At 45.0% G+C, this 72,089-nt stretch overlaps 1 protein-coding gene across 3 annotated transcripts; it reads left to right on the forward strand.

The window, feature by feature from the left end:
- Positions 1-20,419: 20,419 nt before the first annotated feature.
- LOC109750615 (factor of DNA methylation 1) lies at positions 20,420-26,355 on the forward strand. 3 transcript variants are annotated; one of them, XM_020309578.3, is made up of 8 exons: positions 20,420-20,567; positions 20,673-20,747; positions 22,035-22,759; positions 22,887-23,068; positions 23,670-23,759; positions 23,847-24,134; positions 24,225-24,437; positions 25,790-26,355. In XM_020309578.3, exons 2-8 carry the CDS (start codon positions 20,722-20,724, stop codon positions 26,015-26,017), a joined length of 1,752 nt encoding a protein of 583 aa, XP_020165167.1. In that variant the 5' UTR covers positions 20,420-20,567; positions 20,673-20,721; the 3' UTR covers positions 26,018-26,355. The 3 variants fall into 3 exon arrangements, with proteins under 3 accessions (XP_020165167.1, XP_040259899.1, XP_020165165.1); XM_040403965.2 differs by having other exon boundaries at positions 22,038-22,759; XM_020309576.3 differs by lacking the exon at positions 20,673-20,747 and having other exon boundaries at positions 22,038-22,759.
- Positions 26,356-72,089: the final 45,734 nt, after the last annotated feature.

Genomic DNA, 72,089 nt, shown 5'->3' on the forward strand with positions numbered 1-72,089 from the left:
ACACATCATTGATAATTCCCAAGGACTATCTTTATTCAGAAACACATAGGAAATATCATCATACATGATTGCCTCTAGGGCATATCTCCAACACTGTCGGCCGACTGAGTTTAGTGGGCTTGGAATTCACAAATTGAGACTGCTCAACGCCGCCCTTCGCGTGCGGTGGCTTTGGATGGCAAGAACCGACAGCTTGCGACCTTGGCAGGGGCTAAATACCTTGATTTCTCCTGAAGCGGTGTAACACCCCGGATGTAACTTTCCATATTTGTAACTCCAACTCTTGCCATTTTTGGCTATGTGTTATGATATTCCCTTCGTGGTCGGGTTTTGTCTTTCGTTTTGCATTTTGTTCATGTCATGCATCTCATATCATGTCATCATGTGCTTTGCATTTGCATACGTGTTCGTCTCATGCATCCGAGCATTTTCCCCGTTGTCCGTTTTGCAATCCGGCACTCCCACCTCCTCCGGCGCACCCCTCTTGTTCCTTTTCGTGAGCGGGTGTTGAACGTTCTCGGAATGGACCGAGGCTTGTCAAGTGGCCTTGGTATACCACCGGGAGACCACCGGTCAAGTTTCGTTCCATTTGGAGGTCGTTTGGTACTCCAACGGTTAACCGGGTAACCGCAAAGTCCGTTTGTGTGTGCAGCAAAACCCCCTCTCTAAACAGCCCAAAACCCAGCAAACTCACTTCCATGCTCTAGGTCGTTCGATCACGATCGTGTGGGCGAAAACCGCACTCCATTTGGAGTCTCCTGGCTCCCTCTAGCTATATATATGCATCCCTCCCGAAATACATTCGCAGTCCAAACCCTAACCCGCTCCTCCGCGCCGCCGGACGTGTCCGCCCGGGGCCGGACACGTCGCCGCCGCCGCCCCAGCCACTCAGAGGGCGACACGTGTCGCCTCCGTACGCCGCGCCACCGCGGCCCGGGAAGCCCGCGTTCGGCCCCCGCCGGGCCCGTCTTCCTCGCCGCGAGCCCGCAACGCCCCGCCGCCCGTAGCCCGCGCCCCCACGCCGCCGAGGCCGAGCGCCGCCGCCTCCGTGCCATCGCCGCCGGCGCCACGCCGCCGCGCCCTCCGCCGCCGTCATCGTCCGCCCGCCGCCTCGCCGCCGGCGCCACGCCGCCGCGCCTCCCCGTCCGGCGCCTCCTCCCCGAGCGCCGCCCTCTCCCTCCTCCCTCTCCCTCCGGTCGAGCTCCGGCCAGCAAGGACTCCGGTGAGCCCGCTGCCCCGGCGAACTGCTCCAGATCTTGATCCAGTCAACGCCGAGGTTGACTTCTCCTTCTCCCCGAAAATCTCCAAGTCCTGTGATTTTTACGAGATATGCCCTTGTTCATCGCATCATAACTCTCTGCATATAGTTCCGTTTCATGCGTGTAATATATCAAAATGTTCGACTCGTGATGCTCTTCATTTTGTTCCATTGCATGATGTTCATTTGAGTCCATCTTGATGCCCAAATCTCTGGTGCAAGAGTGCTAGTTGCTGTTGTCTGCTGTTACTTATCAGAACTTGAGGATTTGTTATTTTTGTTGCATTTAATCTGTGCATCTTATGGGCATGAGCTCTACATGTGTTGTGATATATGCCATGCCATCTTTACAGAGGTGTATGCCATGTAGTTTTGTGATCTATGTGGTGACTAACACAAGCATGCAAACTAGGCTTCATGATGTTTCTGATTTCAGGGACTTAGCGAATTCTCCAAGTCTGTGACTGCTGTTATTTTGTTGCTATGTATCTATGTGGCTACAGAGAGATCCATGCTTATTTTGGTGATGTTCAGTAAGGATGTTTTGTAGATATTGTTGTTATTGATCCATTCATGCCCTTTTTTGCAATTATGGAGTGCCATAGCATGACTCAATCTTGCTCTACTTGTGCTATAAAATATTCCTGTCAGATTGTTTACGTGTTATTCAATTTTGCAAAGCTTGTTGTAGTTGTTTCACACATGCTATGTATTTCCTCTTGCCATGGATAGCTTCATAAACATTCCATCTTGCTTTAGGTATGCTTGTTTTATCATGCATTGCTTTGTGGTGAGTGCATCAAGCTCACCAAGATGCCCTCATAATGTCTGTTTCTGCCATGCTCTGTTTTCTGCTAAGTCTGAAACCTGTTAACGAAACTTGCTATGTTTACATGGTTTCCATCATATCGTCTGGTCCTTTTTGGCTTAGGGTCAGTAAGGGACTTTTGTCATATGCATTTAGTAGAATACTTCCATGCCTTGTTTTGCCATGTTAATTTCCTGTAGCATGTTCATCTCGTGCTCTGAACATTGCTACCTGATGCTGTTTCTGCCATGTCCAGTAATTTCACCTAGTCTGTGAACCTGATATCTTTTGCACGTTTTCCATGCTTGTTTGAACCTGTTATGTTGTGATCTAGCCGTAGCTCAGTGTTTATCTTTTGTCAAGCATCTCTTGTAGATTACTGTCTTATGCTTTGTTGCTACGTTGGAGTGCTGTAGCTTTGTTACTTGTTGCATTCTAAGTGCTATCATGCTGTTAATCACAGATTCGTGTCATTCTTGTTTTGCTTGCCATTTGCAAACCGTGCATCCGTTTCCGGTGATCTTTATATCGATTTCGACCGAAATCATCTCATCTTTCCAGTGGCATGCTTGGTTTGCCAAGTTACTGCCTTGTTCATCATTTTTCCTTCCGGAGCACACATATGCATCGCATATCATATCTTGCATGTCATTCATGTTTTGCATCATGTTGCTTGTGCATTCCCCGTGATTGATTGTGGTTCCGTTGCTTGTGTTCTTGTTTTGGGTAGAGCCGGGAGACGAGTTCGTGAACGAGGAACCTGTTGAGTATGCTTACGAGGATGAAGTTTTCGACAACTCTGAGAACCTTGCAGGCAAGATGACCATACCCTCGAAATCACTTCTATCTTTGCTTTGCTAGTTGTTCGCTCTATTCTGCCATGCTGCGCTACCTACCACTTGCTATATCATGCCTCCCATGTTGCCATGTCAAGCCTCTAACCATCCTTTCCTAGCAAACCGTTGTTTGGCTAAGTTACCGCTTTTGCTCAGCCCTTCTTATAGCGTTGCTAGTTGCAGGTGAAGTTGAAGTTTGTTCCATGTTGGAACATGGATATGTTGGGATATCACAATATCTCTTATTTAATTAATGCATCTATATATTTGGTAAAGGGTGGAAGGCTCAGCCTTATGCCTGGTGTTTTGTTCCACTCTTGCCGCCCTAGTTTCTGTCATACCTGTCGTGGAATTGTCACGGCAGATGTCCTCGAGCTAGGACTTAGTCGTGGAGCCATCGCAGCTAGGAAGCTTGAAGGGGTTAAACGGGACAAGGAACACGAGGGTTATACTGGTTCGGCCCCTTACGGTGAAGGTAAAAGCCTACGTCCAGTTGAGGTGGTATTGATTAGGGTTTCGATGACCAGGGAGCTTAACTGCTATGCCTGGCTCTCGACGAGATCTTCCTTGCCCTTAAACCGCCGCCGGGTCGTCCCTTTATATAAGGAGGTTGACACCCAGCAGCTCTCAGAGTCCCGGCCGGCTCATAAGAGTGTCCGGCTCGGACTCTCAACTATTCTTGCCTTACACTACAAGTTCTACCATAATGGTGGTTGTAACTACGGGCCTTAAGCCATCTCCGGGTCTTAAGCCCATCTTTGGCCCGCCGTCTTCAAGCTTGGCGCCGGGCTTCAGGTGATGACCATTATGAGTAACCCGGCCCCTCCGGGCAGGTGACTCTAAGGTTTATATCTTCAACATTAGGCCCTAGATTGATTTGAGCCGGCTCATGTCAATCTTTAATCCTTTCGATAGAAAATCTCCGGCTTACAATTGTGTGAAGGTCGTAACCCGCCGTGACGTCATCTTCTGGATTCCGGGTAATCCGCCGTGACGTCATCTTCCATTAAGTCCATTTTTTACTCCACCATATCCGCAACGGATCTTATCTTTAACTGCCGTCCCGAAAATCGAGGCGTTTTTATGGTGAGATAACCGCGCCGTGGCCTCCTCGTTTCTCGCGCCCACTTATGAATCGCACCTTATAAATAGCCCGGCCCACGAGTCTCGTGCCACTCGTCGCCTCCTTCTTCCTCCTCTCACTTACTGTGCTGTCGCCCGAGCTCCGCCGCCGCCACCGCGGATCTCCTCGTCCTCACCGACTCCGGCCGCTGCATCAACCTGTCGTGTCCAGAGAAAACGGCGGCGACCTCCGCGACTCACTAGCACCCGTAACCCCTCGCCACTCCATAGAGTAGATCCACGTTAGGTTCTTGCTGTTCTTCCCGTGTTCTTCGCCGTTCCTCGCGAGTTCTCGATAGATTTCATTTTTACCACCTTTCTTGATCTCTGACTGTATAGAACTGTTGCGGTAGTTGTTTCACGCCCGTTTCCAATGTTCATAGATCCCTTCTTACTGCATAAAGGCTCCGTCCAAACTTATGAACTCCCTCTGCGTCTGTTTTAGGTTTAGAAGCTTTTCCTTTTAGTCGACCATTTTGATCCAAAATTTTCACTGCGATCTGTGAAACTTGTTTTCACCACACTTAGTAAAAAACTGCATCCGCTGAGCTATGGCGGCTTACATTTCCGGCTCAAAGAAGCCACGCGCCGTAAAACCTTCCGGCTCAAAAGAAGCCACGCGCCGTGAAATTTTCCGGCTCATTTATGATAAAATCGTAGACAATTGAATTACTCTAAATACCTCCAGCGGCCTAGATAACCCGATGCACTTAGCTATATGTCATTAGGCCCCTTTCATAAGCCGCCACTTTAAACATTGAACTGTAAATTTCCTCCGGCTTATAATTAAACCGGACATTTCCTTTTATCATAGGCTTCCGACTTCCACCATGCCTCCCAAAGCTCCCAAAGCACCCATCACGTGCAACTGGATGAGGTCCAACGTCACTGATGAAACCTTAGCAGACTTTGTGAAAACGGGTTACCTGCCCAAGAAGGATGTCATGTCTTACCGCGCCCCTGACCCGTCAGAGGAGAGACCACAGCCAAGGGACGGAGAGGTGGTAATTTTTGCTGATCACATGAGCCGGGGCTTCGCACCGCCCGGCTCAAAGTTCTTTAGAGATGTGCTGAATTTCTTTGATCTGCGGCCACAAGACATAGGACCCAATTCCGTGTCAAACATATGCAACTTCCAAGTATTCTGCGAAGTCTACCTTGGAGAGGAGCCCAGCCTTCTGCTCTTTAGAGAGCTATTCTATTTGAACCGCCAGAATGAGTGCGCCAACGGACCAAGCCTGGAACTTGGTGGAATCTCCATTCAACGCCGGAGAGACTGCCTTTTTCCTTATGCCGAGCCACCAAGCCACCCAAAGGACTGGAACCAGACGTGGTTCTACTGCCAGGACACTTCGCCGGCTGACGAGAGCCCGCTGCCCAGCTTTCGTCCCTCGCGTCTGGAACCAACTCACCCTCTGTCAGACAAGCTATCTCAGGCGGAGCGCCAACCTCTGATCCCCACCATCAACAAGATCAAGGCTCTCCTGGGCAACGGCCTCAACGACATTGACCTGGTCCGGGTTTGGATCTCCTGGTGGGTGATCCCCTTGAGCCGCCGCCCCGGCTTAATGTGTGATTACACGGGCCGGAAGGATGACCCCCTGCGACACAGCCGCAACGATCTTCCTGAAGACGTTGCTGAAGACATGACCAAGGCCCTCTTGAATGAGAGCTTGGCAGACTGCGGGAGGACCGGCTTAAGCCCCTTCTGCAAGACCAACCCGGCCCCAGCGGTAAGCCGCTGATCTGAACATCTTATTTTCTATTTTAGATAATTTTCATCTGAACCTTAAGAAATCCTCATTGTATGTTTCAGGCTGATGATAAATTCTGGAAGGTCAAGTATGACCATGAGGCGGCCAAGAAGGCCAGGAAAGCTAAGAAAGCCGCCAGGAAAGCCGCTCCCCGCAAGAAGGGAAGCAGGCCTACTGCTTCAGAGCTGCTTCAACTAAGCGACAGCTCCGAGTCAGAGGTAACCCCTGAACCTGTAAGCTCTTGTTGTATTTCTTGTTTATTTCTGTCCACCTTATCAATATTGTCAATCAGCAGGATGACATCGGAGCAAGTAACCCGGTGATTGAAGAGGTAATGACACTTTCCTCCGACTCGGAGCCCTTGCCAAGGCTGAAAGTCTGAAGAGTAACCTGGAAAGTAAGATTTTCACATCCTTTCGCTTATCAAGATCCTCAATTTCTTTTGAAGCGACAGATTCATGAGAGCCGGCAACACACCCGGACCAACAAGGATGCTGACCTCTCCTCCGGTTTACCTGAGGCGTCAAGGAAGCGCCGGACCGAGGTTATCTCCAACTTATATCCTTTTCATCCTCTGGCGGGTGTTATACGTCAACCTCTCAATTCTTCTGATTCAAATTATCAGGAAACATCACCCTCCTCTGGCGACTCTATGCAATCGAACCTGCCGGCTTTCAAGACCGTACCCGGGTAATGATGATCATCTCTTGTTGTACTTATCTTTACTCATATTTTTATACTAACCTAGTGTCCTTTCAGCGCTCAAGCAAAGCTCAGTAAAAGAGCAAAGAAGAATAAGCCGGTCGAAGAGACGGTCTTGCCTGAGCTGGAGGTTTCAGCTCAAGAGCCGCCAGCTGCTTTTGCTCCTGACGCCACCATTCCAACTGATGAACCAGCCATGGAGACTTCCACCAACCTGGATATCTCCAGCCCGGCTCAGCCGGCCGATGACCCGGATGTGGTAATCACCCGGACGGAGTTTGTCGAGCCGGGGAGACCCACTGCGCTGGCTAAGTGCTCTGCGAAGGAAGAATTGCTAGAGCGCCACCGGGCCAAGCTGGACATCACCAACTACGCCAACCTGAGCATTGGAGAGATCATCTCCGGCTATGTCCATCAAGTGCACAGCAGCCGGGACTTGGAGATTGGCATGGTCAAGCAGATACAGCATAAGTCTGAGGTACCACTCTACTGCTTTCTGCATAATCCTCTTTACCATACTCTAGCCCCCAAGTCTACTACTTATGATAGAATATGTTGTAGACTTAACTTCCGGCTTACTTCCATGAACCGGTAATTTGTAGATAGAGACTTTCGACATGCATTAGCCCCCAAGTGCCAAGTGTCTTTGCTTGGAAAGCGCTTGGGACTTTAAAATTGCATAATAACTGCTCATACTATAACCCGGAAATTGTGCAGGCTGCTTGCAAGAAGTTTGAGGCTGATATCTCTGATCTGAAGAACCACGTGAGGACGCAGGAAACTGAGACTCGGAAGGCCAACGCCAAATTCGAGTCCAGTATTGCTGCTCAAGAGAAGCTAAAGAAGAACTTTGAAGCTGAAAGGAAGACTTGGTCCGAAGAGAAGGCTACTCTGGTGAGCCGGGCCGAACAGGCGGAGAAGGCTCTGACGGAGAGAACCGCCGAACTCTCCGGCTTAAAGCGCCACGTGTCACAGATGGTCGCCGCAATCTTCGGTAAGTCATTCCACCGGCTCTCGTCAAGTTTATAATCTTTATGTCTCATAACTCCCATCATTTCCAGCGGCTTATCTTACTTTGTTAAACAGGTCCAAGAAGCGCCAACCTCAACCAAAATGTGCTGACCAAGCTGAAGGCCGTGTACACTCTGGTGGAGCAACTCTACACCGGGTCTCGGCGCGCTTTGGCCGTGGTGGCCCTATCCAATGAGGTTCCGACTCACCTGGCAGAAGTTCTTCGCCGGCTTGCCGTTCTTCCTCAGCGTGTCCAAGAGCTACGACGGGCCTCTGCAAGAGTTGGAGCCATAGCTGCTCTGAGCCGGGCCAAGGCTTTCCTTCCAGAGCTAGACCCGGCGGACATTGCACTTGGTTACCCCAGCTTGAAGGAAGACGGCACCCCCTTCGACCAAAAGGACTTTGCTGCCTGCGTGAAGATCGTGCGCCCAGTGGCCACCCTGATTCGGAATGACACCGATCTGACCAAGTATCAGCCGGGCTACAATGCAGAGAATCAGAGGATCCCCACTCCGCGCTATGAAGCCATCAGCTTAGTCCCGCCGACTCGTAAGCACACCTTTGCCCCGGAAATTGACCCGGCCGGGTTAATTGATGAGGAAGCTCAATTCGAAGCTTTGAGCGGCATTGACTGGAAGTCGTCAACCTTCCAGGTCTTGGGAACAGCCGAAGGAGCGGAGAGGGATGAGCCGGAAGCTTCGACCCTGCAAGCATCTTGACTCTTTAGGCGGCTTGTTAAACAATGCTTCACCCTTTTGGACTCGGGGAGTCTTGTAATAGAATAGGACCAACATTTAAACTTTGTCGTGCCATCGTGCATGTGCTGAAGGCTTAATTCCAGTGAAGTTACTTCCTTATATTCCTCCGGGTCATAATTGGTCATTCATTTTCCTTAAGCTCAAATAGTTGTCTTTAACTATCCTGCATAGAAAAACAAATCACAAGTCTCTAGGCGGCTTACCGCACTGAGAATCATAGTCTCATACATATAACCCGGAATATGAATCTAAGTCACGAAAGACTGGTCCTCAATTATGTCCTTGATATAACCGTAATAACACATTTACAGGCCTTCAAGCATGCTTCCAGTTTATATAACCCGGATGATAAGGTTGGTACCTCAACTTCGGTTTACCAGTCTTGATAATGCTGATTGTGTGCGACTAGCACTGTGAATCAAAGTTAAGCCGGCGGAACAAGAACCGCCGTGCACACTGTTGATACCACCAGAAGAACTTGTTGTAAATCAGAAAATCAAAACTCAGGGGCTTCCGGTTCGAATACGACCAGAGACCCGTCCCAAAGGGGTTAAGCTAAGATTCGAATGCGATCATATAGCCCCCAGTGGGTTTGGCGATGCCGATCAAGAGGGTACCAACATCTATGTTCTCTTTGGTTCGAAGACGACCCATGTTTGAACAGGAAGCCCCCAAATGACCTTGAGAGTTGTTTAACGACGCTGATTCGAATACGATCCACGTCGGTTCCCAAAGGGGGTTGAGCCATGATTCAAATATGATCAAAGAATACTCCCCCAATGAGCTTGGCACTTTGCCAATCAAATGGGTATCGACAGCTATGTTTTTTTTGGTTCGAATACGACCTATGTTTAAACAGGAAGCCCCCAAGTGATTATATTGCGTACGGCTAGATTCAAATACGATCATAAGCCGGATCCACCTCCAAGTGACCATGTGATCTTGTAATGAAAACAACACTTTTACCTTTGGAGGAGAAAAAAGGACAGAGGTCCTGCTTTATTGCTTATCATAATATATACATGGCTTATAGAAATATGTACATTATGAGAGCCGATGGCTCAAGTGTAATAAGGCTGAAGCTGAGCTATGTTCCACGACCGACGGGTCTCCTCCTCCGACTTGCGTGAATCTTTGTGCTCCCGAATGTCAATGAGGTAATATGACCCGTTATGCAAGTTCTTGCTGACCACAAAGGGTCCTTCCCAAGGCGGGGATAGTTTGTGCGCATCTGTTTGATCTTGGATGAGCCGGAGCACCAGATCACCTTCCTGGAAGACCCGGGACTTAACCCGGCGACTGTGATAACGGCGCAGGTCTTGTTGGTAAATCGCTGAGCGAGCTGCTGCCACATCACGCTGTTCGTCCAACAAGTCAAGAGCATCTTGGCGCGCCTGTTCATTATCCGCCTCAACATAAGCCGCCACTCGAGGCGAGTCATGACGGATGTCACTGGGGAGGACTGCTTCCGCTCCATAAACCATGAAGAAAGGTGTGAAACCCGTAGACCTGTTAGGAGTAGTATTGATGCTCCATAACACGGAGGGTAACTCCTCCACCCAACAACCCGGCGTCCGTTGTAAAGGGACCAAAAGCCGGGGCTTGATGCCTTTCAGAATCTCCTGATTAGCTCTCTCAGCTTGGCCATTGGATTGAGGGTGAGCCACTGATGAAACATCAAGTCGAATATGCTCTCGTTGACAAAACTCCTCCATGGCGCCCATGGACAGATTGGTACCGTTGTCAGTTATAATGCTGTGTGGAAAGCCAAAGCGAAAGATCACCCTTTTCATGAACTGAACCGCCGTGGCTGCGTCACACTTGCTAACGGGCTCTGCCTCAACCCACTTTGTGAACTTGTCAACTGCCACCAAGAGGTGGGTCTTCTTGTCCTTGGACCTTTTAAAAGGCCCAACCATATCAAGCCCCCAGACCGCAAATGGCCAAGTGATTGGTATCATCCTCAGCTCCTGAGCCGGCACATGATCCCGTAACGAGAACCTCTGGCAACCATCACATTTACTGACCAAGTCCTCCGCATCAGCGTGAGCCGTCAGCCAATAAAAACCATGACGAAAAGCCTTGGTCACAAGAGATTTTGAGCCGACATGATGGCCACAATCCCCTTCGTGTATCTCACGCAAGATTTCTTGACCTTCCTCAGGGGAGACACAGCGCTGGAACGCTCCTGTAACACTGCGGCGATGCAGCTCACCATTGATAACAACCATTAACTTAGACCGCCGGGTTATTTGTCTGGCCAAAGTTTCATCCTCAGGCAAATCTCCCCGGGTCATGTAAGCCAAGTAAGGCACCGTCCAGTCCGGGGTGATGTGGAGAGCCGCCACCAACTGTGCTTCCGGGTCAGGGACAGCCAAGTCTTCCTCTGTAGGCAACTTAACAGAAGGGTTATGCAAGACGTCCAGGAAAGTATTAGGCGGCACCGGTTTTCGCTGAGAGCCCAGCCGGCTTAAAGCATCAACCGCCTCATTCTTCCTGCGATCGATGTGCTCTACTTGGTAACCCTGAAAGTGTCCAGCAATGGCATCAACCTCACGGCGATAAGCCGCCATGAGAGGGTCCTTGGAATCCCACTTGCCTGATACTTGTTGAGCCACTAAGTCTGAGTCGCCGAAGCACCTTACCCGGCTCAAGCTCATCTCCTTAGCCATCCGAAGACCATGGAGCAAGGCCTCGTACTCAGCCGCATTGTTAGTGTAAGGGAACATCAACCGTAGCACATAATGAAACTTGTCACCTTTAGGGGAAGCCAATACGACTCCAGCTCCCGAGCCCTCCAACTGCCTGGACCCATCGAAGTGAATAGTCCAGTATGTATTATCCGGCTTTTCCTCGGGCACTTCTAGCTCTGTCCAATCATTGATGAAATCCACCAAAGCTTGAGATTTAACAGCAGTGCGTGGCACGTATTTTAGACCATGAGGCCCAAGCTCTATAGCCCACTTAGCCACTCTCCCTGTAGCCTCTCTGTTTTGGATGATATCTCCAAGGGGGGCAGAACTAACCACAGTGATAGGGTGACCTTGAAAATAGTGCTTAAGCTTCCGGCTTGCCATGAACACACCATAAACAAGCTTCTGCCAGTGTGGATACCGATGTTTGGACTCGATGAGCACTTCGCTGACATAATAAATCGGCCGCTGAACCGGATGCTCCTTACCCTCTTCCTTGCGCTCCACCACCATAGCCACACTGACGGCCCGTGTGTTAGCAGCTACATACAGTAATAAAGGCTCCTTGTCAACCGGAGCAGCAAGGACTGGGGGCTCTGCCAGCTGTCTCTTCAAATCCTCAAAAGCAGTATTAGCAGCATCATTCCAGACAAAGTCATCAGTTTTCTTCATCAACTGGTACAATGGCATGGCCTTCTCACCCAAACGGCTTATAAACCGGCTTAAAGCAGCAATACGACCCGCCAGGCGCTGGACGTCGTTTATACAGGCCGGCTTAGCCAGAGAGGTGATTGCCTTGATCTTCTCCGGGTTAGCTTCAATGCCTCTGTTAGAAACCAAGAAACCCAAGAGCTTGCCTGCAGGAACACCAAAAACACACTTGGCCGGGTTAAGCATCATCTTGTAGACCCGGAGATTATCAAAGGTTTCCCTTAGATCATCTATCAAAGTTTCCTCCTCCCTGGACTTAACCACAATATCATCTACATAGGCATGAACATTGCGCCCAATTTGGTTATGAAGACAGTTCTGTACGCAACGCTGATAAGTCGCCTGTGCACTCTTGAGTCCAAAAGGCATAGACACATAGCAGAAGGCTCCAAAGGGAGTGATGAACGCCGTCTTCTCCTGGTCCTTAACTGCCATTTTAATCTGATGGTATCCAGAATAAGCATCCAAGAAACTTAAGCGCTCACAACCCGCCGTAGCATCAATGATTTGATCAATACGGGGAAGGGCAAAAGGATCAGCCGGACATGCCTTGTTTAAGTCCGTGTAGTCCACACACATCCGCCAGGTGCCATTCTTCTTGAGCACGAGCACCGGGTTAGCTAACCACTCTGGGTGAAAGACTTCAACAATAAACCCCGCCGCCAAGAGCCGGGCCACCTCTTCACCAAAGGCCTTCCGCCTCTCCTCATTAAACCGCCGAAGGAACTGCCTGACCGGCTTAAATTTTGGATCAACATTGAGGGTGTGCTCAGCGAGTTCTCTAGGTACACCTGGCATGTCAGAAGGTTTCCATGCAAAAATGTCCCTATTCTCACGGATGAACTCGATGAACGCGCTTTCCTATTTTGGATCCAGATTGGCACTGATGCTAAACTGCTGAGATGAATCACCTGGAACGAAATCAACAAGTTTAGTCTCATCAGCCGACTTAAATTTCATTGCCGGCTCATGCTCCGTAGTCGGCTTTTTCAGAGAGGTCATATCTGTTGGGTCAACATTGTCCTTGTAAAATTTCAACTCCTCTGTTGCACAAACGGATTCTGCATAAGCTGCATCGCCTTCCTCACACTCTAAGGCCACCTTCCGGCTGCCGTGAACCGTAATGGTCCCATTGTGACCCGGCATCTTGAGCTGTAAATACACGTAACACGGCCGTGCCATGAACTTGGCGTAAGCCGGCCGCCCAAATATGGCATGATACGGACTTCTTATCTTGACCACCTCAAAGGTCAATTTTTCCACCCTGTAGTTGTACTCGTCTCCAAAGGCCACTTCCAACTCGATCTTACCAACTGGATAAGCCGACTTACCAAGCACCACGCCATGGAAAATAGTATTGGACTGGCTGAGGTTCTTATCAATCAACCCCATACGACGGAAGGTCTCATAATAGAGGATGTTGATACTGCTGCCTCCATCCATGAGCACCTTAGTGAACTTATATCCTCTCACCTGAGGAGCCACCACCAAGGCCAAGTGGCCCGGATTATCAACCCGGGGAGGGTGATCCTCCCTACTCCACACAATAGGCTGCTCAGACCATCTTAAATAGCGTGGAACCGCCGGCTCAACCGCATTCAGAGCCCTCTTATGAAGCTTCTGATCTTGCTTACACAGACTGGTGGTAAATACATGATACTGTCCACCGTTAAGCTGCTTTGGGTTGGTCTGATAGCCCCCCTGCTGCTGTTGATGACCCTGGCCAGACTGCTGATTAAAGCCCCCTTGACCGTTCTGAGGATTAGAATTTGAGCCACCGCCCGGGCCATGAAAACCGCCAGCGCCTGAGCCGCCGCCCGGGCCATGGTTGCCATTAAAGGCATTGGAATTCTTAAAGGCTTTCATGATTGCGCAATCTTTCCATAGATGAGTAGCTGGCTTCTCTCTAGAGCCATGCCTTGGACAGGGCTCATTCAACAGCTGCTCCAGCGTCGGGCCTGACCCGCCGGCTCGGGGAGGTGGCCTCCCCTTGCGTCGCTGGTTATTACCCTGTGAGCTGGCGTTGGCCACGAACTCTAGGCTGCCGTCGGCCTTACGCTTGCCACCTCCTTGGTTCCCCGGGTTATGCTGAGGACCCTTGCCATTGTCGTTCTTCTTTCCCTTCCCTGTCCTTTCATCATCTGAAGCGGGGTCCTTGGTACTATCAGAATCGGCGTACTTGACGAGAGCCGCCATCAGCGTACCCATATCATTGCAGTCGCGCTTAAGCCGCCCGAGTTTCATCTTCAGGGGCAGGAAACGACAATTCTGCTCCAACATTAAGACTGCAGAGCCGGCATCCATCTTATCAGATGAATGTATGATCTCTTTGACCCGGCGAACCCAATGTGTCGTAGACTCACCCTCCTGCTGCTTACAGTTAGTCAAATCTACAATTGACATAGACTGCCTATAGGTGTCTTTGAAGTTTTGTATGAACCGGGCCTTCAGCTCAGCCCAAGACCCGATGGAATTCGGTGGTAGCCCTTTCAACCAAGTGCGGGCAGTCCCATCCAACATCATGGTGAAATACTTGGCCATCGCCGCTTCACTGACCTCCAGCAATTCCATGGCCATCTCGTAACTCTCGATCCAGGCTCCGGGTTGTAAATCAGTCGTGTAATTAGGCACCTTCCTAGGTCCTTTGAAGTTCTTGGGTAGACGTTCATTGCGGAGAGCCGGCACTAAACAAGGGACACCTCCAGCCCTCGTAGGGATACCCACGTCGACGGAAGTCGTCGGATAAGCCGGGGGTGTTTGGTAAGCCGTCAACTGAGGCACCTGCTCCGCCTCTTGCCGCGCTCTGTCTTGGTCTGCTGCGTGAAAGGCTTCGTTATGAGCCGGGCCATGGCCAGGGGGCGGGTCATGGCGTCGGACATTACTTGAGCCGGTCGCTGAGACCATGTGTCTGCTATAACTCGGGCTCCGGCCTGGACGAGGGGTTGAGTGGATCCTGTCCCGGCTGTAAGAGTACGCCTCTTGCTGCGCCAGCGCTGTCTGAAGGAGTTCTCTGACCCGGCGGGTTTCAACAGCCGTTGGAGAGTCGCCGTCAATTGGGAGAGCCGCCAGCCGTGCTGCCGCGGCGACCATGTTCTCCAGCGGGTTGGCATAATGACCCGGTGGTGTTGGCACATACTGAGGCGGGGCAGGGTTCACCCGGGGAGGCCCCATCACTTGTGGCTGAACAGGGGTCCCAGACCCGGGCACTATGATCCCCGGCGGGTTACTAGACCCTGCACCTGGCGTGTTGAAGAGGTTTCGAGGATCGTAGACCGGGGGGAGTCGAGATTGGGCCTTTTGATGCCTCCTTCTCATGACCTCATTGGACGCGTTCTGATCCATCGTGAGCCGGAAGGACTGCGCCTGAATCAACTGGGTCTGGGCGTCGAGAGCCGCCCTCTCCGCAGCCATCCTGATCCCTTCCGCTGCCTGATCCTCCTTGGCTTTCACTAGATCTAATTTTTACTGCGCCACCTCCGCGTCATGCTGAGCTTGATCCGCCGGGTCAACCGTGGCGGTCAACAGGGCCGTCATCTTGTCCGTGAGATCCATCAGCACCTAAGCCGGCGAGGGCACCGAGTTTCCCGACCCAGCGGTAGGGTTCTGAACACGCTGTGCACCGGCCATGAAGATTCCAACCCGGCTCGGCGGCTCAAACGGGTCCGGAATACTGTCACCATCGGAACAACCCATGAGCCTGCCATCTTGAAGTTGATACAACGAGTTTGACTCATCTGTGGACGACTCACCGTCAGAGCCGGCGGCCGTCTCATCACCAGATCCAGATCCATCAGAGAGCCCTCCATGGATACATCCCACAAAAGCATGCTTCAAGGCAGGTAGGGCCCGGGCGGGTCGTGCACGATGAGCCGTCTCGATGAGATCGGCGCAGAGATCCGGCTCAGGGCCCGGCTCGCCAATCTTGCCAATGAAGACATGAATTCCGCCGAAGGGGACCCGGTACCCGTACTCAATTGAGCCGGCGTCGGGGCCCCAGTTTGCATCGTCGATGTAGAGCTTGCCGCGACGACTCTTGGTCATCCGGCCCACAGCGTATCCCTTGAGCCCTTCGAAGCTGCCCTTCAAGAACTCAAATCCACCGTGCGCTGGCCCCACGGTGGGCGCCAACTGTCGTGGAATTGTCACGGCAGATGTCCTCGAGCTAGGACTTAGTCGTGGAGCCATCGCAGCTAGGAAGCTTGAAGGGGTTAAACGGGACAAGGAACACGAGGGTTATACTGGTTCGGCCCCTTACGGTGAAGGTAAAAGCCTACGTCTAGTTGAGGTGGTATTGATTAGGGTTTTGATGACCAGGGAACTTAACTGCTATGCCTGGCTCTCGACGAGATCTTCCTTGCCCTTAAACCGCCGCCGGGTCGTCCCTTTATATAAGGAGGTTGACGCCCAGCAGCTCTCAGAGTCCCGGCCGGCTCATAAGAGTGTCCGGCTCGGACTCTCAACTATTCTTGCCTTACACTACAAGTTCTACCATAATGGTGGTTGTAACTACGGGCCTTAAGCCATCTCCGGGTCTTAAGCCCATCTTTGGCCCGCCGTCTTCAAGCTTGGCGCCGGGCTTCAGGTGATGACCATTATGAGTAACCCGGCCCCTCCGGGCGGGCGACTCTAAGGTTTATATCCTCAACAATACCGGTATTATGTTCCTTGAGTTTGCGTTCCTTACGCGGTTGGGTGATTTATGGGACCCCCTTGACAGTTCGCCTTGAATAAAACTCCTCCAGCAAGGCCCAACCTTGGTTTTACCATTTGCCACCTAAGCCTTTTCCCCCCGGGTTTTCGCGAGCCCGAGGGTCATCTTTATTTAAACCCCCGGACCAGTGCTCCTTCGAGTGCTGGCCCAAACCGAGTGATGTCCGGCGCCCCCTGGGCAACCAGGGTCTATGCCAACCCGACGTCTGGCTAATCCGTTGTGCCCTGAGAACGAGATATGTGCAGCTCCTATCGGGATTTGTCGGCACATCGGGCGGCTTTGCTGGTCTTGGTTTACCATTGTCGAAATGTCTTGTAAACCGGGATTCTGAGACTGATCGGGTCTTTCCGGGAGAAGGTTTATCCTTCGTTGACCGTGAGAGCTTATAATGGGCTAAGTTGGGACACCCCTGCAGGGTATTATCTTTCGAAAGCCGTGCCCGCGGTTATGAGGCAGATGGGAATTTGTTAATGTCCGGTTGTAGAGAACTTGTCACTTGACTTAATTAAAATACATCAACCGTGTGTGTAGCCGTGATGGTCTCTTCTCGGCGGAGTCCGGGAAGTGAACACGGTTTGAGTTATGCATGAACGTAAGTAGTTTCAGGATCACTTCTTGGTCATTACTAGATGACGACTGTTCCGCTGTTTCTCTTCTCGCTCTCATTTGCGTATGTTAGCCACTATATATGCTTAGTGCCTGCTGCAGCTCCACCTCATTACACCATCCTTTCCTATAAGCTTAAATAGTCTTGATCTCGCGGGTGTGAGATTGCTGAGTCCTCGTGACTCATAGATTCTACCAAAACAGTTGCAGGTGCCGACGATGCCAGTGCAGGTGACGAGACCGAGCTCAAGTGGGAGTTCGATGAGGAACGTGGTCGTTACTATGTGTCTTTTCCTGATGATCAGTAGTGGAGCCCAGTTGGGACGATCGGGGATCTAGCATTTGGGGTTGTCTTATTTTCATTTGGTTTTGACCGTAGTCGGTCTATGTGTGGATTTTGGATGATGTATGAATTATATTTATGTATTGTGTGAAGTGGCGATTGTAAGCCAACTCTCGTTATCCCATTCTTGTTCATTACATGGGATTGTGTGAAGATAACCCTTCTTGCGACAATACCACAATGCGGTTATGCCTCTAAGTCGTGCCTCGACACGTGGGAGATATAGCCGCATCGTGGGCATTACAAGCGGATGCGTTATTCCCCGCGTCCACGATTTGCATGATTGGTGATGGGCGTCGAGGCATGTACTGGGTCGATCGGTGGCTAGACAGTTCATCTCCAAAGGATATCGTGCCGGCCCTCGGATGTCGTCCCTAAGAGTAAACACAGCTCTTGGTTCGTGATGGATTGGAACAGAATGAATGAACTAAACACTTTAGAGGGACATTCACGCTAGAAATGATCATCCAATTCTGTGTACTACGAGGAAAGGTCCAGGCAATCAGCGATACTCTATCGAACTCTCCGGACTGCTTTAGGTGGATTTGGACTAACACTGGCTCTTACACAACCGGAACTGCATACAAGGCTTTCTTTGCCGGTAAAACCAAATTGCTGGGAGCCAGAGAGCTGTGGTCCTCGTTGGCTACTCTTCGACTAAAATTCTTTGGCTGGCTAGTCATTCACAATAGATACTGGACGGCGGACAGGCGGCAAAAAAAGGGGCCTCCCTCATCAACCGACATGCAAGTTATGTGCATAGCAAAAGGAGTCCATCAATCACCTACTAGTTTAATGCTCTTTCTCCCGTATGGTCTAGCACATGGTGGCTCAAGCCCTCAGCTTAGCGTTGCCTATCTCCCTGGTGGACTCCAACATCGTGGAATGGTGGGAAATGGTGCACAACTCTACACCAGGCAAGCAAAGGAAGGAAAGGAATGCGCTTATTAATCTTGTCATGTTCTTCATTTGGAAAGAACGCAACAGTAGAACTTTTGACAATGTTTCAACGTAGAGACGGAGGTAGTAGGAAAAATTATCGCGGAGTGGCGAACTTGGAAGAATGCTTGGCAGCTTTGGGCTAGGAATAGGTAGATGGTAGGAGTCAGTGAGCAATGCTCAGGGCGTGGGTGGTGGTGGACAGTTGAGCTTAGCTCCTTGTAAATCTACGTTGTACTATTCTTCCCAACCTTAATGAATCAACACGCAAATCTCATGCGTGTTCCGGGAAAAAAAGTTGGGTGGTACTCAATATGTCAATCAATGGCCCTGTATCCAACCTATTAGCATGGAATTCAACCTCATTCTTCCTATTCAAATTCCCCCTATATTTGACATGTAACACAAGCATAGTAACTCTCACTTTAACATTAATAGTAGCCAGAGCGAGATCATCAGAAGGAGAATTTTGATCAGGTCATCCTTAACCGCAGATGGCAAATCGATTTGTTTTACACTCTGCGGAGGTTTTGCACTTTACCCATGCGACATCTCGCATCTTGTTGTCAAAGTGCTAGTGATACCTACCTATCAAGGTACCGACATGGAGAACATCTAGGTCTTTCGATTACCTCACCTAGCAACGAGGTATCCAGTAATCTTTTGGTTGGGCAAGTTATAGTCGAGGATCCTTCAAATGTTGGTCCCTATTTCTAGCTTGCTATTTTTTTGTTCAGGGCCATCGACATGTTACCGCAATACTAAGCTCAATAGCCCACTTAACCTAGCTAGTGCCCATATGGCATGTGGTTGCTTAGTAATTTCGAACAATACCGACTCAAGATTGGTCCTTGATCGACTCGACCGAAAAGAATATACACATATATGCTCATAACATGAGCTTGTATAGTTTTGTTTGTCGAAACAAAAGATTCTATAACATAGCACCAGAATGAGACTATGACCTAATCTTTTGAAAATCCAAGTCCCCATTCCACCCCACAAAGTCCTATCACGTGGTTTCGTAAACAAGTTTTCCATTATATGCATATGAACATGGATCGTGGCAAAGTATGAAGATTTCCTTGACAGTCGCGAACGATCTGTTTTCATCCCCAAATCCCCTACCACATCTAGTTGCCAAGATAAAAGGGCCCCATTCGAATTTCAAAGTGTCATGATCCCCAATGCCACACTCTTCATGCCAGTGACCGATGATTCCACACGAATAAAAAAACGTGGGTAGCTTCTCAAATTTCACCCCATAGCTTTCTCTTTCACCTCCCTTTGTAAAGCGGACCACCCTCGTAATCTTCTTAAGAATGTCTAGTTTAACTCTCGCTCGGATGAACTCCCCCAAATCCGTTTGGCGGGGTAACTTGCACTTCCTGCACTTCTCCTATCTGGCTTGCCAAATTCTCAGGAAGGTTCTGTTCTCCAGAACTCCGTCCGGTATCTTATGGATCTGGCACCATGTCTCAAGTTTATCCAGCTTCACTTTTTCTGGGTTAATAAATCCGTCACATTTGACCATGATCAATGCATATCCCCGGAAGTCACACGGCCCCTGGTGCATCGCTTTATTCCAGTCCCCAAGATAGTTGAACTGAATTGAGAAAAAGTTTGTGTTGATCCTTTTGCAGACCACCGATTGCGCCGGGTTCTAGGCCGCTCACATATCCCCTATCAAGCATTTTGGCTGGAAGTTTTCTCTGTTAACAGTCGTCCCAGCGCCAGCCAATTTGGCTTGATTTCAGCCACATCATTCTCATTATCTCAGACTAGAACATCCAGTTCATCATCTTGCAGGTTCAGCTGATCCATCAAGTCAGACGGGTCCTCCAAATCCATCTTCTGCGATCCACTCTCACTCGTTGTTCCAGACATCTCCACGATCACAGATGGGAAGCCTCAAAACCCTCTTCCGCTCTGGTTCCAACAAGGCCGAAAGAGACAACCGAAGTTATCCCCGAGGTTAGCCATTAGAGGAGGAGAAGGGGGACGGGGGAACGATGACGGGACGCCGTCGAAGCTGGATGGGAGGCTGCCGGAGGACTGGGAAACCCTAGGTCATGTCTAGGAAAAAAAATTAGGACGAAAAAAAATCCTATTCCTTCGATTTTGAATTCGAGCCCTTGACCGGAAAACGACTTTGGTTCCGGGCGGTCCAGCTGGACCCTCTAGTTCTCCGCGTGGTTCGAGTTTTGTGTGTCGCTAGATCGCTTTCCCGAGTCGTCCTCCCCGATCACGTCCTCCACGCCCACAGCCACGCTCACTCACTCGCCCCCCTCCACCAACGACGGTGCTGCGGCAAGGTGAGCCCAAACCCTCCGATTCGCTTCCGTCTTCGTGCTTCCGCCCCTTCTTCCCCTTCCTTCTCAGCGGCATTGCACTCATCCACGCGTACCTTGAAACCCTAGGTTCGCTGGGGACGGCGCCGTCAGTAGGCAGCCGGGTGGGCGCCCCGCTATGCGCACCGGCGAGCCCCCCGGTGGGTATGTGACGCCAACTCTTCTATCCTTCACTGATTTTGTTCCACGAATTTTGGCAACTGCTGCTGCGCATAGCGAGCCGAACTAGAATATTTACGCCCAATATTCGAGTAGCCTTGCTATTTGAGATTATTTCCGTTTGGATATTTCCGAAATGAACATGTATTCTAGATATGTTTTCACAGCTGGAGATATGACGTACTTATTGCTCGGCTGCTATATAAATAGCTTCAGTGCCGCTGGAATCTATTGATTTTATATGCTTTCTGTCATCTTACGGGAATGAAAAGCTGCAAACTGCATTTATGGTGCATATTATTACGTGCTATTCATTAAGTTTGATTGAACTGTTATTATGTCTTGCTTCAGTGCTATTCTGTTATTCCAGATAGTAAAACTGGCCGCATATCTTTAAGATATATTGGAATTTCACTTTCTTAGAAGATGGATTTGGCAGTTAAGTTGCGTTGCTTTGGGCATGCAAATGATGAGCAGTCAATCATTAAGTTTGATTGAACTTGTGTCATTTGGCTACCTCTTATATGGTTGTATGCGCAAATGGTACCAGAACTTCCATGTGCACAGGCTAATTAATCATGTGAGCTAAGTCCAAATGGTACCAGTACTTCCATCTCACTATAACCTGCATATCTGTATATACATATGATGGGTGATGTTGAGAATATTGGAGAGGAAATTTATGTGCAATTGTTACCTTGGTGAGATTGTATCTTTGATATGACCACTCACAGTTCAGAACATGTTGCAACATATCATATTGGCACTTTCATGTGCTGGTTGTCATCTTTCAGTCGGTGCGTTTTCTTTATGCTTCAAAAAAGATCTTCAGTTATTGTTGAAAAGATTAATAGATTATTCATGTTTTGTACGTGTGCATTGTAGATTATGTTTGTTCTAATTAAAGTAGCTCAGCTCCTTCATAGTTTAGTTCGGTCTTCAGCTGATCTAGTGAATGAAATTGATCAGCCTATCAGTGAATGAAATTGATCGGCTGCACTAGTTCAGATGTAATGCGCTAGTCCGGTGTTCAGCTGATCTAGTGAATGCAATTGATCGGCTGCACCTGTTCAGATATAATGCGCTAGTCCAGTGTTCAGCCGATCCAGTGAATGAAATTGACCCATTACACTAGATTTCTGTGCAAAATTTTCTTTGTATCCAAATGGCCGTTTACAAGGGTAAAAATACTGATGTATACAAATGATTTATAGGTGTAAATTTTTGCATGATTCCCAAATGGACCCTTGACATTTTCTTTTTTGATTTCAGCAGGATTCGCAAGGAAAGAGCTTGTAGTAAGAGCGAACAGAACATAGAGAGCCTATTTCAGCAGCATGCAACTGGAGTAGGTTCGGCAGCTTATCCGCAGGGGAGAGACGAGGTGGCCCGCCAGTTACAGCTAATAGCTATGGAGCCTCAAGCTGTTCAGAACAGAGATGACCTGTTCGTTTGGCCCTGGATGGGTGTTTTGGTCAATGTGCCTACTGAATGGAAAAATGGGCGCCATGTTGGAGAAAGTGGAAACCGGCTGAAGGAGAAGCTCTCGTGCTTTTGCCCACAGAAAGTTATCCCTTTGTGGAACTATAGAGGCCACACAGGGAATGCTATTGTTGAGTTTGGAAAAGATTGGACTGCCTTCAATAATGCACTTGCCTTCGAAAATCACTTTGAGTCAGAAGGATATGGCAAACTGGACTGGAAGGCGTACAAGCATCGACGACCGGGGATGTTTGGATGGGTTGCAAGGTCTGATGATCAGAAATATCCAGGGCCGATCGGAGATTATCTGCATAAAAATGGTGATCTGAAAACTATTGCAGATGTTGAGAATGAAGAAGCACGCAAAACAAACAAACTGGTAGCGAATTTAGCTAGCCAGATTGAGGTAAAGCGAAGGCATGTGGAAGAACTTGAATGTAAGTACAATGAGACGACCACCTCACTTGACATGATAATGGAGCAAAAGGATCAGCTGCTCCGGGCATACAATGAAGGTTTGTGTTGACCTTTTGCTATCTATATCTTCCACCATGTTCTAAATATCAGCATATGTGCATTCTCCTTTTAACATGCTTAGAGCTCTGTTGTTTTAACATCCTTTTGAACTTACTCTTTTTCCAGAAATACATAAGATGCAGCAACTTGCTCGTAGGCATTCACAGAGGATCATTGATGAGAATCAAAAGCTCCGTTCAGAACTTGAGTCCAAGATGCAGAACCTTGACTTAAGATCCAAACAGCTTGATGAGCTAGTTGCGCGTAGTGAATCTGACAGAAGGAACCTTGAGCACGAGAAGGAAAAGGTGTGTAATGTCGTGTTTCTATTATTGAATTTATCGCATACAGAACTATGGGACTATGTTTTCTCTTCCCTCTTCTTGTTTCAGCGCTTCGTCAATCTTTACATAACAGTTTGTTTGGAGTCCCTAACATTGTATTTTGTATTGCCATCCAACATTGTCATTTAAATAACTAGTAATTGTGTATGTGCAATGCACGTTAATATTAGTCAAGATATTAATTGTATTTCACATTGATATTAGGCATGATATAAATTGCATGTTAATATTAGGTAGGGTATAATTACTTGGTTAATGCTGACGTTGATATTAGGCATGATATTAATTAGTGGAGGGTGCTAAACATGTTTAACGCTAAACACCGGAGCGACGTAGACTGTTGGATAGATGCGGTTGAACGGGGAAGATTTGTTGGATCTCTGCAATTCACTCTTTTTATATTGGTATAGACATGATGACATATACATATATACAGATATAGATACAGTGCAGAGGGTTTAGCACTAGGGTGATTTGGGTAAAATGCGGGGGCCATGTTCTTCGTAGGAGGGGGCCCTGTTTGGTGGACTATGCATATCACTTATGGGCTGTCGTGTGGATGCAGAACGGTGTTAAAACAAAGCATCTTAAGATGGCAACATTGGTGCAACAGAGGGCTGATGAAAATGTGCTCAAGCTTGTGGAAAAACACAAGGTTTGGGCCTAGTATATCGTTTCACTTTTATTTTTTTGGATATAATTCATATAAGTGTCTTACTGTGATGAAAATGGAAAAATGCAGTTAGAGAAACAAGTCGCTCTAGATAAGATTATCAAGTTGGAGCAGCAACTGGATGCCAAGCAGAAGCTTGAGTTAGAAATAAAACAGTTGCAGGGTAAATTGGAAGTCATGAAGCATATGCCGGGTGAAGAAGACTCTGAATCGAAGAAAAGAATAGATGAACTTAGTGAGGAGTTACAAGACAAATATGATGAAATGGATGCAATGGAGTCACTCTACCATACTCTGCTTATCAAGGAACGGAAAAGCAATGATGAATTGCAAGATGCTCGGAAGAAGCTGATAGATGTAAGCTGGCTCATTGCTCAAGCTCTTGCACTTGTCCACTATGTTTGCATAACATCCAAACTCATTCCTGATCTGTTGCATGCTCTACAGGGTTTGCAGACTATTACAACTGGTCGAGCAAATATTGGCATTAAAAGAATGGGCGAACTTGATCTTAAATCACTTGCAATTGCTTGCGGACGTAAATTGTCAAAAGAAGATGCAGAAGTGACTGCTGCCATTCTTTGTTCGAAGTGGGAGGCTGATATCAAAAAACCAGAATGGCACCCTTTTAGGGTTGTCATGGTTAATGGGAAAAAAAGGGTAGGATTCCTTTTTCATTTTCTACACACTTTACTCTTCCTAATAGCTTGTAGTTTTCAGTCATATATGTCACTCTGGACTTCCTTTTTGGAAACATTTCCCTGGTTCCTGTTTAAGCTACTACGTGCAGGTTTTTCATTAGTGTTCTGTTAAACAATCTTGTTTTTCATTGCATGCTTCCTATTTAAGTTACCACTTGCAGGTTTTAGAGTTAATCAGTTTGCAGCTCAGTTAGGTTCTGTAATACATTAGGGTTCTTTTGTACAGTAGTTGGGTATTCAACGGATGCTTGATTGCTGAATCTGACAATTTAGACATATACCTGGGTACCTGAGATATATACTGGAATGTGGTGTCATACGAAAAGATTTGGTACCTTAACTTTGTAGAGTATTCAGCCTAGACCTTGTGCTGGTTTAATTCTGAGAAGCAATTCTACTGCAAGGGACCTTATGTTAACGTTAGCTGCTCTTGATTGAGATTTATACAATATAATTGAATAATACCGATGTGCTTTCCACATAAGACTTGGCTTCTTGCACTTGGTTTCCTCTGAAGCTCCTGGTAACTTGTATTACCAGTTATCTTTAATTCATTGATTTTGGCAACAGAGTACATCTAGCATTTGCTGGCGGAGTTATATATGGAGCCATCAAAGGTTTTATTGATAGAAAGCTTACCATATGCACATGGAATCTCCTGATGTATCTCAATTGAACCCGTGCTCAAGTTGTTTGCGTGCTAATTACTCCCCTCTCATTTAAAACCGTATGGCATTTTGTCAATTAAGTTAGGCAAGTAAATTGTGTTCTCTGACTGGGACTGCGTCTTCTTGTTAATTGTTGGTTTCCAATTCAGCGCTGGGTAAACTGGATATATCTTAGGTCTTGGCTGTTGACACATAAGAAATGATACTGGTATCTGAAGCCATAGAACTTGTGTGATTCACTTGTACTAAAGGCATATAAAGCTGCTCCTGTATTGCTGCAGTTTCTGCAACTTTTGTGTTTCCACGCAATGAAGTACTCCCTCCATCCCATAATATAAGAAGTTTTTGCAGTTCAAATTGAACTGCAAAAGCGTCTTACATTATGGGACAGAGGTGGTAGTTGTGTGCGTCTTGAGTCCATGACAAGGTGCACAATCAATTTTTGTTCAAAATGTCGCGCTGTGATGTGGTTCAGACAGCATTGGAGAGTCGTCTACGAGTAACAGTATGCTAAATCAGCAGCATATTTGTGGAGTCGAAGTTTCCGAGCTATAAATAATGTGTTCATCAATTATTTTTAGAATGGGAGACATATATACTATTGTAGTATTGTTTATCTCACATGGCGTGTACTTTGGTCTAGGAGCTTATCTCTGAAGATGATGCGAAGCTTCAGACTCTAAGAGAAGAGTATGGCGAAGAAGTCTATTCTTTGGTGACAAAGGCGCTGCTTGAAGTTAACGAGTACAACCCCCATGGCCGCTATGCCGTACCGGAGCTGTGGAACTACAAGGAGGGCCGCAAAGCAACACTGAAAGAGGCCTTGCAGCACGTCCTGAAACAGTGGCGGACACACAAGAGGAAGCGATGAACTAGTACCACTGGCCTAATATACATACATGAACTTGCTGTTTATTTAGCATTTACTAGTACACGTTAGATAAGAGCTGTACGTGTGGCTCTCAATGGTGAGACTTCTAGAATGTTCAGTTGTCACATCGTCTACTTGTCCGAGTTTAGCTGGGATTATGAAACGCGAGCGGTTGCAATGCGCGGAGATTCCGTTTTCCAGGGTTTCAGGCCTGGTCTAAGTAAATGATGCCTGAAAATGTTGTGCAGGAGACAAAAGATTTTGGAACGCTGCTCCAGTTCCAAATCCACGATGATGAATTGCTACCATACTAGTATCAAATAAGTCTGTAGATTGAATTGCTGGTCCTCTTGCTTTGATTTTGAATTGAGTTGCGTTAAAAGGCATATCCCTTTTTCGCGACTAAACTTGTTGTATATGTACTTAAGTCAAGATATGAAACACTGCAGGTAGCAGGAGGATAGAACTGGAAACGTTTTTTTTTTCAAAATGAATCTATCGCTCTGCCGTCACACACACACACGAGAATACGAGACCATACGTAGAGGACCAGGAGAATACCAACAGATTGTTCCAACACAAACCCGCCGAGGTTGTTCAAAAAAAAAAAAACCCGCCGAGGTACCCCGCGCTGCAGTCCTTGTCGCTAGGAAACACACTACGGAACCTGTGCCCGATCGCCTCCAATCCGGCCTCGGCAAAATTGACAAATTTGACCTATAGACGAAATTAAATCACAGAATAAACTGCCCGTGAAACTATTTCACATGGCTAACATTTTTGTGTGACGTCCGACACGAAGGCGTAGTGTGGTGTGACGCCTTCGTGTAGTCCTTGTTGCACAGTGTAGTGTGACGTCTTCGTGTCGGGCGTCACACAAAAAGGTCAGCCACGTGAAATAGTTTGACGGACAGTTCATTCTGTGATTTGATTTCGTCCACATGTCAATTTTGTCAAATTTACCCCCGGCCTTCAACTCGGCGGTCTGCTCCGTGAACAGCGCGCCGCTGCTGCTGAAGGACACGTACAGTAGTTGCCTTCCTAGCAAGAAGTTAGCTTCTCGTAGCACTTAAGTTGCTTTTTTTTTGAAAAGAAACATAGAAACTTTATTCATTTGCGATAACAAGTACATCGTTTATGAGAAGGGATACAATTTCACTCAAGGGCTCCTCAAACCAGTTCAAAGATGAAGAAAATCTAGCTAACTTAGCAAGTTCACGTGCGACCCTATTTACTTCTCTATTACAATGCTCAAATTTAGTAATGGGAAAGTCACATGCTAAAAAATAACAATCGTCAAACACTACCGCCGCTATACTAGATGACCGTCCTCCATTGTTCATGGTTTCGATAGCCTCCATGTTATCTGAGTTAATAACTAAGCGGTTGCAGCCCGCCCTTTGAGCAATAGATAGACCATATCTAAGTGCCATAGCTTCAGCCGTCAGAACATCCGTGCACCAATCAATTCTCCAATTCCCCCTGCAATGAATTTTCCTTTATCATCTCTCAAAACAGCACCAGCCGTGCCCCTGAGCCGGTCATGATCAAAAGAGGCATCCACATTAAGTTTTAGAAACCCCCTTGGAGGTTGGACCCAGCCTCCTCTTTTCATCGTAGCCTTTGGTGATATAGCCAAAACATTGTTTAACGTAATTGCACGAATTTCCATGGAGATCTGGTTAGCGTCTTGGGTTTTCTCCTTATGGACCAGTTTTCGCCTCTCCCACCATAAATACCAAGTTGAAAACCCTAACGACCACATTATGAACTAAATCGGTCTGACCGAGTTTTCTGAATCGGTCCCACCGAGTTTGGTAAATTGTGTGTAACGGTTAGATTTTGTGTTGAGGCTATATATATACTCCTCCACCCACTCTTCATTCGTGGAGAGAGCCATCAGAACATGCCTACACTTCCAACATATATTTTCTGAGAGAGAACCACCTACACTTGTGTTGAGGTCAAGATATTCCATTCCAACCACATAAATCTTGATCTCTAGCCTTCCCCAAGTTGCTTTCCACTCAAATCATCTTTCCACCAAATCCAATCCTATGAGAGAGAGTTGAGTGTTGGGGAGACTATCATTTGAAGCACAAGAGCAAGGAGTTCATCATCAACACACCATTTGTTACCTCTTGGAGAGTGGTGTCTCCTAGATTGGCTAGGTGTCACTTGGGAGCCTCCGTCAAGATTGTGGAGTTGAACCAAGGAGTTTGTAAGGGCAAGGAGATCGCCTACTTCGTGAAGATCTACCCAAGTGAGGCAAGTCCTTCGTGGGCGACAGCCATGCTGGGATAGACAAGGTTGCTTCTTCGTGGACCCTTCATGGGTGGAGCCCTCTGTGGACTCGCGCAACCCTTACCCTTCGTGGGTTGAAGTCTCCATCAACGTGGATGTACGATAGCACCACCTATCGGAACCACGGATAAAAAATCTCCGTGTCTCCAAATTGCGTTTGCACACTCCAATCTCATCCCTTTACATTCTTGCAACTTGCATGCTTTACTTTCCGCTGCTCATATACTCTTGTCATGCTTGCTTGATATGTATTGTGAATGTTTAAACTTGTGCCAAAACTCCACTTCAACTTAAAGAAATTAAAAACTGCAACTTTTCTTACTTAGAGTCTATTCACCCCCCCTCTAGACACCTCTTCTCGATCCTTTCAGATATGAACTCAATTCATAACATACAATATTGAAAAGATTCAATAAGAAGTTCTTGCAACGTCATAATCTCAATGTTGTTTTAGGAATATCGTTACATTTAACGATACCCTAAGATCCAGAAAACGGGATCACCAACAACACTTGAGCTAGTTCTAGAGGCAAGACTAGAAACCTTTATTTAACTATTTATCACTCCACACGTGCATATGAGTTTTCCACTGAATCGCATGTTCCAGGATCATAGCAGTTGTATCATGAAATATAAACTCTATAACTATGAATATGGAAATATAATACAAATATTGTTGCCTCTAAGGTATATTTCCAACAGTCTCTCACTTGCACTAGAGTCAATAATCTAGTTTACATACACTCGTGTAGAGACGTGCTATACAAACAGTTTTTACCCCCTTTCTGTGACGGAATTTTAAACCGTCGCCTAATGAGTGTGTGAGGTAGGGGGGTCCTTCCCACATGACCCAGAAATCGTCGGGGATAGGCCCTCCGGCCACACAGGCGGGGGCAAAATGAGCTCGTGTGTTAATCGTTTCCGTTCGTATGTACATCCCACACGGTGAATGCCAGAAAAGCGTTTCCATTCGTATGTATATCACACACAATTTTTTGTGTGGAAACGTTTATGCAAGGTGGCCTAACGCCAACAGTTCTCTGCCGGAAGGCGTGTGTGATTGTTAGTTGATCCAACATGCCTACTTTCTAGAAACTGTGTGGGTTGTTTGAGTTCATCGCCCATGGTGCTGTCTGAGTAACCATCTGCAATAGAAAACCCCAGTAAGCAGGGTAATTAGCCTATTATTGATAATCCATGTAGTAATCAAATTGACATTTATTATAAAACACACCGGATATTTCATATCCGTATGACGGCAACCATGATTTCATAATCGAATTACATCAGATAGCTTCAGCACTCAGTTACACCAAAGAGGGATATAGCTAGCTACGCCATTACACAACAACACCAAGTTTCACATGCAACATCCAAAACCTTTGGAAAAGTAGCATCATACACGGTAAATAGACATATGAATCTCATTTGGGAAACTGCAGAAGTGGAAGGCAAATATTGAGCCTTCAGTGATGTTGAATGTCCTTACAACTTTAGGCCACTAGCTATGGATAATTGCCCGCCCAACGTTCGTCCTCTTTAGGAAGACTTCAATATTGTACCGTGGGTGTTGAATGAATACCTTCCTCGCCTCTTGACCACGCATGTGGTTTGAGAGGTAATCATCGGTGAACTGCTTTGAAAAGTACTGAAAACAAAGATATGCATAAATTGCTGTTATAAATTTTGAAATGGCGCAAGGGATAAAAATAAGGTAAAAGAGTTAGTACAATTCTATAGTTGACTGATGTCTTCTTCATTGTGCAAACAAAGATCTTTCTGTTATTCGTCGCAAGTTTCTTCATGATCTAAGGAGAAAATTGTACGGTAAGAAGTGAGTATGATACTCACATGGTCTAAGGAGAAAATTCACATGTTAACACTCTGTGTTATTACAATTGATGACAGACTATATTAACTCAATTCATAATGTACAATATTGGGTCGATTCAATATGATCATTCATCCAATGTCATAATCTCCATGTTGTCTTCGGACTATCGTTACACTTAACGATATCCTCAGATCTGGAAAACATGATCACCAACAACACTTGAGCTAGTCCTAGAGGCAAGACTAGAAACCTTTTATTTAACCGTTTATCATTTCACACGTGCATATGAGTTTTCCACTGAATCACATATTCTACGATCATAGCAGTTATAACATGAAATATAAACTCTATAATTATGAATATGGAAATATAATAATACAAATAGTATTGCCTCTAAGGCATATTTCCAACATAACCCAGCCGCCAGCTCGCTGGTCTGCTCCACGGACAGCGCGCCGCCGCTGCCGAAGCACACGTACAGTGCCGAGCCAGCGGGGTGGCTGTCCAGCCAGCGTAAGCAGGCGTGTTTGGTACTCATCAAAGCACTGCCAGGAAAAGGGACCCACCGGGTAAACCGGAGGATACACGCCTTTCTCAAGATAACTTGTGGAACGGCGTATGGTCTCCTGCTCCATGCCGTCAAACTGTTGACGATGAAGCCATCAACAAGTTGGCATTCAGGGGCAGGCCCTTGTTGGGTCGAGTGGGGCCTCTCCTGCTCCATGTTATCGAACGTGTTGACGATGAAGCCGTCGACAAGGAGGTATTCAGGGGCGGATCCATGTTGGGCCGAGTAGGGGCCTCTCATGCTCCATGTCGTCGAATGTGTTGACGATGAAGCCATCGAAAGAAGGTATTCAGGGGCGGACCCATTTTGGGCCAAATGGGGTCCTAGGACCTCACTCAATTTATATTTTTAATGCTTTGAAGCCCAGTATTTTACTAGTTGGGCCCCAGTCCCAATATTTGTGCCCCCAGTCACTTGGGCCCCCGCTAAATTCTTAGGCTGGGTCCGCCCTGGAGGTATTGGTGCCCCAGATCCACGATGAGGGGGGTACACCATTTTGGCGCTGTTCTGGATGGGATCGACGAGAGGTTTCGGGAGGTCGCAGTACTCGCAGGTGGTGGTCCTGTCCTGCTCGGGGAGGTGGAGCAGTGAGCCAACAAACATGAGGTTGGTAGTGAAACTAACGTAGCACGGGATACCGAGCTCGGCGCCCGCGGGCAGAGCACGTCCTCCAAGAAGACGGCAACACCCTCGAGGGAGTCGCAGAGGTGGAGCAGGAGGTCGCGCAAGTGAGGCAAGGCCCGACGGACGGATGAGGTGGTCTCTATGCGGGCGTCGCCTGGGAGGTCGTCGGTGGGCACCTCGGGAAGCGCAGCGATGGTAACAGACGGGGCTAGGGAGGTGAGGATGGAGTAGTGCTGGGTGGGCAAGGAGTGATTGGTATAGGTGACAATCGTGGCAGTGAAGCCATGGTCCGTGGCGAGGCGCCTCACGAGCTCGGCTCATCAGAAGGACTATGTGCGGGGCTGCCATGATCCAGAGGTGAGATGTGTATCTATGCTAGTCCTATCGCTGTGCCCTCTGGATGTCAACTCGCCAAACTAAGTGAATATATATACACACGAAGCACATCCGATATACCAGACCGGCACAACATCTTGAGATTGATAAAGTCTATAGATGCCTTGTAGTTGATGAGAACATTTCATCCCACTGAATGAGCATCGCCGGAAAGTCTGAAATCCAGGAAAATGCGAGCACCAGTGCCAAGTCTAAATTTACAGACCGGTGTGTGACCCAATCCTGTCATTGTGGCTTGGTTGGGGTATCCGGCTTTAGATGTTAGGATTCGGTGTGATGTCTGTTTGGTATTAGGCTCGGACATTCGGCACCCATTCATCAAAGGGATAGGAGTAGTGACACGTGTGTTGCCAAGATGGTGGCTTCAAGCATACTGATGTATTACTTTGTAAGGTCTTTGTCATAATTGATAAAATAGTTGCATGCATCGTCCAGATGCAGAAGCCGGTGGTATATCCTCCTTTTCCAAAAAACAAAAATCTAGAACTTGAACCCTGAAGGTTGAGGATATCATTGTCCTCCTAACCGTCCAACCACAGGCTGATTGCCGTTCAATTTAAGAATTGGAATTAATTTTTATTATCAACAAATAATCAAATGGAATTCATTTGTCCTGTACATTCGTGGCACCTACATGCACATATGTGGGCCTGCCAAAACGCACAAAAGTTGCTCCTCAGTAAGTGGGCAATGTTTATGAAATTTCAAAGAATTTCATGAAATTCATCGTGTGAACGTGAAGTTGAAAAAAAAACAGTAACTGAGTTTTATGGGAGCCATTTGTACAAGTACATGGGATCCACTTGCACGAAGTGATCTGCCAATAATCTCAAAGTTCCTCCTTAACACGTGGATAACAATTTCTTAAAAAATGGAGTTTATCCAAAAAACACGTGGATAACACACATGAAATTCCTTTATATTTGTAGTGTAAACATGAGGTTGTAAATTTAAATACCGAAAAGTTGCAAAACCCTACACACGACATATTTGCATGCTTCGGTCTACCGATAAGCTCGGAGTAGCTTCTCAGTGCGTGGATAATATTTTTCAATTTTTAGTTGATTCTGATCAAATTTATATGTGTTCATTTGAGGTTCTAATTCTAAACTTCAGTAATTCATATAATGAACAATTACCCATTTCCATATGACATCCAACATAAAAATTGAAAGTGTATTGATTTAGAGTCAAATTCAAATTATATCACAACTAGATTGTAACCCAATTCAATGAAACAAATTTAATCCCTAGGAGCCAAACTAGGTGTTAGTTTTTGGTAATTAACTCCTTTTAGTTTTAATGTTTTGGACAATTCAATAAGTGCAAACTTATCTACACGGGTTAATCAACATAACCGCTTTTTACGATAGTTTATGATCAATTTGTGATTGTTAAATTGATATATGGTAAACTAATTCAATGAGATGATGCTCAAAATCACGCGGGCAAAGATCAAGATTTTATTGTGCAAACTGCAATCTAATTTAACAAATTCTTAAAATACTGAAATAAGAACAACATTTACCATATAGATGTATATCTTTCAATGTGGGTTTTCTCATCCAACACACAATTTTAAACTCGCATATCTATTTTATTTTATATACTAAAAGCATGATACAACCAAAAAAGATGATTGCTGGTAATTCTCAAGGAACTTATCTTCTTCCATTCTCCGCCGCTCTTCGCCCAATTCCCGCCCTTTTATCCTTCCTTCCGCCGCCGCCGCATGGACCTGTCAGGGAACTTGTCGGGGATGGAACCGGCAGAGTGATAACCCACAAGTATAGGGGATCGCAACAGTTTTCGAGGGTAAAGTATTCAACCCAAATTTATTGATTCGACACAAGGGGAGCCAAAGAATATTCTCAAGTATTAGTAGTTGAGTTGTCAATTCAACCACACCTGGATAACTTAATATCTGCAGCAAAGTATTTAGTAGCAAAGTAGTATGGAAGTAACGGTAACGGTGGCAAAAGTAACAGTAGTAGTTTTGTAGTAATTGTAACAGTGGCAACGGTAAAGTAACTAAGCAAAGAGCAATATGTGAACAGCTCGTAGGCATTGGATCGGTGATGGAGAATTATGTCAGATGCGATTCCTCATGCAACAGTTATAACCTAGGGTGACACAGAACTAGCTCCAGTTCATCAATGTAATGTAGGCATGTATTCCGAATATAGTCATATGTGCTTATGGAAAAGAACTTGCATGACATCTTTTGTCCTACCCTCCCGTGGCAGCGGGGTCCTATTGGAAACTAAGGGATATTAAGGCCTCCTTTTAATAGAGTACCGGACCAAAGCATTAACACTTAGTGAATACATGAACTCCTCAAACTACAATCATCACCGGTAAGTATCCCGATTATTGTCACTTCGGGGTTAACGGATCATAACACATAATAGGTGACTATAGACTTGCAAGATAGGATCAAGAACTCACATATATTCATGAAAACATAATAGGTTCAGATCTGAAATCATGGCACTCGGGCCCTAGTGACAAGCATTAAGCATAGCAAAGTCATAGCAACATCAATCTCAGAACATAGTGGATACTAGGGATCAAACCCTAACAAAACTAACTCGATTACATGGTAAATCTCATCCAACCCACCACCGTCCAGCAAGCCTACAATGGAATTACTCACGCACGGCGGTGAGCATCATGAAATTGGTGATGGAGGAAGGTTGATGATGACGACGGCGACGGATCCCCCTTTCCGGAGCACCGAACGGGCTCCAGATCAGCCCTCCCGATAGAGATTAGGGCTTGGCGGCGGCTCCGTATCGTAAAACACGATGAATCCTTCTCTCTGATTTTTTCTCCCCGAACGTGAATATATAGAGTTGGAGTTGAGGTCGGTGGAGCACCAGGGGGGCCACGAGGCAGGGGGGCGCTTAGGGGGGGTAGGCGCGCCCCCACCCTCGTGGACAGGGTGTGGCCCCCTGGTCTTGATTCTTTCGCCAATATTTTTTATATATTCCAAAAATATTCTCCATGAAGATTCAGGTCATTCCGAGAACTTCTATTTCTGCACAAAAATAACACCATGGCAATTTTGTTGAAAACAGCGTCAGTCCGGGTTAGTTCCATTCAAATCATGCAAGTTAGAGTCCAAAACAAGGGCAAAAGTGTTTGGAAAAGTAGATACGATGGAGACGTATCAACTCCCCCAAGCTTAAACCTTTGCTTGTCCTCAAGCAATTCAGTTGACAAACTGAAAGTGATAAAGAAAAACTTTTACAAACTCTGTTTGCTCTTGTTGTTGCAAATATGTAAAGCCAACATTCAAGTTTTCAGCAAAGATTATGATAACCATATTCACAATAATAATTAGGTCTCATGTTTACTCATATCAATGGCATAATCAACTATCGAGCAATAATAATAAATCTCGGATGACAACATTTTCTCAAAACAATCATAATATGATATAACAAGATGGTATCTCGCTAGCCCTTTCTGAGACCGCAAAACATAAATGCAGAGCACCTCTGAAGATCAAGGACTGACTAAACATTGTAATTCATGGTAAAAGAGATCCAGTCATAGTCATACTCAATATAAATTAATAGTAATGGATGCAAATGACAGCGGTGCTCTTCAGCTGGTGCTTTTTAATAAGAGGATGATGACTCAACATAAAAGTAAATAGATAAGCCCTTCGCAGAGGGGAGCAGGGATTTGTAGAGGTGCCAGAGCTCGATTTTGAAATAGAGATAAATAATATTTTGAGCGGCATACTTTCATTGTCAACATAACTACCGAGAGGTCTCGATATCTTCCATGCTACACACATTATAGGCGGTTCCCAAGCAGAATGGTAAAGTTTATACTCCCCCACCACCAACAAGCATCAATCCATGGCTTGCCCGAAACAACGGGTGCCTCCAACTAACAACAGTCCTGGGGGAGTTTTGTTTGCAATTATTTTGATTTGGTTTGAGTATGGGACTAGGCATCCCGGTGACCAGCCATTTTCTCATGAGTGAGGAGCGGAGTCCACTCCTCTTGAGAATAACCCGCCTAGCATGGAAGATACAGACAACCCTAGTTGATACATGAGCTATTCGAGCATACAAAATAGAATTTCATTTGAAGGTTTAGAGTTTGGCACATACAAATTTACTTGGAACGGCAGGTAGATACCTCATATAGGAAGGTATGGTGGACTCATATGGAATAACTTTGGGGTTTATGGAAGTGGATGCACAAGCAGTATTCCCACTTAGTACAAGTGAATGCTAGAAAAAGACTGGGAAGCGACCAACTAGAGAGCGACAACAGTCATGAACATGCATTAAAATTAATAAACATTGAGTACAAGCATGAGTAGGATATAATCCACCATGAACATAAATATCTTGGAGGCTATGTTGATTTTTTTTCAACTTCATGCATGAACATGTGCCAATTCGAGCCACTTGAATCATTCAAAGGAGGATACCACCCTATCATACCACATCACAACCATTTTAATAGCATGTTGGCACGCAAGGTAAACCATTATAAACTCCTAGCTAATTAAGCATGGCATAAGCAACTATAATCTCTAATTGTCATTGCAAACATGTTTCATTCATAATAGACTGAATCAAGAATGATGAACTAATCATATTTACAAAAACAAGAGAGGTCGAGTTCATGCCGGCTTCTCTCATCTCAATCAGTCCATCATATATCGTCATTATTGCCTTTCACTTGCACGACCGAACGGTGTGAATAATAATAATAGTGCACGTGCATTGGACTAAGCTGGAATCTGCAGGCATCTTAATACAAAGGAGAAGACAAGGTAACATGGGCTTCTGGTTAAATCAACAATAATGCATATAAAAGCCACTTCAACATTTCCATTATGGTCTTCTCCTCTCGAACCCCAAAGGAAAGAAAAAAAAATAAAACTATTTACACGGGAAAACTCCCAACAAGCAGAAAGAAGAACAAGAAAACTTTTTGGGTTTTTCTTTTTAATTACAGGCATGGAAAGTAAACTAGCTAAAAGCTACAACTAATTTTTTGGTTTTTCTTAAGGTTATTCAAACACACAAGGAGAAAGCTTAAAACAGAAAATAAACTAGCATGGATATTACAATGAAAAAGTATGAGCACCGACAACTGGAACGAGTGTGTGAACATAAATGTAATGTCGGTGGGAAATACGTACTCCCCCAAGCTTAGGCTTTTGGCCTAAGTTGGTCTATGCCCATGGATCAAAGTTGTAGCTGTGGTCGTACTGAGATGCAGCAGCTATTGCCTCATGAGCTGCAGCTTGGAGGCGAGCTGCCTCCATCCTCCTCTCGTACTCGTTCGCCTCCCCCTGGTTATAATATATCTCCTTTTTGCCTGAAAGTCAAAGAAACCAGGAGCAGGGAGAGCAACATGGATAGTGCGACGTCTGTCAAAGATTAGTCGGTATTGGAGGAACTGTTCATTCCTCTCAATAAACTGATGGCGAACCATAGCATTATAATCTAGATAAGTAGGAGGCAACTCCATATCATTTCCATGTATGGGTACCTCAAGAAAATTAGCTAAACCGGTTGCGTAAATTCCACCGAACATATCTCCACTAATACTGTTATTATGCAACCTACGTGCAACAATGGCCCCCAAGTTATATTGTTTATCTCCTAACAGAGTACTCTTGAGAACACTAAGATCTGGAACACACATGTGACATGCCTCATCCTTACCGTTTATGCATCTACCTATAAAGAGAGCAAAATAATGTATAGCAGGAAAATGAATGCTCCCTATGGTAGCTTGTGTTATTTCTCTAGATTCCCCCACAGTGATACTAGCAAGAAAATCTTTAAACTCAGATTTGCGAGGTTCACTAGCACTACCCCATTGCGGGAGTTTACAAGCAGTATTGAAATCTTCTAAGTCCATGGTATAAGATTTATCATAGAGATCAAATAGGACAGTGTGAGAATTGCGTGATGATGTAAATTTAAACCTTCTCACAGAGGAATCAGTTAGGTAGTGGTATTTGGGGCACTTATCTGACACGAAGCCCTCAAGTTCAGCGTTACGCACATATGCTTCAAATTCCTCCTTAATTCCTGCTTGGACCATGAAATTTTCTGATGGCCATTCACAAGGCCGCACTTGAGCTTCTCTTGGTAGTTCATAGTCCGGCTAACGTATTGCGGGCCGGGGTCCTTGCTTCCTTGAAACCACCTTGGTACATTTTCCTAAACATATTTCTTCCTCTGAAAAATTTCTGAAATTTTTAGTAACTCAAAATAAAAGTGAACCAAACTCAACAAAATTGATAGCAACTACTCCCACAAGTGCCTAGAGACTATATCATGCATTAGAACTACTTGGGACCAAATAAATTTGACATGCGAGCTCAAGAACAGGGTCACGTAAGCAGCAAAAAATTGCAATAAATAAAGCACTAGAACAAAAACTAATTGGACCATTGGAGGAGTCACATACCGAAGAACAATCCTCCAAAGCAGTTTTGTGGATGGAGCTTTGAGCAAGGAGATCGAAAATGGCAGCAAGATGAGCTAGAACTCGTGCTTGAGCTGGTTGGTGATTTTTTCTGGAGGAAGAAGGAGTGTGTGGGTGCTGGAATAAGTGGAGGGGGGCCACGTGGGGCCCACGAGGCAGGGGGCGCGCCCTGCACCCTCGTGGCCAGGTGGTTGCCCCCTCTGGTGTGTTCTCAGTGCCAATAATTCTTAAATAATATAGAAAAAAAAATCATATTTCATTTTCGGGGCATTTGAAGAACTTTTATTTTCGGGGTATTTTTTATTGCAAGGATAATTCAGAAAACAGACAGAAAATACTATTTTTGCTTTATTTAATCTAAATAACAGAAAGTAAAAGGAGGGCACAGAAGGTTGTGCTTTCTAACTTCATCCATCTCATGTTCATCAAAAGGAATCCACTAACAAGGTTGATCAAGTCTTGTTAACAAACTCATTCTGAATTGCATGAAACCGGAGAATTTTCGAATAGCACTAGGGTACCTCAACGGGGATATGGACGTCCCCAATAATAAGAATATCATATTTCTTCTTGACAGTAGGAAGAGGAAATTCAAAACCTCCAATAGTAATCGTTGGAATTTTTCCAATAGAATTGATACTGTGGACTTGAGGTTGTTTCCTCGAAAAGTGTACCGTATGCTCATTACCATTAACATGAAAAGTGACATTGCCTTTGTTGCAATCAATAACAGCCCCTGCAGTATTCAAAAAGGGTCTACCAAGGATAATCGACATACTATTGTCCTCGGGAATATCAAGAATAACAAAGTCCGTTAAAATAGTAACATTTGCAACCACAACATGCACATCCTCACAAATACCGACATGTATAGCAGTTGATTTATCGGCCATTTGCAAAGATATTTCAGTAGGTGTCAACTTATTCAAATCAAGTCTACGATATAAAGACAGGGGCATAACACTAACACTGGCTCCAAGATAACATAAAGTAGTTTTAACATAGTTTCTTTTAATGGAGCATGGTATAGTTGGTACTCCTGGATCTCCAAGTTTCTTTGGTATTCCACCATTAAAATTATAATTAGCAAGCATGGTGGAAATTTCAGCTTCCGGCATCTTTCTTTTATTTGTAAAAATATCTTTCATATACTTAGCATAAGGATTCATTTTAAGCATATCAGTCAAACGCATACGCAAAAAGATAGGTCTAATCATTTCAGCAAAGCGCTCAAAATGCTCATCATCCTTTTTCTTGGATGATTTAGGAGGAAAGGGCATGGGTTTCTGAACCCATGGTTCTCTTTCTTTACCGTGCTTCCTAGCAACGAAGTCTCTCTTATCATAACGTTGATTCTTTGATTGTGGGTTATCAAGATCAACAACAGGTTCAATCTCTACATCATTATTATTGCTAGGTTGAGCATCAACATGAACATCATCATTAACATTACCACTAGGTTCATGTTCATCACCAGATTGTGTTTCAGCATCAGAAATAGAAATATCATTGGGATTCTCAGGTGTGTCTACAACAGGTTCACTAGAAGCATGCAAAGTCCTATCATTTTTCTTTTTCTTCTTTTTAGAAGGACTAGGTGCATCAACATTAGTTCTTTGAAAATCTTGCTCAATTCTCTTAGGGTGGCCCTCAGGATACAAAGGTTCGTGAGTCATTTTACCCCCTCTAGTCATAACTCTAACATCATTATCAATTTTCTTATTACTTAATTCATTGAGCAAATCATTTTGAGCTTTAAGCACTTGCTCTACTTAGAAGCATGTTTACTAATGAGTTTAAGTTCACCTTTAACTCTAGACATATAATCACTCAGGTGTTCAATCATATAAGCATTACGTTTCAATTGTCTACCAACATAAGCATTGAAGTTTTCTTGTTTAACAATAAAATTGTCAAACTCATCTAAGCATTGGCTAGCAGACTTATAACGAGGAATATCACCTTCATCAAATCTATAGAGAGAATTTACCTTTACTACCTGTGTCGGGTTATCAAGACCATGTATTTCTTCAATAGGTGTTAAATTCTTAACATCTTCAGCTTTAATACCCTTTTCTTTCATAGATTTCTTTGCCTCTTGCATATCTTCAGGACTGAGAAATAGAATACCCCTTTTCTTCGGAGTTGGCTTAGGAGTTGGTTCAGGAAGTGTCCAATTATTTTCATTAGTCAAGATATTATTCAATAGCAATTCAGCTTGATCAACTGTTCTTTCCCTGAAAACACAACCAGCACCACTATCCAGGTGGTCTCTGGAAGCATCGGTTAGTCCATTATAAAAGATATCAAGTATTTCATTTTTCTTGAGAGGATGATCAGGCAAAGCATTAAGTAATTGGAGAAGCCTCCCCCAAGCTTGTGGGAGACTCTCTTCTTCAATTTGCACAAAATTATATATTTCCCTTAAAGCAGCTTGTTTCTAATGAGCGGGGAAATATTTAGCAGAGAAGTAATAAATCATATCCTGGGGACTACGCACACAACCAGGATCAAGAGAATTAAGCCATGTTTTAGCATCACCCTTTAATGAGAACGGAAATAATTTAAGGATATAGTAGTAACGAGTTTTCTCATCATTAGTGAATAGGGTGGCTATATCATTTAATTTAGTAATATGTGCCACAACAGTTTCAGATTCATAGCCATAAAAAGGATCAGATTCAACCAAAGTAATTATCTCAGGATCGACAGAGAAATCATAATCCTTATCAGAAATACAGATAGGTGAAGTAGCAAAAGCAGGGTCATATTTTATTCTAGCATTCAAAGATTTGTCTTTCAGCTTAGCTAATAATGTCTTAAGATCATATCTATCATTGCAAGCAAGAAAATCTCTAGCAGTTTCTTCATCTATAACATAACCCTCAGGCAATTCATATCTAGGGGGAGAATCTTCATCATCACTTTCATCAATATCATCAGTTTCAATAATTTCATTCTCTCTAGCCCTAGCAAGTTGTTCATCAAGAAATTCACCTAGTGGCACAGTATTATCAAGCATAGAAGTAGTTTCATCATAAGTATCATGCATAGCAAAAGTGGCATCATCAATAACATGCGACATATCAGAATTAATAGCAGAAGCAGGTTTAGGTGTCGCAACCTTACTAAAAACAGAAGGTGAATCAAGTGCAGAGCTAGATGGCAGTTCCTTACCTCCCCTCGTAGTTGAGGGAAAAATCTGAGTTCTTTTGTCTTTCAAGTTCCTCATAGTGATCAACAGATATAAATCCCAAGTGACTAAAAGAATAGAGCTATGTTCCCCGACAACGGCGCCAGAAAATAGTCTTGATAACCCACAAGTATAGGGGATCGCAACAGTTTTCGCGGGTAAAGTATTCAACCCGAATTTATTGATTCGACACAAGGGGAGCCACAGAATATTCTCAAGTATTAGCAGTTGAGTTGTCAATTCAACCACACCTGGATAACTTAATATCTGCAGCAAAGTATTTAGTAGCAAAGTGATACGTCTCCAACGTATCTATAAGTTATGAAGTATTCATGCTATTATATTATCCATCTAGGATGTTTTATATGCATTTATATGCTATTTTATATGATTTTTGGGACTAACCTATTAACCTAGAGCCCAGTGACAGTTTCTGTTTTTTCCTTGTTTTTGAGTTTTACAGAAAAGGAATACCAAACGGAGTCCAATTGACGTGCCAATTTTTGATGATTTTTTCTAGACCAAAAGAAGCCCCCGGAGTAAAAGAGTTGGGCCAGGAGAGTCTCGGGCTGTCTACGAGGGTGGGGGGCGCGCCCACCCCCCTGGGCGTGGGCCCCTGCCTCGTGGACAACCCGGAGACCCCCCTGACATGAGACCTACGCCAAAAAATCCTATAAATACTGAAACCTCCAGAAAATAACCTAGATCGGGAATTCCGCCGCCGCAAGCCTCTGTAGCCACCAAAAACCAATCAGGACCCTGTTCCGGCACCCTGCCGGAGGGGGGATCCTTCACCAGTGGCCATCTTCATCATCCTGGCGCTCTCCATGACGAGGAGGGAGTAGTTCACCCTCGGGGCTGAGGGTATGTACCAGTAGCTATGTGTTTGATCTCTCTCTCTCTCTCGTGTTCTTGATTTGGCACGATCTTGATGTATCACGAGATTTGTTATTACAGTTGGATCTTATGATGTTTCTCCCCCTCTACTCTCTTGTAATGGATTGAGTTTTCCCTTTGAAGTTATCTTATCGGATTGAGTCTTTAAGGATTTGAGAACACTTGATGTATGTCTTGCATGTGCTTATCTGTGGTGACAATGGGATATTCACGTGATCTACTTGATGTATGTTTTGGTGATCAACTTGCGGGTTCAGTGAAATTGTGAACTTATGCATAGGGGTTGGCACACGTTTTTGTCTTGACTCTCTGGTAGAAACTTTGGGGCACTCTTTGAAGTTCTTTGTGTTGGTTGAAAGATGAATCTGAGATTGTGTGATGCATATCGTATAATCATACCCATGGATACTTGAGGTGACATTGGAGTATCTAGGTAACATTAGGTTTTTGGTTGATTTGTATCTTAAGGTGTTATTCTAGTACGAAGTCTATGATAGATCGAACGGAAAGAATAGCTTCGTGTTATTTTACTCTTGAATAGATCGATCAGAAAGGATAACTTTGAGGTGGTTTCGTACCCTACCATAATCTCTTCGTTTGTTCTCCGCTATTACTGACTTTGGAGTGACTCTTTGTTGCACGTCGAGGGATATTTATATGATCCAATTATGTTATTATTGTTGAGAGAACTTGCACTAGTTGAAGTATGAACCTGAAGGAAATATGCCCTAGAGGCAATAATAAAGTTATTATTTATTTCCTTATATCATGATAAATGTTTATTATTCATGCTAGAATTGTATTAACCGGAAACATGATACATGTGTGAATACATAGACAAACAGAGTGTCACTAGTATGCCTCTACTTGACTAGCTCATTGATCAAAGATGGTTATGTTTCCTAGCCATAGACAAAGAGTTGTCATTTGATTAACGGGATCACATCATTAGGATAATGATGTGATTGACTTGACCCATTCCGTTAGCTTAGCACTTGATCGTTTAGTATGTTGCTATTGCTTTCTTCATGACTTATACATGTTCCTATGACTATGAGATTATGCAACTCCCGTTTACCGGAGGAACACTTTGTGTGCTACCAAACGTCACAACGTAACTGGGTGATTATAAAGGTGCTCTACAGGTGTCTCCGAAGGTACTTGTTGGGTTGGCGTGTTTCGAGATTAGGATTTGTCACTCCGATTGTCGAAGAGGTATCTCTGGGCCCACTCAGTAATGCACATCACTTAAGCCTTGCAAGCATTGCAACTGATGAGTTAGTTGCGGGATGATGTATTACGGAACGAGTAAAGAGACTTGCCGGTAACGAGATTGAACTAGGTATTGAGATACCGACGATCGAATCTCGGGCAAGTAACATACCGATGACAAAGGGAATAACGTATGTTGTTATGCGATTTGACCGATAAAGATCTTCGTAGAATATGTGGGAGCCAATATGAGCATCCAGGTTCCGCTATTGGTTATCCGGAGACGTGTCTCGGTCATGTCTACATAGTTCTCGAACCCGTAGGGTCCGCACGCTTAAAGTTCGATGACAGTTATATTACGAGTTATGTGTTTTGATGTACCGAAGGTAGTTCGGAGTCCCGGATGTGATCACAGACATGACGAGGAGTCTTGAAATGGTCGAGACATAAAGATCGATATATTGGACGACTATGTTTGGACACCGGAATGGTTCCGGGAGGTTCCGGACATTTATCGGAGTACCGGGGTTACCGGAACACCCCCCGGGAAGCTATTTGGCCTTATGGGCCTTAGTGGAAAGGAGAGAGGGAGGCCAGGAGGTGGCGCGTGGCCCCCTTGCCCCAATCCGAATTGGGAAAGGGAAGGGGGCGGCGGCCCCCCTTCTCCTTCCTTCTCTCCACCTCCTCCTTCCCCCTTCTCCTACTTGGAATAGGAAAGGGGGGGCCAAACCTACTTGGAGTAGGTTTGCCCCCCTTTCGGCGCGCCTCTCCCCTAGGCCGGCACTCTCCTCCTCCCCCCTTTATATACGGAGGAGAGGGGCACCCCATAGAAACAACAATTGATCTCTTGGATCTTTTAGCCCTGTGCGGTGCCCCTCTCCACCATAGTCCACCTCGATAATATCGTAGCGGTGCTTAGGCGAAGCCCTGCGTCGGTAGAACATCATCATTGTCACCACGCCGTCGTGCTGACGGAACTCTCCCTCAAAGCTCGGCTGGATCGGAGTTCGAGGGACGTCATCGAGTTGAACGTGTGCAGAACTCGGAGGTGCCGTGCGTTCGGTACTTGATCGGTCGGATCGTGAAGGCGTACGACTACATCAACCGCGTTGTGCTAACGCTTCCGCTTTCGGTCTACGAGGGTACGTGGACACACTCTCCCCTCTCGTTGCTATGCATCACCATGATCCTGTGTGTGTGTAGGAAGTTTTTTGAAATTACTACGTTCCCCAACAGTGGCATCCGAGCCTAGTTTTGTGCGTAGATGTTACATGCACGAGTAGAACACAAGTGAGTTGTGGGCGATACAAGTCATACTGCTTACCAGCATGTCATACTTTGGTTCGGCGGTATTGTTGGATGAAGCGGCCCGGACCGACATTACGCGTACACTTACGCGAGACTGGTTCTATCGACGTGCTTTGCACACAGGTGGCTGGCGGGTGTCAGTTTCTCCAACTTTAGTTGAACCGAGTGTGGCTACGCCCGGTCCTTGATAAGGTTAAAACAGCACTAACTTGACGAACTATCGTTGTGGTTTTGATGCGTAGGTAAGAACGGTTCTTGCTCAGCCCGTAGCAGCCACGTAAAACTTGCAACAACAAAGTAGAGGATGTCTAACTTGTTTTTGCAGGGCATGTTGTGATGTGATTTGGTCAAGGCATGATGCTAAATTTTATTGTATGAGATGATCATGTTTTGTAACCGAGTTATCGGCAACTGGCAGGAGCCATATGGTTGTCGCTTTATTGTATGCAATGCAATCGCCCTGTAATTGCTTTACTTTATCACTAAGCGGTAGCGATAGTCGTAGAAGCAATAGTTGGCGAGACGACAACGATGCTACGATGGAGATCAAGGTGTCGCGCCAGTGACGATGGTGATCATGACGGTGCTTCGGAGATGGAGATCACAAGCACAAGATGATGATAGCCATATCATATCACTTATATTGATTGCATGTGATGTTTATCTTTTATGCATCTTATCTTGCTTTGATTGACGGTAGCATTATAAGATGATTTCTCACTAATTTCAAGGTATAAGTGTTCTCCCTGAGTATGCACCGTTGCCAAAGTTCGTCGTGCCCAGACACCACGTGATGATCGGGTGTGATAAGCTCTACGTCCATCTACAACGGGTGCAAGCCAGTTTTGCACACGCAGAATACTCAGGTTAAACTTGACGAGCCTAGCATATGCAGATATGGCCTCGGAACACTGTGACCGAATGGTCGAGCGTGAATCATATAGTAGATATGATCAACATAGTGATGCTCACCATTGAAAACTACTCCATTTCTCGTGATGATCGGTTATGGTTTAGTTGATTTGGATCACGTGATCACTTAGATGATTAGAGGGATGCCTATCTAAGTGGGAGTTCGTAAGTAATATGATTAATTGAACTTAAATTTATCATGAACTTAGTACCTGATAGTATTTTGCATGTCTATGTTTGTTGTAGATAGATGGCTCGTGCTGTTGTTCCGTTGAATTTTAATGCGTTCCTTGAGAAAGCAAAGTTGAAAGATGATGGTAGCAATTACACGGACTGGGTCCGTAACTTGAGGATTATCCTCATTGCTGCACAGAAGAATTACGTCCTGGAAGCACCGCTAGGTGCCAAACCTGCTGCAGGAGCAACACCAGATGTTATGAACATCTGGCAGAGCAAAGCTGATGACTACTTGATAGTTTAGTGTGCCATGCTTTACGGCTTAGAACCGGGACTTCAACGATGTTTTGAACGTCATGGAGCATATGAGATGTTCCAGGAGTTGAAGTTAATATGCCCGGATTGAGAGATATGAAGTCTCCAATAAGTTCTACAGCTGCAAGATGGAGGAGAATAGTTCTGTCAGTGAGCATATACTCAGAATGTCTGGGTATAACAATCACTTGATTCAACTGGGAGTTAATCTTCCGGATAATAGCGTCATTGACAGAATTCTTCAATCACTGCCACCAAGCTACAAGAGCTTTGTGATGAACTATAACATGCAAGGGATGGATAAGACGATTCTCGAGCTCTTCGTAATGCTAAAGGCTGCGGAGGTAGAAATCAAGAAAGAGCATCAAGTGTTGATGGTCAATAAGACCACCGGTTTCGAGAAAAAGGGCAAAGGGAAGAAGAAGGGGAACTTCAAGAAGAACAACAAACAAGTTGCTGCTCAAGAGAAGAAACCCAAGTCTGGACCTAAGCCTGAGCTGAGTGCTTCTACTGCAAGCAGACTGGTCACTGGAAGCGGAACTGCCCCAAGTATTTGGCGGATAAGAAGGATGGCAAGGTGAACAAAGGTATATGTGATATACATGTTATTGATGTGTACCTTACCAGAGCTCGCAGTAGCATTTGGGTATTTGATACTGGTTCTTGTTGGGAATCGTAGCATAATTTTAAAAATTTCCTACGCTCACCAAGATGCATCTATGGAGTGTACTAGCAACGAGGGGAAAGGAGTGCATCTACATACCCTTGTAGATCGCGAGCGGAAGCGTTCCAATGAACGTGGATGACGGAGTCGTACTCGCCGTGATCCAAATCACCGATGACCGAGTGCTGAACGGACGGCACCTCCGCGTTCAACACACGTACGGTGTAGCGACGTCTCCTCCTTCTTGATCTAGCAAGGGGAAGGAGAGGTTGATGGAGATCCAGCAGCACGACGGCGTGGTGGTGGATGTAGCGGGTCTCCGGCAGGGCTTCGCAAGCTTCTGCGAGAGAGAGAGAGGTATTGCAGGGGAGGAGGGAGGCGCCCAAGGCTGTTGTGTTGCTGCCCTCCCCCCCCTTTATATAGGCCCCCTGGGGGGGGGGCGCCGGCCCCAAGAGATGGGATCTCAAGCGGGGGGCGGCGGCCACAAGGGGGAAAGGGGTTGCCTTGCCCCCCAAGGCAAGGGGGAACTCCCCCCTAGGGTTCCCAACCCTAGGCGCATGGGGGGAGGCCCAAGGGGGGCGCCCCAGCCCACTATGGGCTGGTTCCCTTCCACTTTCAGCCCACGGAGCCCTCCGGGATAGGTAGCCCCACCCGGTGGACCCCCGGGACCCTTTCGGTGGTCCCGGTACAATACCGGTAACCCCCGAAACTTTCCCGGTGGCCGAAACTGGACTTCCTATATATAATTCTTCACCTCCGAACCATTCCGGAACCTCTCGTGACATCCGGGATCTCATCCGGGACTCGGAACAACTTTCGGGTTTCCGCATACATATATCTCTACAACCCTAGCGTCACCGGACCTTAAGTGTGTAGACCCTACGGGTTCGGGAGACATGCAGACATGACCGAGATGCCTCTCCGGTCAATAACCAACAGCGGGATCTGGATACCCATGTTGGCTCCCACATGTTCCACGATGATCTCATCGGATGAACCACGGTGTCGAGGATTCAGTCAATCCCGTATGCAATTCCCTTTGTCAATCGGTATGTTACTTGCCCGAGATTCGATCGTCGGTATCCCAATACCTTGTTCAATCTCGTTACCGGCAAGTCTCTTTACTCGTACCGCAATGCATGATCCCGTGACTAACGCCTTAGTCACACTGAGCTCATTATGATGATGCATTACCGAGTGGGCCCAGAGATACCTCTCCGTCACACGGAGCGACAAATCCCAGTCTCGATCCGTGCCAACCCAACAGACACTTTCGGAGATACCCGTAGTGCACCTTTATAGTCACCCAGTTACGTTGTGATGTTTGGCACACCCAAAGCACTCCTACGGTATCCGGGAGTTGCACGATCTCATGGTCTAAGGAAAAGATACTTGACATTGGAAAAGCTCTAGCAAACGAAACTACACGATCTTTTATGCTATGCTTAGGATTGGGTCTTGTCCATCACATCATTCTCCTAATGATGTGATCCCGTTATCAATGACATCCAATGTCCATAGTCAGGAAACCATGACTATCTGTTGATCAACGAGCTAGTCAACTAGAGGCTTACTAGGGACTCGTTGTTGTCTATGTATTCACACATGTATTACGATTTCCGGACAATACAATTATAGCATGAATAATAGACAATTATCATGAACAAAGAAATATAATAATAACCATTTATTATTGCCTCTAGGGCATATTTCCAACAGTCTCCCACTTGCACTAGAGTCAATAATCTAGTTACATTGTGATGAATCGAACACCCATTGCGTCCTGGTGTTGATCATGTTTTGCCCTAGGGAGAGGTTTAGTCAACGGATCTGCTACATTCAGGTCCGTATGTACTTTACAAATATCTATGTCTCCATTTTGAACACTTTCACGAATGGAGTTGAAGCGACGCTTGATATGCCTGGTCTTCCTGTGAAACCTGGGCTCCTTCGCGAGGGCAATAGCTCCAGTGTTGTCACAGAAGAGAGTCATTGGGCCCGACGCATTGGGAATCACCCCTAGGTCGATAATGAACTCCTTCATCCAGACTGCTTCCTGTGCTGCCTCCGAGGCTGCCATGTACTCCGCTTCACATGTAGATCCCGCCACGACGCTTTGCTTGCAACTGCACCAGCTTACTGCTCCTCCATTCAAAATATACACGTATCCGGTCTGTGACTTCGAGTCATCCAGATCTGTGTTGAAGCTAGCATCGACGTAACCCTTTACGATGAGCTCTTCGTCACCTCCATAAACGAGAAACATATCCTTAGTCCTCTTCAGGTACTTCAGGATATTCTTGACCGCTGTCCGGTGTTCCTTGCCGGGATTACTTTGGTACCTTCCTACCAAACTTACGGCAAGGTTTACATCAGCTCTGGTACACAGCATGGCATACATAATAGACCCTATGGCCGAGGCATAGGGGATGACACTCATCTCTTCTATATCTTCTGCCATGGTCGGGCATTGAGCCGTGCTCAATTGCACACCTTGCAATACAGGCAAGAACCCCTTCTTGGACTGATCCATATTGAACTTCTTCAATATCTTGTCAAGGTATGTACTCTGTGAAAGACCAATGAGGCGTCTTGATCTATCTCTATAGATCTTGATGCCTAATATATAAGCAGCTTCTCCAAGGTCCTTCATTGAAAAACACTTATTCAAATAGGCCTTTATACTTTCCAAGAATTCTATATCATTTCCCATCAATAGTATGTCATCCACATATAATATGAGAAATGCTACAGAGCTCCCACTCACTTTCTTGTAAACACAGGCTTCTCCATAAGTCTGTGTGAACCCAAACGCTTTGATCATCTCATCAAAGCGAATGTTCCAACTCCGAGATGCTTGCACCAGCCCATAGATTGAGCGTTGGAGCTTGCATACTTTGTTAGCATTCTTAGGATCGACAAAACCTTCCGGCTGCATCATATACAACTCTTCCTTAAGGAAGCCGTTAAGGAATGCCGTTTTGACGTCCATCTGCCATATCTCATAATCATAGTATGCGGCAATTGCTAACATGATTCGGACGGACTTCAGCTTCGCTACGGGTGAGAAAGTCTCATCGTAGTCAACCCCTTGAACTTGTCGATAACCCTTAGCGACAAGTCGAGCTTTGTAGATGGTCACATTACCATCTGCGTCCGTCTTCTTCTTAAAGATCCATTTGTTTTCTATGGCTCGCCGCTCATCGGGCAAGTCAGTCAAAGTCCATACTTTGTTTTCATACATGGATTCTATCTCGGATTTCATGGCTTCTAGCCATTTGTCGGAATCCGGGCCCGCCATCGCTTCTTCATAGTTCGAAGGTTCACCGTTGTCTAACAACATGATTTCCAGGACAGGGTTGCCGTACCACTCTGGTGCGGAACGTGTCCTTGTGGACCTACGAAGTTCAGTAACTTGATATGAAGTTTCATGATCATCATCATTAACTTCCTCCCCAGTCGGTGTAGGCACCACAGGAACATTTTCCCGTGCTGCGCTACTTTCCGGTTCGGAAGGGGTGACTATCACCTCATCAAGTTCCACTTTCCTCCCACTCAATTCTTTCGAGAGAAACTCCTTCTCTAGAAAGGACCCGTTCTTGGCAACGAAGATCTTGCCTTCGGATCTGAGGTAGAAGGTATACCCAATAGTTTCCTTAGGGTATCCTATGAAGACGCATTTTTCTGATTTGGGTTCGAGCTTTTCAGTTTGAAGTTTCTTGACATAAGCATCGCATCCCCAAACTTTTAGAAACGACAGCTTAGGTTTCTTCCCAAACCATAATTCATACGGTGTCGTCTCAACGGATTTAGACGGTGCCCTATTTAAAGTGAATGCGGCAGTCTCTAAAGCATAACCCCAAAATGAGAGCGGTAAATCGGTAAGAGACATCATAGATCGCACCATATCCAATAGAGTGCGATTACGACGTTCGGACACACCATTTCTCTGAGGTGTTCCAGGCGGCGTGAGTTGTGAAACTATTCCACATTTCCTTAAGTGTGTACCACATTCGTGACTTAAATATTCTCCACCACGATCTGATCGTAAGAATTTTATTTTCCTGTCACGTTGATTCTCAACTTCACTCTGAAATTCCTTGAACTTTTCAAAGGTTTCAGACTTGTGTTTCATTAGGTAGACATACCCATATCTACTTAAATCATCAATGAGAGTGAGAACATAACGATATCCTCCGCGAGCCTCAACACTCATTGGACCACACACATCGGTATGTATGATTTCCAATAAGTTGGTTGCTCGTTCCATTGTTCCGGAGAACGGAGTCTTGGTCATCTTACCCATGAGGCATGGTTCGCACGTGTCAAATGATTCATAATCAAGAGACTCTAAAAGTCCATCTGCATGGAGCTTCTTCATGCGCTTGACACCAATGTGACCAAGGCGGCAGTGCCACAAGTATGTGGGACTATCGTTATCAACTTTACATCTTTTGGTATTCACACTATGAACATGTGTAACATCACGTTCGAGATTCATCAAAAATAAACCATTGACCAGCGGGGCATGACCATAAAACATATCTCTCAAATAAATAGAACAACCATTATTCTCGGATTTAAATGAGTAGCCATCTCGAATTAAACGAGATCCAGATACAATGTTCATGCTCAAAGCTGGCACTAAATAACAATTATTGAGGTTTAAAACTAATCCCGTAGGTAGATGCAGAGGTAGCGTGCCGACGGCGATCACATCGACCTTGGAACCATTCCCGACACGCATCGTCACCTCGTCCTTCGCCAGTCTCCGTTTATTCCGTAGTTCCTGTTTTGAGTTACAAATATGAGCAACCGCACCGGTATCAAATACCCATGAGCTACTACGAGTACTGGTAAGGTACACATCAATTACTTGTATATCACATATACCTTGGGTGTTGCCGGCCTTCTTCTTGTCCGCTAAGTATTTGGGGCAGTTCCGCTTCCAGTGACCACTTCCCTTGCAATAAAAGCACTCAGTCTCGGGCTTGGGTCCATTCTTTGACTTCTTCCCAGTAACTGGTTTACCGGGCGCGGCAACTCCCTTGCCGTCCTTCTTGAAGTTCTTCTTACCCTTGCCCTTCTTGAACTTAGTGGTTTTATTCACCATCAACACTTGATGTTCTTTTCTGATCTCCCCTTCCGCTGATTTCAGCATTGAATATACCTCGGGAATGGTCTTTTCCATCCCCTGCATATTGTAGTTCATCACAAAGCTCTTGTAGCTTGGTGGAAGCGACTGGAGGATTCTGTCAATGACCGCGTCATCCGGGAGATTAACTCCCAGCTGAGACAAGCGGTTGTGCAACCCAGACATTCTGAGTATGTGCTCACTAACAGAACTGTTCTCCTCCATTTTACAGCTGAAGAACTTGTCAGAGACTTCATATCTCTCGACCCGGGCATGAGCTTGAAAAACCAGTTTCAGCTCCTCGAACATCTCGTATGCTCCATGTTTCTCAAAACGCTTTTGGAGACCCGGTTCTAAGCTGTAGAGCATGCCGCACTGAACGAGGGAGTAATCATCAGCACGCTGCTGCCAAGCGTTCATAACGTCTTGGTTTTCTGGGATTGGTGCTTCACCTAGCGGTGCTTCTAAGACATAATCTTTCTTGGCTACTATGAGGATGATCCTCAGGTTCCGGACCCAGTCCGTATAGTTGCTGCCATCATCTTTCAGCTTGGTTTTCTCTAGGAACGCGTTGAAATTGAGGACAACATTGGCCATTTGATCTACAATACATAGTGTAAAGATTTTAGACTAAGTTCATGATAATTGAGTTCATCTAATCAAATTATTTAATGAACTCCCACTCAGATAGACATCCCTCTAGTCATCTAAGTGAAACATGATCCGAATTCAACTAGCGTCACCGGTAACCCCCGAAACTTTCCCGGTGGCCGAAACTGGACTTCCTATATATAATTCTTCACCTCCGAACCATTCCGGAACCTCTCGTGATATCCGGGATCTCATCCGGGACTCGGAACAACTTTCGGGTTTCCGCATACATATATCTCTACAACCCTAGCGTCACCGGACCTTAAGTGTGTAGACCCTACGGGTTCGGGAGACATGCAGACATGACCGAGATGCCTCTCCGGTCAATAACCAACAGCGGGATCTGGATACCCATGTTGGCTCCCACATGTTCCACGATGATCTCATCGGATGAACCACGGTGTCGAGGATTCAGTCAATCCCGTATGCAATTCCCTTTGTCAATCGGTATGTTACTTGCCCGAGATTCGATCGTCGGTATCCCAATACCTTGTTCAATCTCGTTACCGGCAAGTCTCTTTACTCGTACCGCAATGCATGATCCCGTGACTAACGCCTTAGTCACACTGAGCTCATTATGATGATGCATTACCGAGTGGGCCCAGAGATACCTCTCCGTCACACGGAGCGACAAATCCCAGTCTCGATCCGTGCCAACCCAACAGACACTTTCGGAGATACCCGTAGTGCACCTTTATAGTCACCCAGTTACGTTGTGATGTTTGGCACACCCAAAGCACTCCTACGGTATCCGGGAGTTGCACGATCTCATGGTCTAAGGAAAAGATACTTGACATTGGAAAAGCTCTAGCAAACGAAACTACACGATCTTTTATGCTATGCTTAGGATTGGGTCTTGTCCATCACATCATTCTCCTAATGATGTGATCCCGTTATCAATGACATCCAATGTCCATAGTCAGGAAACCATGACTATCTGTTGATCAACGAGCTAGTCAACTAGAGGCTTACTAGGGACTCGTTGTTGTCTATGTATTCACACATGTATTACGATTTCCGGACAATACAATTATAGCATGAATAATAGACAATTATCATGAACAAAGAAATATAATAATAACCATTTATTATTGCCTCTAGGGCATATTTCCAACAGTTCTGTTGCTAATATTTGCAACTCAAAACAGGGACTATGGATTAAGCGAACACTGGCTAAGGACGAGGTGACGATGCGCGTGGGAAATGGTTCCAAAGTCGATGTGATCGCCGTCGGCACGCTACCTCTACATCTACCTTCGGGATTAGTTTTAGACCTAAATAATTGTTATTTGGTGCCAGCGTTGAGCATGAACATTATATCTGGATATTGTTTGATGCAAGATGGTTATTCATTTAAATCTGAGAATAATGGTTGTTCTATTTATATGAGTAATATCTTTTATGGTTATGCACCCTTGAAGAGTGGTCTATTTTTGATGAATCTCGATAGTAGTGATACACATATTCATAATGTTGAAGCCAAAAGATGCAGAGTTGATAATGATAGTGCAACTTATTTGTGGCACCGCCGTTTGGGTCATATTGGTGTAAAGCGCATGAAGAAACTCCATACTAATGGACTTTTGGAATCACTTGGTACTTGCGAACCATGCCTCATGGGCAAGATGACTAAAACGCCGTTCTCCGGAACTATGGAGCGAGCAACTGATTTGTTGGAGATCATACATACTGATGTATGCGGTCCAATGAATGTTGAGGCTCACGGCGGGTGTCGTTATTTTCTCACCTTCACAAATGATTTAAGCAGATATGGGTATATCTACTTAATAAAACATAAGTCTGAAACATTTGAAAAGTTCAAAGAATTTCAGAGTGAAGTTGAAAATCATCGTAACAAGAAAATAAAGTTTCTGCGATCTGATCGTGGAGGAGAATATTTGAGTTATGAGTTTGGTCTACATTTGAAACAATGCGGAATAATTTCGTAAATCATGCCACCCGGAACACCACAGTGTAATGGTGTGTCCGAACGTCGTAATCGTACTTTACTAGATATGGTGCAATCTATGATGTCTCTTACTGATTTACCGCTATCGTTTTGGGGTTATGCTTTAGAGACGGCTGCATTCACGTTAAATAGGGCACCATCAAAATCCATTGAGACGATGCCTTATGAACTGTGGTTTGGCAAGAAACCAAAGTTGTCGTTTCTTAAAGTTTGGGGCTGCGATGCTTATGTGAAAAAGCTTCAACCTGATAAGCTCGAACCCAAATCGAAGAAATGTGTCTTCATAGGATACCCAAAGGAAACTGTTGGGTACACCTTCTATCACAGATCCGAAGGTAAGACATTTGTTGCTAAGAATGGATCCTTTCTAGAGAAGGAGTTTCTCTCGAAAGAAGTGAGTGGGAGGAAAGTAGAACTTGATGAGGTAACAGTACCTGCTCCCTTATTTGAAAATAGTTCATCAAAGAAACCGTTTCCTGTGACGTCTACACCAATTAGTGAGGAAGTTAATGATGATGATGATCATGAAACTTTAGATCAAGTTGTTACTGAACCTCGTAGGTCAACCAGAGTAAGATCCGCACCAGAGTGGTGCGGTAATCCTGTTCTGGAGGTTATGTTACTAGACCATGATGAACTTACGAACTATGAAGAAGCGATGGTGATCCCAGATTCCGCAAAATGGCTTGAGGCCATGAAATCTGAGATGGGATCCATGTATGAGAACAAAGTATGGACTTTGGTTGACTTGCCCGATGATCGGCAAGCCATCAAAAATAAATGGATCTTCAAGAAGAAGACTGACGCTGACGGTAATGTTAATGTCTATAAAGCATGACTTGTTGCAGAAGGTTTTCGACAAGTTCAAGGGATTGACTATGATGAGACCTTCTCACCCGTAGCGATGCTTAAGTCTGTCCGAATCATGTTAGCAATTGCCGCATTTTATGATTATGAAATTTGGCAAATGGATGTCAAAACTGCATTCCTGAATGGATTTCTGGAAGAAGAGTTGTATATGATGCAACTAGAAGGTTTTGTCAATCCAAAGGGAGCTAACAAAGTGTGCAAGCTCCAGCGATCCATTTATGGACTGGTGCAAGCCTCTCGGAGTTGGAATAAACGTTTTGATAGTGTGATCAAAGCATATGGTTTTTATACAGACTTTTGGAGAAGCCTGTATTTACAAGAAAGTGAGTGGGAGCTCTGTAGCATTTCTGATATTATATGTGGATGACATATTGTTGATTGGAAATGATATAGAATTTCTGGATTGCATAAAAGGATATTTGAATAAGAGTTATTCAATGAAGGACCTCGGTGAAGCTGCTTATATATTGGGCATCAAGACCTATAGAGATAGATCGAGATGCTTAATTGGACTTTCACAAAGCACATACCTTGACAAAGTTTTGAAGAAGTTCAAAATGGATCAAGCAAATAAAGGGTTCTTTCCTGTGTTACAAGGTGTGAAGTTGAGTAAGACTCAATGCCCGACCACTGCAGAAGATAGAGAGAAAATGAAAGATGTTCCCTATGCTTCAGCCATAGGCTCTATCATGTATGCAATGCTGTGTACTGATAATCCCCAAGTGCAGGGAATCATCGTAGCAATTTCCAAAGGTGGAAGTGACAAGTATGGAGTGTCGAACCCACAAGGAGCTAAAGGTAAGCTCAATATTCTCTCAAGCCCTATCTGCCACTGATACGACTCTATGTGCACCGAACGTTTGCTTCCAACTAGAAACGAGAAATAAAACTACGTTGTGGGTATGAAGAGGATAACTTTGCATGGTATCAGAGAGCTAAAATATAAAAGTAGGTGTTGTTATCATAAAGTTAGAATATATTACTAAATATTATAAATAGCGAGTGTGGAATAATGGTGGATCAGTGTGCGGAATTGTCCTAGGCAATTATTAACAAGACCGGTAGTCGTCATTGCAATTTCATATGAGGGAGAGGCATAAGCTAACATACTTTCTCTACTTGGATCATATGCACTTATGATTGGAACTCTAGCAAGCATCCGAAACTACTAAAGATCATTAAGGTAAAACCCAACCATAGCATTAAAGCGTCAAGTCCTCTTTATTCCCATACGCAACAATCCCTCTTACTCGGGTTTGTGTTTCAGTCACTCACCAACCCACTATAAGCGAATCATGAACGTATTGCAACACCCTACAGCGGGAATCCCTCATGCTTGCGCGACACGGAGGGCACCATAGGACAGCACCAAAATAAAACATACAACTCGTACCAACCTATATCATCAATCAACCCAAGGACAAAAGATATCTACTCAAAACATCATAGGATCGCAACACATCATTGGATCATAATATGTAGCATAAAGCACCATGTTCAAGTAGGGATTACAGCGGGGTGCGGGAGAGTGGACCGTGTAAAAGAGATGAGGATGGTGATGATGATGGTGATGTTGATGAAGACGATCACCGCGGCGATGATTCCCCTCTCAATGGCACTCCGGTGCCACCAAGAGAGAGGAGGAGAGGTTCTCCCCCTTGTGCTTCCTCCTCCATGGCCTCCACCCTCTGGTCCTTGGCCTTCATGGTGATGATGGCCCCTCCGGGATACTCCTCCATGGCCACCGATGATGATGGCCCCGTCCGGCAGGGTGCCGGAGAGGGCCTAGATTGACTTCTCGTGGCTACAGAGGCTTGCGGCGGCGGAACTTCCGATCTAGGTTTCTTTCTGGAAGTTTGGGTATATATAGAAGAGTTTTGCGTTAATTTCACATCAGGGGGGTCTCCGGGCTGTCCACGAGGCAGGGGGGTGCGCCCCTGGGGGTGGGCGCGCCCCCCACCCTCGTGGGCAGCCCGAGACTCTTCTGGCCTGCTTCTGGTACTCCGTGGGCTTCTTCTGGTCCAAAAATGATCTCCGTCAAGTGGCACGTCAATTGGACTCTGTTTGGTTTTCCTTTTCCGCGATACTCTAAAAGAAGGAGAAAACAGAAACTGGCACTGGGCTCTAGGTTAATAGGTTAGTCCCAAAAATCATATAAAATATCATATAAATGCATATAAAACATCCTAGAAGGATAGTATAATAGCATGAATACTTCATAAATTATAGATACGTTGGAGACGTATCAGCATCCCCAAGCTTAATTCCTGCTCGTCCTCGAGTAGGTAAATGATAAAAGAAATAATTTATGAAGTGTGAATGCTAGCAAGTGCTTAAGTTTGATCAATGATAATTCTAATCACTATTTCTAGCATCATTATGTTAGAAATATGCCCTAGAGGCAATAATAAATTGGTTATTATTATATTTCCTTGTTCATGCTAATCGTTTATTATCCATGCTAGAATTGTATTGATAGGAAACTCAGATACATGTGTGGATACATAGACAACACCATGTCCCTAGTAAGCCTCTAGTTGACTAGCTCGTTGATCAATAGATGGTTACGGTTTCCTGACCATGGACATTGGATGTCGTTGATAACGGGATCACATCATTAGGAGAATGATGTGATGGACAAGACCCAATCCTAAGCCTAGCACAAGATCGTGTAGTTCGTTTGCTCAGAGCTTTTCTAATGTCAAGTATCATTTCCTTAGACCATGAGATTGTGCAACTCCCGGATACCGTAGGAATGCTTTGGGTGTGCCAAACGTCACAACGTAACTGGGTGGCTATAAAGGTGCACTACGGGTATCTCCGAAAGTGTCTGTTGGGTTGGCACGAATCGAGACTGGGATTTGTCACTCCGTGTAAACGGAGAGGTATCTCTGGGCCCACTCGGTAGGACATCATCATAATGTGCACAATGTGACCAAGGAGTTGATCACGGGATGATGTGAGTTACGGAACGAGTAAAGAGACTTGCCGGTAATGAGATTGAACAAGGTATAGGGATACCGACGATCGAATCTCGGGCAAGTAACATACCGTTAGACAAAGGGAATTGCATACGGGATTGATTGAATCCCCGACATCGTGGTTCATCCGATGAGATCATCGTGGAACATGTGGGAGCCAACATGGGTATCCAGATCCCGCTGTCGGTTATTGACCGGAGAACGTCTGGGTCATGTCTGCATGGTTCCCGAACCCGTAGGGTCTACACGCTTAAGGTTCGATGACGCTAGGGTTATAGGGAAAGTATGTACGTGGTTACCGAATGTTGTTCGGAGTCCCGGATGAGATCCCGGACATCACGAGGAGTTCCGGAATGGTCCGGAGGTAAAGATTTATATATGGGAAGTCCTGTTTTGGTCACCGGAAAAGTTTCGGGTGAAATCGGTAATGTACCGGGACCACCGGGAGGGTCCCGGGGGTCCACCAAGTGGGGCCACCAGCCCCAGAAGGCTGCGTGGGCCAAGTGTGGGAGGGGACCAGCCCCAGGTGGGCTGGTGCGCCCCCCACCAAGGCCCAAGGCGCATGGGAGAGTGGGAGGGGGCAAACCCTAGGTCCAGATGGGCCTTAGGGCCCATCTAGTGGGGCGCCCCCCTTCTCCTCCCCTTGGCCGCCCCCCTTGATGGGATCTAGGGCTGGCCGCCTCCTCTTGGGGGTGGAAACCCTAAGGGGGGCGCAGCCCCCTCCCCCCTATATATAGTTGAGGTTTGGGCTGCCCAAGACACACGAGAACGTCTCTCTTTCGGTGCAGCCCTACCCCTCTCCCTCCTCCTCCTCTCCCGCGGTGCTTGGCGAAGCCCTGCGGGATTGCCACGCTCCTCCACCACCACCACGCCGTCGTGCTGCTGCTGGATGGAGTCTTCCCCAACCTCTCCCTCTCTCCTTGCTGGATCAAGGCATGGGAGACGTCACCGGGCTGCACGTGTGTTGAACGCGGAGGCACCGTTCTTCGGTGCTTAGATCGGAATCAACCGCGATCTGAATCGCTACGAGTACGACTCCCTCATCCGCGTTCTTGCAACGCTTCCGCATCGTGATCTACAAGGGTATGTAGATTCACTCCCCTTCCCCTCGTTGCTAGATTACTCCATAGATTGATCTTGGTGATGCGTAGAAAATTTTGAATTTCTGCTACGTTCCACAACAGTGGCATCATGAGCTAGGTCTATGCGTAGTTTCTATGCACGAGTAGAACACAAAGTAGTTGTGGGCGTAGATGTTGCCAATTCTTCTTGCCGTTACTAGTCTTATCTTGTTTCGGCGGCATTGTGGGATGAAGCGGCCTGGACCGACCTTACACGTACGCTTACGTGAGACAGGTTCCACCGACTGACATGCACTAGTTGCATAAGGTGGCTAGCGGGTGTCTGTCTCTCCCACTTTAGTCGGAACGGATTCGATGAAAAGGGTCCTTATGAAGGGTAAATAGAAATTGGCATATCACGTTATGGTTTTACGTAGGTAAGAAACGTTCTTGCTAGAAACCTATACAAGCCACGTAAAAACTTGCAAACAACAATTAGAGGACGTCTAACTTGTTTTTGCAGCATGTGCTATGTGATGTGATATGGCCAGAAGATGTGATGAATGATATATGTGATGTATGAGATTGATCATATTCTTGTAATAGGAATCACGACTTGCATGTCGATGAGTATGACAACCGGCAGGAGCCATGGGAGTTGTCTTTATTTTTGTATGACCTGCGTGTCATTGAATAACGCCATGTAAGTTACTTTACTTTATTGCTAAGCGCGTTAGCCATAGAAGTAGAAGTAACTGTTGGCGTGACAACTTCAAGAAGACACAATGATGGAGATCATGATGATGGAGATCATGGTGTCATGCCGGTGACAAAGATGATCATGGTGCCCCGAAGATGGAGATCAAAGGAGCAAAATGATATTGGCCATATCATGTCACTATTTGATTGCATGTGATGTTTATCATGTTATGCATCTTATTTGCTGAGAACGACGGTAGTAAGTAAGATGATCCCTTATAAAATTTCAAGAGAAGTGTTCCCCCTAACTGTGCACCGTTGTGAAGGTTCGTTGTTTCGAAGCACCACGTGATGATCGGGTGTGATAGATTCTAACGTTCGAATACAACGGGTGTTGACGAGCCTAGCATGTACAGACATGGCCTCGGAACACATGCAAAACACTTAGGTTGACTTGACGAGCCTAGCATGTACAGACATGGCCTCGGAACACAAGAGACCGAAAGGTCGAACATGAGTCGTATAGGAGATACGATCAACATGGAGATGTTCACCGATGATGACTAGTCCGTCTCACGTGATGATCGGACACGGCCTAGTTTGACTCGGATCATGTATCACTTAGATGACTAGAGGGATGTCTATCTGAGTGGGAGTTCATTCAACTATCAGATGAACTTCATTATCATGAACATAGTCAAAAGGTCTTTGCAAATTATGTCATATGCTTTAGTTCTACTGTTTAAGATATGTTCCTAGAGAAAATTTAGTTGAAAGTTGGTAGTAGCAATTATGCGGGCTGGGTCCGTAAACTGAGGACTGTCCTCATTGCTGCACAGAAGGCTTATGTCCTTAATGCACCGCTCGGTGTGCTGAACCTCAGCGTCGTCTGTAGATGTTGCGGAACATCTGACATACACGTTTTGATAACTACGTGATAGTTCAGTGCGTAATGCTAACGGTTTAGAATTGTGGCACCAAAGACGGTTTTTGAAACATCGCAGAACATATGAGATGTTCCGAAGACTGAAATTGGGATTTCAGACTAGTGCCCACGTCAAGAGGTATGAGACCTCTGACAAGTTTCTTAAGCCTGCAAACTAAGGGAGAAAAGCTCAATCGTTGAGCATGTGCTCAGATTGTCTGAGTACCACAATCGCTTGAATCGAGTGGGAGTTAATCTCCCAGATGAGATAGTGATGGTTCTCCATAGTCACTGCCACCAAGCTAGTAGAGCTTCGTGATGAACTATAACATATCAGGGATAGTTATGATGATCCTTGAGCAACTCGCGATGTTTGACACCGCGAAAGTAGAAATCAAGAAGGAGCATCAATTGTTGATGGTTAGTAAAACCACTAGTTTAAGAAGGGCAAGGGCAAAAGGGATACTTCATGAAACAACAAGTCATTTGCTGCTCTAGTGAAGAATCCCAAGGTTGAACCCAAACCCGAGACTAAGTGCTTCTGTAATGAGAGGAACGGTCACTGAAGCAGTACTACCCTAGATACTTGGTAGATGAGAAGGCAGGCAAGGTCGACAGAAGTATATTGGATATACATTATATGAATGTGTACTTTACTAGTACTCCTAGCAGCACCAGGGTATTAGATACCGGTTCGGTTGCTAAGTGTTAGTAACTCGAAATAAAAGCTGCGGAATAAATGGAGACTAGCTAAAGGTGAGATGACGATGTATGTTGGAAGTGTTTCCAAGGTTGATGTGATCAAGCATCGCATGCTCCCTCTACCATCGAGATTTGGTGTTTGCGTGGAGCATGATTGGATTATGTTTATCGCAATAAGGTTATTCATTTAAGGAGAATAATGGTTACTCTTTTATCTGAATAATACCTTCAATGGTCTTGCACCTAAAATGAATCTCGATCGTAGTAATACACATGTTCATGCCAAAAGATATAAAATAGTAATGATAGTACCACATACTTATGGCACTGCCACTTGAGTCATATTGGTATAAAACGCATGAAGAAGCTCCATGTAGATGGATCTTTGGACTCACTCATTTTTGAAAAGATTGAGACATGCGAACCATGTCTATTGGTATATATGCATGAAGAAACTCCATGCAGATGGATCGTTTGGACTCACTTGATTTTCAATCACTTGAGACATGCAAATCATACCACATGGGCAAGATGACTGAAAGGCCTCATTTTCAGTAAGATGGAACAAGAGAGCAACTTATTGGAAGTAATACATTTTGATGTATGCAGTCCAATGAGTGCTGAGGCATGCAGTGGATATCGTTATGTTCTTACTTCACAGATGGTTTGAGTAGATGCTGAGTGTATTTGCTTGATGAAACACAAGTCTGAATTATTGAAAGGTTCAAGTATTTTCAGAGTGAAGTTGAAGATCGTCATGACAAGAGGATAAAATGTCTGTGATATGATCATAGAGATGAGTATCTGAGTTACGAGTTTGGCACACAATTAAGACATTGTGGAAAGTGTTTCACAATTAATACCGCCTGGAACACCATAGTGTGATGGTGTGTCCGGACATCATAGCTGCACCCTATTGGATATGGTGCATACCATGATGTCTCTTATCAAATTACCACTATCGTTTATGGGTTAGGCATTAGAGACAACCGCATTCACTTTAAAAGGGGCACCACGCAATTCCGTTGAGACGACACCGTTTAGAGAAACCTAAGTTGTCATTTCTTAAAAGTTTGGGGCTGCGATGCTTATGTGAAAAAGTTTCAGGCTGATAAGCTCGAACCCAAAGCGGATATATGCATCTTCATAGAATACCCAAAACAGTTGGGTATACCTCCTATTTCAGATCTGGAAGCAAAAGTAATTGTTTCTAGAAACGAGTCCTTTCACGAGGAAAAGTTTCTCTCGAAAGAATTGAGTGGGAGGATGGTGGAGACTTGATAAGGTTATTGAACCGTCACTTCAACTAGTGTGTAGCAGGGCACAGGAAGTTGTTCCTGTGGCACCTACACCAATTGAAGTGGAAGCTTATGATAGTGATCATGAAACTTCGGATCAAGTCACTACCAAACCTCGTAGGGCGACGTGGATGCGTGCTACTTCAGAGTGGTACGTGATCCTGTCTGAGATATCATGTTGTTGGACAATACTGAACCTACGAGCTATGGAGAAGCGATGGTGGGCCCATATTCCGACAAATGGTTAGAAGCCATAAAATTCGAGAGGATCCATGTATGAAAACAAAGTATAGACTTTGAGAGTACTACTTGATGGTCGTAAGGCTACTGAGGTAAATGGATCTTTAAGAAGAAGACGGACATGCACGGTAATGTTACCGTCTATGAAGCTCGACTTGTGGCAAAGAGTATTTCCACAAGTTCAAGGAGTTGACTACGATGAGATTTTCTCATCCGTAGCGGTGCTTAAGTCCGTCGGAATCATGTTAGCATTAGCTGCATTTGTGAAATCTGGCAGATGGATGTCAAAACAAGTTTCCTTACCAGTTTTCGTAAGGAAAGGTTGTATGTGATACAATCAGAAAGTTTTTGTCGATCCTAAGGATGCTAAAAGGTATGCTAGCTCCAGCGATCCTTCCATGGATTAGAGCAAGCATCTCGGAGTCAGAATATACACTTTGATGGAGTGATCAAAGTTTTTGGGTTTATACAAAGTTTGTTAGAAACTTGTATTTACAATAAAGTGAGTGGGAGCGCTACAACATTTCTGATAAGTATATGTGAATGACATATTGTTGATCCGAAATGATGTAAAATTTCTGGAAAGCATAAAGGGTTGTTTGAAAGGAGTTTTTCAAAGGAAGACCTGGATAAAAGCTACTTACATATTGGGCATCAAGATCTATAGAGATAGATCAAGACGCCCGATGATACTTTCAAAGAACGCACACCTTGACATGATTTTGAAAGAGTTCAAAATAGATCAGCAAAGAAGGAGTTCTTGGCTGTGTTACAAGGTGTGAGTATTGAGTAAGACTCAAGACCTGACCACAGCAGAAGAGAGAGAAAGGACGAAGGTCGTCCCCTATGCTTTAGACGTAGGCTCTACAGTATGCTATGTTGTGTACCGCACATGAAGTGTGCCTTGCCATGAGTTGGTCAAGGGGTACAATAGTGATCCGGGAATGGATCACATGACAGTGGTCGAACTTATCCTTAGTACCTAGTGGACTAAGGAATTTTCTCGATTATGGAGGTGAAAAGGAGTTCATCGTAAAGGGTTACGTCGATGCGAACTTTGACACTAATCCGGATGACTCTGAGTAGTAAACCGGATTCGTATAGTAGAGCAATTACTTGAAATGGCTCCAAGTAGCGCGTGGTAGCATCCACAAAGATGACATAGATATTCGTAAAGCACACACGGATCTGAAAGGTTCAGACCCGTTGACTAATAACCTCTCTCACAAGCATAACATGATCAAACCAGAACTCATTGAGTGTTAATCACATAGTGATGTGAACTAGATTGTTGACTCTAGTGAACTCTTTGGATGTTGGTCACATGGTGATGTGACCTATGACTGTTAATCACATGGTGATGTGGACTAGATTATTGACTCTAGTGCAAGTGGGAGACTGTTAGAAATATGCCCTAGAGGCAATAATAAATTGGTTATTATTATATTTCCTTGTTCATGATAATCGTTTATTATCCATGCTAGAATTGTATTGATAGGAAACTCAGATACATGTGTGGATACATAGACAACACCATGTCCCTAGTAAGCCTCTAGTTGACTAGCTCGTTGATCAATAGATGGTTACGGTTTCCTGACCATGGACATTGGATGTCGTTGATAACGGGATCACATCATTAGGAGAATGATGTGATGGACAAGACCCAATCCTAAGCCTAGCACAAGATCGTGTAGTTCGTTTGCTCAGAGCTTTTCTAATGTCAAGTATCATTTCCTTAGACCATGAGATTGTGCAACTCCCGGATACCGTAGGAATGCTTTGGGTGTGCCAAACGTCACAACGTAACTGGGTGGCTATAAAGGTGCACTACGGGTATCTCCGAAAGTGTCTGTTGGGTTGGCACGAATCGAGACTGGGATTTGTCACTCCGTGTAAACGGAGAGGTATCTCTGGGCCCACTCGGTAGGACATCATCATAATGTGCACAATGTGACCAAGGAGTTGATCATGGGATGATGTGAGTTACGGAACGAGTAAAGAGACTTGCCGGTAACGAGATTGAACAAGGTATAGGGATACCGACGATTGAATTTCGGGCAAGTAACATACCGTTAGACAAAGGGAATTGCATACGGGATTGATTGAATCCCCGACATCGTGGTTCATCCGATGAGATCATCATGGAACATGTGGGAGCCAACATGGGTATCCAGATCCCGCTGTCGGTTATTGACCGGAGAACGTCTCGGTCATGTCTGCATGGTTCCCGGACCCGTAGGGTCTACACGCTTAAGGTTCGATGACGCTAGGGTTATAGGGAAAGTATGTACGTGGTTACCGAATGTTGTTCGGAGTCCCGGATGAGATCCCGGACGTCACGAGGAGTTCTGGAATGGTCCGGAGGTAAAGATTTATATATGGGAAGTCCTGTTTTGGTCACCGGAAAAGTTTCGGGTGAAATCGGTAATGTACCGGGACCACCGGGAGGGTCCCGGGGGTCCACCAAGTGGGGCCACCAGCCCCAGAAGGCTGCGTGGGCCAAGTGTGGGAGGGGACCAGCCCCAGGTGGGCTGGTGCGCCCCCCCACCAAGGCCCAAGGCGCATGGGAGAGTGGGAGGGGGCAAACCCTAGGTCCAGATGGGCCTTAGGGCCCCCCCTTCTCCTCCCCTTGGCCGCCCCCCTTGATGGGATCTAGGGCTGGCCACCTCCTCTTGGGGGTGGAAACCCTAAGGGGGGCGCAGCCCCCTCCCCCCTATATATAGTTGAGGTTTGGGCTGCCCAAGACACACGAGAACGTCTCTCTTTCGGTGCAGCCCTACCCCTCTCCCTCCTCCTCCTCTCCCGCGGTGCTTGGCGAAGCCCTGCGGGATTGCCACGCTCCTCCACCACCACCACGCCGTCGTGCTGCTGCTGGATGGAGTCTTCCCCAACCTCTCCCTCTCTCCTTGCTGGATCAAGGCATGGGAGACGTCACCGGGCTGCACGTGTGTTGAACGCGGAGGCACCGTTCTTCAGTGCTTAGATCGGAATCAACCGCGATCTGAATCGCTACGAGTACGAATCCCTCATCCGCGTTCTTGCAACGCTTCCGCATCGTGATCTACAAGGGTATGTAGATTCACTCCCCTTCCCCTCGTTGCTAGATTACTCCATAGATTGATCTTGGTGGTGCGTAGAAAATTTTGAATTTCTGCTACGTTCCCCAACACATTATACGTCATAACAATAGCTCATCTCATAAAACTTTTCATGATCAAGTAACAAGCTATTCACATGTCAAAGTATAGATCATAAACTTTCTTGAGACTAACAAACCGTGTTATCAGTCATCAAACAATTACAATTCATCTTATTTTCAGGAAGAGTCTATGTCAGAGCTTTGATTTAGCAAACTCCACATACTCAACTATCATTTAGTCTTTCACAATTGCTAACACTCACGCGATATTTATGGGTTCAAAGTTTTAATCAGACACAGAGAAAGATAGGGGCTTATAGATTCGCCTCCCAACCTTTTACCTCAAGGATAATGTCAACAATAATAGTTCATGATGCCTTACATCCAATTGGGTATATATATCAGAATCTTTCCAACACAATGTGCTTGCCAAAGGATAAAATGTAAAAAGGAAAGGTGAAAAATCACCATGACTCTTGCATAAGGGTAAGAGATAAAAGTAAAAGATAGTCCCTTCGCAGAGGGAAGCAGAGGTCGCTTTCGGGGTTGGATGCACAAAATCTTAATGCGAAAGAACGTCACTTTATATTGCCACTTGTGATATGGACCTTTATTATGCAGTCCGATGCTTTTATTTCTTCCACATCACAAGATCGTATAAAGCTTACTTCCTCCACTCTAGTCAATCATACATATTTAGAGGGCAATTTTTATTGCTTGCACCGATGACAACTTACTTGAAGGATCTTACTCAATCCATAGGTAGGTATGGTGGACTCTCATGGCAAAACTTGGTTTAAGGATATTTGGAAGCACAAGTAGTATCTCTACTTAGTGCAAAGAATTTGGCTAGCATGAGGGGGAAAGGCAAGCTCAACGTGTTGGGCGATCCATGACAATATACTTTATTTCAGATATAAGAAAACATAACCCATTACGTTGTCTTCCTTGTCCAACATCAACCTTTTAGCATGTCATATTTTAATGAGTGCTCACAACTACAAAAGATGTCCAAGATAGTATATTTATATGTGAAATCCCTCTCCCTTCAATATTCTTTCATGAATTGTTCAAGTGACCAATTCTACGTTTGCTGACTTTCAATAAGTTTACTACCTATACTTATTATGTGTGAAGTCATTACTCCCCATGTTATAAGCATACGAAACATATATAAATTCAGATTTACGACATTCAATTTATTCAACCATTTACTCATAGGATATACATGAAGCACATGAGTAAATGACAAACTACTCCAAAAGATATGAGTGAAGAACATTGAGTAGTCAAATAATTAACTAGCCATGGGAGGATTCTTTTTTCATTCAATATTTCAGATCCAATGATTTTATTCAAACATCAAGTAAAATTGAAAATACTCTCCAAGCAAAACACATATCATGTGACGAATAAAAATATAGCTCCGAGTAAGGTATACCGATAGTTTTGAAGACGAAAGAGGGGATGCCTTCCGGGGCATCCCCAAGCTTAGGCGCTTGAGTATTCCTTGAATATTACCTTGGGGTGCCTTGGGCATCCCCAAGCTTAGGGTCTTTCCACTCCTTATTCTCCTCATATCGATATCTCACCCAAAGCTTGAAAACTTCAATCGCACAAAACTTAACAAAACTTCGTGAGATAGGTTAGTATGATAAAGAGCAAACCATTCACTTTGGTACTGTCAAAGACAAGGTTCATAATTGTTCTCACACAATGCCTACTGTACCATATCATTTCTACAATTTATATTGAGGAATATAAGCCATAGAAACTAGAAAACAAGCAACCTATGCAATGAAAACAGAATCTGTCAGAAACAGAACAGTCTGTAATGATCTGAACATAAACCATACTTCTGCTACTCCAAAGATTATGAAATAAATTGGTGGACGTGAGGAATTTGTCTATTAATCTTCTGCAAAAATAATCAACTCAAAAGCACTCTTCTGTAAAAAAATGACAGCTAATCTCGTGAGCGCAAAGTTTCTGTTTTTTACAGCAAGATCACATTAACTTTCACCCAAGTCTTCCCAAAGGTCTTACTTGGCACTTTATTGAAACAAAAGATATAAAACATGATTACTACAGTAGCTTAATCATGTAAACACACAAAAACAGTAAGGGTAAATACTGGGTTGTCTCCCAACAAGCGCTTTTCTTTAATGCCTTTTAGCTAGGCATGATGATTCCAATGATGCTCACATAAAAGATAGGAATTGAAGCACAAAGAGAGCATCTTGAAGAATATGACTAGCACATTTAAATATAACCTAATTCCTATGCCTAGGTATTTTGTGAGCACACAATTTATAAGAACAACAATCAACTAGCATAGGAAGGCAAAACAAGTATAACTTCAAAACTTTAAGCACATAGAGAGGAAACTTGATATATTGCAACTCCTACCAACATGTATTCCTCCCTCATAACAATTTTCAGTAGCATTATGAATAGCAACTTTGTTCTCATAATCAATTGGAATCTCTTCTGAAATAGTGGAATCATTACTAGCTAAAGTTGACACTCTTCCAAATCCACTTTCATAAACATCATACTAAGATTCAACACCTCCAAAATAGTGGGATCACTAATTCCTAAAGTTGACACTCTTCCAAACCCACTTTAAATGATAGTATTATTCATACTCCAAAATATATAAGTGAAGTTCATGAAGAATTCTACAATTAATATAGACTAACCAATATCCAAGCTCAAAATATGTAGGTGAAGCACACGAAGCATTCTATAAAATCATACTCAAAAGATTTAAGTGAAGCACATAGAGCAATTCTATAAGATCATACTTAAAAGATATAAGTGAAGCACATAGAGTATTCTATAAATCAATGAAGGGCTATCTCATGCTAGCATGGTTCTTAAAACAAAAGCAAAAAGGACACAAATCATGCGAACAAAACAAAAACCGAGGTACACCGATATTTGTTGAAGAAGAAAGATGGGATGCCAACCGGGGGATCCCCAAGCTTAGATGCTTGAGTATACTTTGAAATATTTACTTGGGGTGCCTTGGGCATCCCCAAGCTTTAACTCTTGCCTCTCTTTATTCCTCTCACATCGGTAACTCCTCGTTCTTCGAACACTTCATCCACAAAAACTTAACAAAAGCTTTGTGAGATCCGTTAGTATAACAAAGCAAATCACTACTATAAGTACTGTTGCAAACCAATTCATATTTTGTTTTTGCATTGTAGCTACTGTAATATAACCTTTCCATGGCTTAATCCACTGATATAAATCAATAGTTTCATCAAAACAAGCAACCAATGCATCAAAAACAGAATCTGTCTTAAACAGGACAGTCTGTAGTAATCTGGAAGTTTAGTATACTTATGTAACTCCTAAAATTATGAACTAAATTTGAAAATTTGAAAAATTTGTACAGAAGTTATGTGCAAAAAGTTTCAGACCCATTTGACTTTCCAGTAAAAAATGTAAATTCACGCACTACAGCCAAAGTTTCTGTTTTTGTTCTGCACATAGTAAACAAGCAATCTAATCATCCTAAAACCAAAGCTTGGCACATTATTTTTATAATACAATGGATATATACAAGGGGATAATTATTTACAGAGAAACTTCCATGAAATTTTTTACATTGTTTCCGTGAGCATGAACACAAGTGCTCAAGGTCGACCCTCACTTCTTCAATGCATAACTTTCCAATCACTTCTCTTTTCAAAAAACTTTTTAGGCATGAAAGGCAAGTATTTTTTTTTTGTATGTTCATTCTTTTAATTTTTTTTGTATGTTTCACCCACAACTAAACAGAAACAAAAAGGAAAAACAAAGTCTACTTAGTGAAGAAAGCAAACAAGCACACACGAGAATATCAACCCCACGCTATTGCTCCCCGGCAACGGCGCCAGAAAAGAGCTTGATAATCCCCAAGTGCAGGGAATCATCGTAGCAATTTCCAAAGGTGGAAGTGATAAGTATGGAGTGTCGAACCCACAAGGAGCTAAAGGTAAGATCAATATTCTCTCAAGCCCTATCTGCCACTGATACGACTCTACGTGCACCGAACGTTTGCTTCCAACTAGAAACGAGAAATAAAACTACGTTGTGGGTATGAAGAGGATAACTTTGCATGGTATCGGAGAGCTAAAATATAAAAGTAGGTGCTGTTATCATAAAGTTAGAATATATTACTAAATATTATAAATAGCGAGTGTGGAATAATGGTGGATCGGTGTGCGGAATTGTCCTAGGCAATTATTAACAAGACCAGTAGTCATCATTGCAATTTCATATGAGGGAGAGGCATAAGCTAACATACTTTCTCTACTTGGATCATATGCACTTATGATTGGAACTCTAGCAAGCATCCACAACTACTAAAGATCATTAAGGTAAACCCCAACCATAGCATTAAAGCATCAAGTCCTCTTTATTCCCATACGCAACAATCCCTCTTACTCGGGTTTGTGTTTCAGTCACTCACCAACCCACTATAAGCGAATCATGAACGTATTGCAACACCCTACAGCGGGAATCCCTCACGCTTGCGCGACACGGTGGGCACCATAGGACAGCACCAAAATAAAACATACAACTCGTACCAATCTATATCATCAATCAACCCAAGGACAAAAGATATCTACTCAAAACATCATAGGATGACAACACATCATTGGATCATAATATGTAGCATAAAGCACCATGTTCAAGTAGGGATTACAGCGGGGTGCGGGAGAGTGGACCGCGTAAAAGAGATGAGGATGGTGATGATGATGGTGATGTTGATGAATACGATCACCACGGCGATGATTCCCCTCTCAATGGCACTCCGGTGCCACCAAGAGAGAGGAGGAGAGGTTCTCCCCTTGTGCTTCCTCCTCCATGGCCTCCACCCTCTGGTCCCTGGCCTTCATGGTGATGATGGCCCCTCCGGGATACTCCTCCATGGCCACCGGTGATGATGGCCCCCTCCGGCAGGGTGCCGGAGAGGGCCTAGATTGACTTCTCGTGTCTACAGAGGCTTGCGGGGGCGGAACTTCCGATCTAGGTTTCTCTCTGGAAGTTTGGGTATATATAGAAGAGTTTTGCGTTGATTTCACGTCAGGGGGGTCTCCGGGCTGTCCACGAGGCAGGGGGCGCGCCCCTGGGGGGTGGGCGCGCCCCTCACGCTCGTGGGCAGCCCAGGACTCTTCTGGCCTGCTTCTGGTACTCCGTGGGCTTCTTCTGGTCCAAAAATGATCTCCGTCAAGTGGCTCGTCAATTGGACTCCGTTTGGTTTTCTTTTTCCGCGATACCCTAAAACAAGGAGAAAACAGAAACTGGCACTGGGCTCTAGGTTAATAGGTTAGTCCCAAAAATCATATAAAATATCATATAAATGCATATAAAACATCCTAGAAGGATAGTATAATAGCATGAATACTTCATAAATTATAGATACGTTGGAGACGTATCATGTACCAGACCTGATGTGTGCCTTGCTATTAGTTTAGCTGGGTGGTACCAAAGTAATCCAGGAGTGGATCACTGGACAACGGTCA

Source organism: Aegilops tauschii, chromosome 3, assembly GCF_002575655.3.
Source record: "Aegilops tauschii subsp. strangulata cultivar AL8/78 chromosome 3, Aet v6.0, whole genome shotgun sequence".
NCBI lineage: Eukaryota > Viridiplantae > Streptophyta > Magnoliopsida > Poales > Poaceae > Aegilops > Aegilops tauschii.

Bases quoted from the DNA above. Each gene is read 5' to 3' on its own strand.
- LOC109750615 (XM_020309578.3), top strand. From the start codon at position 20,722: ATGCGCACCGGCGAGCCCCCCGGTGG. The intron at 20,748-22,034 runs GTATGTGACGCC...TTTTGATTTCAG, and splicing joins ACCGGCGAGCCCCCCGGTGG to CAGGATTCGCAAGGAAAGAG. The intron at 22,760-22,886 runs GTTTGTGTTGAC...CTCTTTTTCCAG, and splicing joins GCTCCGGGCATACAATGAAG to AAATACATAAGATGCAGCAA.